The sequence below is a fragment of the Lithobates pipiens genome, unplaced genomic scaffold (assembly GCF_037356315.1).
Source record: "Lithobates pipiens isolate NorthernLeopardFrog02 unplaced genomic scaffold, aLitPip1_a1.2 Scaffold_8, whole genome shotgun sequence".
In the NCBI taxonomy this organism is placed as follows: domain Eukaryota; kingdom Metazoa; phylum Chordata; class Amphibia; order Anura; family Ranidae; genus Lithobates; species Lithobates pipiens.
In genome coordinates this window covers 284437026-284509114 of record NW_027507903.1, presented here as the reverse complement: position 1 = coordinate 284509114, position 72089 = coordinate 284437026, and the positions used below count along the sequence as shown (strand labels likewise).

The 72089-nt window shown below is 43.0% G+C and overlaps 1 protein-coding gene across 1 annotated transcript; it reads left to right on the top strand.

Annotated features, from left to right (window-relative positions):
* The first annotated feature begins 13583 nt into the window (after positions 1–13583).
* On the top strand, positions 13584–65789 carry SPIC (Spi-C transcription factor). Its single transcript, XM_077468663.1, has 5 exons — positions 13584–13683; positions 32740–32812; positions 35876–35979; positions 60773–60872; positions 64847–65789. Exons 1-5 carry the CDS (start codon positions 13651–13653, stop codon positions 65272–65274), a joined length of 738 nt encoding a protein of 245 aa, XP_077324789.1. The 5' UTR covers positions 13584–13650; the 3' UTR covers positions 65275–65789.
* Positions 65790–72089: the final 6300 nt, after the last annotated feature.

Below are 72089 nucleotides of genomic sequence, written 5' to 3'. Positions count from 1 at the left end.
ATGTGCTATATCGCTTACGAGCAGTAGTTTTACCTGAACGAGCGTTTCCGTGTCGGAATTTGAATGTGAGCAACACTTGGTCCGATGAAAATGCTCTACACATGATCGGATTAGGTCCGACCGGCCCAGTTGGTCGGGAAATATTTCCAACATGTTGGAAAATTGGGTTGGACAGAGATTCGTACAGAATCAGTCCGAGGCATACCACACACAGTCGGATTATCTGACGACACGGTCCGATAAGACGCATTCCGACAGATTCTCCGACCGTGTGTACAAGGGCTAAGATCCATCAGCACCAGAGAAGTGTTACTTACCCTATGTTTACACCTATACGTTTTTTAGTGCATTTTGCAGTTAACATTAGTTTCCTATGGTACTAGTTCACATCTATGCGTTTTGCAGCTGGTGTGTTTATGGAAAGGGTCGGGGACTTTTTTCCCGCGATTTGCGGCTAATAGACTTCAATGGAGCTGCACCAGAAATGCAAGTGGTGCATTTTTTATGTGTTTTGCGTTTTGTGGTTCTTATTTTACCACTGTATATAGCTGGTTACAAAGCAGGGGGCTGGGAAGTCGGCCATTGTGTCCTTAGCAACAGTCATCAGCTGTCAGCGGCAAAAAAAAAAAATTCACAAAAAAAACGGTGTGGGGTTCCCCCCCAGGTCCATACCAGGCCCCTCGGGTCTAGTATGGATTCGGAGGGGAACCCAACGCCAAAATAAAAAAAATTGTGTTCTGAGGACAACTCAAAATTTTTATTTTTATTTTCACTTTTGGCGAAAACAGCAAACAAGACAAATAGGGTAAATCTCCCTGATGAGGACACAGACAGCAATAAAGACCTGACAGGGGTTCTAAGCCCCTCTTCATTTTTTTATGTAATAAAAAATTGTTATACTTTAAATAACAGTTATGGTTTCTATTTACATTACTTTTGTCTATATTTAATCTTATGGAAGCTCAGTGACTCCCTGCCATGGCATTTGTTTGACCATAGTGTTCTTTTTAAATATAGTGTGTGTGTGTGTGTGTATATATATATATATATATATATATATATATATATATATTTTATATATATATATATATATAGTTGACTATATAGGATGCAATTAAAAGTAACCTGCTAGTGTATTTTGCCTTTTCTTGAGCATCCAGGTGCATTTAAAATTGCCCTGTTTGTTTTGTTGTATACATATTTCAGACAAACGTAAAGTTTGGAGTAAAAAAGTAGCAAAACGATTCTGGAAAATCCCCTGCTGCCACACTTCCCCAAAACAGTTCTGCGCTAATTATGTATTCTGAATTCGGCAAAGCTGCATAGTTGTATGTGAACTTGTTTACCATTTTAAAAAATATAAGTTTGAATGGAATTTAATCTCCAGGTAAAGTCGCACGTTAACAATAACGGTATTTAACTGTTATGTAATATGATGTGTTTTACTACTGGAATAATAGATACCGTTTGTGTGAAAGTGATACTTGCCAGCTGCAGAGAAAAGACTTGTGAAGTTAAGCAAATCAGTTGTGTAGGTAAATAGTAACAATTGCATCTTAAATCTGGCACATTTTATGGCTCCCATGGAACAGACTTCCAGTATACAGTATGCAAACAGAGGCAGCTGATAGGACATGTGTACACATTGCCCCACATGAATACTGCTCAGGTTTTGTTAGTTACTCTATTGTGTTTCTATTCTAGAAAACTTTCCCATGTCTTTAAAAGCTGAACTCTAAGTTCAAACACTAGAACAAAACTTGTTGGGACTTTTCAAGTGCTACAATGATAAAACATGTGTCAAAGAGATCATAAAATCTATATCTGTTCTAAGTATACAACTAAATAAAAAGAATTGGACCTATATAAGAGCCTCCTAACCCCATTGTGTTGAATTTTATTACTAAAGGAGGTCCCCGGGTTACAAACATCCGACTTACAAATGACTCCTACTTACAAACGGAGGGAGACAACAGGAAGTGAGAGGAAATATACCCCTAGGAAGGGAAATTCACTCCTGTAATGCCACGTACACACGACGGGACATTCCGGCAGAAAAGGTCAGACGGAATCACTTAATCGGTTATTCCGATCATATGTGGGCTTCATCTGACTCTTTTCCTCAAAAATTCTGACAGACCTAGAAATAGGAATTGATTCTGTCGGAAAGATTTAAAACATGTTCTGTCGCTAAAACCGTTCGTCTGTATGCTATTCTGACGGACCAAATATGACGCATATACCCAAATACGAGCTATTGGCTACTGGCTATTGAACTTCCTTTTCTAGTCCCGTCGTACGTCATCGCGCTTGAAATGAACAGACTTTGGTGTGATCGTGTGTAGGCAAGTCCATTGGGTCGGAACTCCATCCGAAAGACCGTCAGAGTTTATTCTGATGGAAAGTCCAGTCGTGTGTATGTGAGTTATTATGGGAAAAAGTTACCTCCACTGATGCTTTATCACCAAGGCTTGTTTCCACAACAACCCAACATTTTCAAAATCGAATTGTCATTGGGACAGAAAGTGAGGTGAGATCTTCTGTACAGGGACAAAGACATCAAAACAAACATGCAGGGGTGTTAACTCTTACCTATGCTATCCAAAAAGCTTAGAAATTGTTTTTTTTGGCTGGAGCTACACTTTTACCTGTTCCGACTTACAAACAGATTCAACTTAAGAACAAACCTACAGACCCTATCTTGTTTGTAGCCCGGGGACTGCCTGTATACTGTCTTCCTGTATAATGTTAAGCTCTTCAGTAAATGTTGGTGCTATATAAATCCTGTATAATAATAATACAAACAGTACATGATTTGGAGTTTGTTGGAATTACAGCAAGGATTATTAAAACAGATTCCCAACCTGGGGTTCGTGTAATCTCAGCGGGTGTAAGATGGAATTTTGGGGGGTGTGACAAAGTGCCTTGTATCCGTTAGTGGTGAGTCACCATACAGACAACTGCCAGTGTGTCCTGAGCAGACGTACTGGGGGATGTGTTGAGAAGATAACAGTCTTATTTGTTTAACTGTTTGCTGCCCGCCGACCATCAAATGGTGGCGAGGCGGTGCGGCTCTCGTTCTGGGATACTGTCATATGACAGCGTCCCAGAACAGCCACCCTCTCACGCCTGCGGGGATGCACAGCGCGGCGATCGCTGCCGCGTCCTAGCAACAAGGCATGGCTGCGATTGCCACGCTGAGTGCCCCCGCGGCCGTCATATGACATCAATCTCTGTGAATATTTTGCCACTGGAGACCTGAAGATATCAAAAGTATGTCATGTGTTTCAATTATTGGTTCATAAATTAGATTTCTTCATCCTTAAACGTGTTTTATTGTTTTAAAATGAAATTTTATATTCGATTTGTAGGGTGTAAAAACATTCATCAAAATTTCCAAGGGGTGTGGAGCATAGAATAGGTTGGTAACCGCTGAATTAAATAATTACATTTTTGCTACTACCACATTGAATACCCACATCAGTCCCACCAGTCAGCATTTCACAGATGCAACAGTATAAAGAGATTTCTATGTGTCTTATATCATGTTACTTTTTATGGTGGGATGAGGGTAATAGTCAGCACATTTCTCTGACATGAGCATCTACTTTATCAGGAGATGCAGATAGCATGTATAAGGTTGTAGGCAGGGCTCGAGCTCTGCGGGAACACAGGGGAGTGAGGTTCCTGTACTTTTTCCACAGCAGGAATGCCATTCCCATTAGCAGCCATGTCCTGCAGGACTGATGTCAAGCATGAGAGCTGAGGCAGACAGTGTGAGTGTGTGGGAAAGAGAGGGTGTCTGTGCCAGTGGGAGGCAGTCCACCCCAGGTGCCACACATGGGGGGTGTCATCCTGGCATGCCTGTCCTTCCCTCCCTTGGTCCGCCTCCTCCTCCTCCAGCAGCTGCTGTAACAAAGTCCCGGCTCTAGTGATAGGAGGAACACTGATCCAATGGCAAATTGAATCAGTGTGATGTGAATTATAGGAGCCAAGACTTTGTTACAGCGGCTGCTGGAGGAGGCGGCCTGAGGGAGGAGTGGACAAGCGCACCGGAATATTCAAATCCAAGATCCAGACACAGGTCAGGCTGCATTGCTGGACACTCCTCATTCTACATTGCTGGGCCGTCATCAGGCTGTATTGCTGGGCAGCCATTAGGCTGTATTGCTGGACACAGACCAGGCTGCATTGCTGGGGACTGATCAGGCTGCATTGATGGGCACTGATCAGGCTGCATTTGATTGGCACTGACAGGCTGCATTGATGGGCACTGATCAGACTGCATGTTATGGACACTGGTAATGCTGCATTGCTGGGCACTGATCCGGCTGCATTTGCTGGGCACGGGTAAGGCTGCATTGATGGGCACTGATCAGGCTGCATTTGATGGGCACTAATCAGGCTGCATTGCTAGGCACTGATCAGGCTGCATTTGATGGGCACTGGTAAGGCTGCATTTGATGGGCACTGGCAAGGCTGCATTGATGGGCACTGATCAGGCTGAATTTGCTGGGCACTGGTAAGGCTCCATTGATGGGCACTGATCAGGCTGCATTTGATGGGCACTGAGGAGTGAGCAGCCCGGGGGCCTGGGCCCCAATTTGCACAAGTAATACAGGCAACCTAAGGAGAGAGGCACCGGGCTGGCATGCTTAGCACTCCTGGCCTGCACAGACCAACACATGCATGCGGACACCTTGGGGCAGGAGGGGTCCCATATATCGGAGCCTGCATAGAAACATAGTGCAGAAGGGGCCCCCAGTCATTTCAACTTGATTTAGAAATTCCCTGTGAGGGAACCATTATCACACATCATGGTGTTTTTTTTGTTAGTATAGCATACAGGTAAATTATTTTGTTGTTAAATCTGTGCTATATTTATTTATTTGTTTAATGCATGTGCATTTTAGATGTGTTCTCATAAACTAGCACTTTACAATAAATGTTGCACTTTGTTAAAAAAGGAGTGCAATATATACAGTGGGGATCGAAAGTTTTGGCACCCCAGGTAAAAATGTGTATTAATATGCATAACGAAGCCAAGGAAAGATGGAAAAATCTCCAAATGGCATCAAATTACAGATTAGACATTCTTATAATATGTCAAAAAAGTTAAATTTTATTTCCATCATTTACACTTTCAAAATTACAGAAAACAAAAAAATGGCGTCTGCAAAAGTTTGGGCACCCTGCAGAGTTAATATCTTGTACTGCCCCCTTTGGCAAGTATCACAGCTTGTAAACGCTTTTTGTAGCCAGCCAAGAGTCTTTCAATTCTTGTTTGAGGTATCTTTGCCCATTCTTCCTTACAAAAGTGTTCCAGTTCTTTGAAATTGCTGGGCTGTCTGTTACGCACTGCTATTTTAAGGTCTATTCATAGATTTTCAATACTGTTGAGGTCAGGAGATTGTGAAGGCCATGGCAAAGCCTTCAGTTTACGCCTCTTGATGTAATCCCCCATGGATTTTGAGGTGTGTTTAGGATCATTATCCATTTGTAGAAGCCATCCTCTCTTTAACTTCAGCTTTTTCACAGATGGCATCAAGTTACCATCCAAAATTTGCTGAAATTTTATTGAATCCATTTTTCCTTCTACTCGTGAAATTTTCCATGTGCCACTGGCTGCAATACAACCCCAAAGCATGATTGATCCACCCCCATGCTTAACAGTTGGACAGAGGTTCTTTTCATTCAATTCTGTGCCCTTTCTTCTCCAAACGTACCTTTGCTCATTCCGGCCAAAAATGTATATTTTAACCTCATCGGTCCACAGAACTTGTTTCCAAAATGCCTCAGGCTTGTCTATATGTTCATTTGCAAAGTTCAAACGCTGATTTTTGTGGTGAGGACCTAGAAGAGGTTTTCTTCTGATAATTCTTCCATGAAGACCATATTTGTACAAGTATCTCTTTATAGTGGAATAGTGTACCACAACTCCAGTGTCTGCCAGATCTTTCTGGAGGGATCGTGCAGTCAAACGTGGGTTTTGAATTGCTTTTCTCACAATCCTGCGAGCTGTTCTGTCTGATATTTTTCTTGGTCTTACAGATCTTGCTTTAACTTCCACTGTTCCTGATGACTGCCATTTCTTAATTACATTCCGAACAGAGGATATATACATCTGAAAATGCTTTGCTATCTTCCTATAGCCTTCTCCAGCTTTGTGAGCGTCAACTATTTTCAGTTTCAGTTTTCTAGACAACTGCTTAGAAGAACCCATGGTGCTGATTGTTGGGACAAGATCAGATGAGTCTGTCCATTTAAAACCTTTGAGAATGACATCACCTGGTCTTCCCAGACGATGATTGAGAACAATCCATGACACTGGCAGGTCTCAGCTTTGCAAAGGGGGCAGTGCATGCTATAAATTCTGCAGGGTGCCCAAACTTTTGCAGACGCCATTTTTTTGTTTTCTGTAATTTTGAAAGTGTAAATGATGGAAATAAAATCTAACTTTTTTTGACATATTATAAGAATGTCTAATCTGTAATTTGATGCCATTTGGAGATTTTTCCATCTTTCCTTGGCTTCGTTATGCACATTAATACACATTTTTACCTGGGGTGCCCAAACTTTTGATCCCCACTGTATATGTATACCGTATTTTTCGCTCCATAAGACACACCTGGCCATAAGACGCACCTAGGTTTTAGAGGTTGAAAACAAGAAAAAAAAATATTCTGATCCAAATGGTGTACTAAAATATTTTCCAGTGCCCATGAAATGCAGAGTGACCATTACCATAGAAAATGCAGAGTGACCATTACCATAGAAAATTCAGGGTGACCATTACCATAGAAAGTATTAGCAGGGTATTGCAGAGTATTGGCTGGGTATGGTAGAGTATTGGCAGGGTATGGCAGAGTATTGGCAGGGTATTGCAGAGTATTGGCAGGGTATTGCAGAGTATTGCAGAGTATTGGCAGGGTATGACAGAGTATTGGCAGGGCATCGCAGATTATTGGCAGGGTATCGCAGAGTATTGGCAGGGTATTGCAGAGTATTGGCAGGGTATGGCAGAGTATTGGCAGGGTATCGCAGAGTATTGGCAGGGTATGGCAGAGTATTGGCAGGGTATGGCAGAGTATTGCATGGTATGGCAGAGTATTGGCAGGGTATGGCAGAGTATTGGCAGGGTATGGCAGAGTATTGGCAGGGTATTGCAAAGTATTGCAGAGTATTGGCAGGGTATGGCAGAGTATTGCCAGGGTATGGAGAGATGGCTGTGACTGCACTTGTCACAGAGCAATGCTGTGGGCACTACAGATGCAGCCCACAGCACTGCTGCCATCCGATCTCTCCCCTCCACTGTACAGATCTGTACACCGAGGGGAGAGAGGAACCGGCGTCATCATGATGCCGGTTTGTTTACAAGTGATCGCTCCGTCATCTGTTGGAGCGATCACATTGCAAACGCCGGGTGCACCAAGATGTCCGCCGCTCCGGAGCTAGGCCGAAGCCGTGGCCATTCCTAAGGCCGAGGCCACGGAGCGCTCCGGATTGTGGCGGGGGCGGTGCCAATCGTATATTCGCACCATAAGACGCAGGCACATTTTCCCCCATATTTCTGAGGGAAAATAGTGCGTCTTATAGTCCGAAAAATACAGTATATATATATATATATATATATATATATATATATATATATATATATATATGTATATGTATGTATATACACAAACACAGTGCCTTGCAAAAGTATTCACCCCCTTGGCTTTTTACCTATTTTGTTACATTACAGCCTTTAGTTCAATGTTTTTTTAATCTGAATTATATGTGATGGATCAGACACTATACTCTAAGTTGGTGAAGTAAAATTAGAAAAATATATACATAAAACTATTTTTCAGAAATACAAAACTGATAATTGGCATGTCTGCATGTATTCACACCTAAGCAAGAGGCACTACTAATCAGACACTGCCATGAAGACCAAGGAATTCTCCAAACAAGTAAGGGACAATGTTGTTGAGAAGTACAAGTCAGGACGACAATAAGCCGTACGCTCCTTAGAGTTGGGCTTTATGGCAGTGTGGCCAGAAGAAAGCCATTACTTTCAGCAAAGAAAAGTAACGTGTGTGATTTGAGGCTAGGGTGGAGGTTTAGCTTCCAGCAGGACAATGACCCCAAACACACTGTTAAAGCAACACTTGAGTGGTTTAAGGGGAAACATGTAAATGTGTTGGAATGGCCTAGTCAAAGCCCAGACCTCAATCCATTAGAAAATTTGTGGTCAGACTTAAAGATTGCTGTTCACAAGTGCAAAGCATCCAACTTGAAGGAGCTGGAGCAGTTTTGCAAGGAGGAATGGGCAAAATCCCAGTGGCAAGATATGGCAAGCTCATAGAGACTTATCCAAAGCGACTTGGAGCTGTGATAGCCGCAAAAGGTGGCTCTACAAAGTATTGACTTTAGAGGGGTGAATAGTTATGAACATTGACTTTTTCTGTTATTTTTGTACTATTTATTGTTTGCTTCACAAAAAAAATAAAAAATCTTCAAAGTTGTGGGCATGCTCTGTAAATTAAATAATGTAAAAAAACACGAAAATTGCCCCAGGGGGTGAATACTTTTGCAAGGCACTGTATATATATATATATATATATATATATATATATATATATATATATATATATATATACAATACATACACACTTTTTTATTTTTGGACAAAGGTGGGGAACCTTGGGTGAGTTCCCACACTTTTTTCCCCAGGACTTGACTCCTGGTTGTAGGTCTAAATAGGTACGATATCCAATATGGAGAAGAAGCAGCTGCAGACACTTTACCACCGTGCAGATCTAATATCATACAACCTAACATGCAATGCATATAAATCTGCTTGAATTATATATATCAATAAATAAATATTGCTTACAGTCTAAATTAAAGTGATGTGGTGCCAAACAAAATGCAAAAATGTGTGCAGTCTTGTTAAAGTACATTAGTGCTCCATGCAAATCAACTTCGCTCTCCTCTACTCCTTGTGTTAACCTATATTCCCTATAGGGTCTAGACCAGGGGTGCCCGACCAGTGGCCTGGGGGCCACATATGCCCCACGGAACCCTCTGATCCCGTGACCCCATGTTCTGGGATAGTGGGTTGGCAAGCCCAGATCACGGGTTACCGACCTGCTATCCCAGAGCATCATGTTTTGAATGAAACTGACAGTAGAGGAAGTAAGCGGCTGCAGAGCAGAGCCGCATAAGCCGATGCTCACTGTATAGCGCCGGCTCCTGTCACAGGTGGAGTGATGAGTCATGGATTGACCAAATGCTTCCGACAGCAACAGCCAGCAATACCTGAATGAAAGACTGATATTAAAGGTAAGTTTATTACTAAAATCAGTGTATTTATGGGCATATCTGCCTGCAGCGGTTACTGGGCTACTTTCAAACTGATCCACAGGTGCAGCACAATGCAGGTTTGGTGCGCTTTCAGAAAGTACTCCATACCTGTAGGATATAATAGGATTCTATGGCAAAGTGCAGCTAACCCACAGAAAGCCACAGTTGCACTACGCTGCACACATGGTGCTGGTAAAGCACAGCAAATAAATGTGAAAGAAGGTCCCTTTCACATGATTGGTCCGACCCAATCGGACCCTCTATTCACCTCTATGGAGTTGCAGATGTTCATTTACACCCATCTAACTCCAATCTGATCTGCTAAAAAAAAAAAAAAAAAAAAACACAGAATCTGATCGGAGGGCTCATAGAATATAGCAGACTGTGTCCATTCTGTACATGTGGAGTGGACACAAACCTGTCAAACGCCCGCTCCGCTCATTGTGGCTCGGTTAACGTGTTGCTTAAGTGGCTCTCTCTCTTCAAAAGGTTGGGCACCCCTGTTCTAGACTCACCAGAGGTTGTTGACACCCTAAGCTTATACCGAGAGAAGTAAATGAATGCTTTGGACACAGACCAACTATGTATTATACAATCATCCATACTGTGTATAAAGCACGGTTGCTCTCAAATCCACTTCATAAAAGAGAGGAAGCCAAGAAAAAGATCTCATAAGGTATTACCATTTATTAAAACCAGCTATAAAATGTTAACATTTTACGCTCACAATGTTTGGTGCACGTTCTTGCACCCAGAATAATCCGCCAACCCTTTGTATAGAGACGCTACTACTTCAAGCCACATGGGAGGCTGCATGTGTTCCAAGAAGACAGAAGTGGCGTGAAACAGAAGTCCTGCCCCTATGTGTTTCATCACATCAGGGACGTCATGAGGATGGTATCCAAGCCTAACCTTCAATAAGAGGAGTGGAATAGGGGATACAAGCGAGGGGTCCAAGGCCATCAGTTAATCAGATCCTGGTAGTATTACAGCTTTCTATCTGGGCAACAGGACTATATGGCTCCCTCCAATATGGTTTTCACAATTGTCAGACACCGATATAGGATCTGATATAATGCGAGCTTGTAAACTGGGTAGCATACCCGAACAGAAGCCCTTTATAAGATTGTTGCAGTTGTGAAGCTTGCCCAGTGATTTACAAGAGTCTTTCTAATTTCAGATATCTAACAGTGTATCCAGTTACAATGAAATCTGTATAAAGATGTCAGGAACAGAAATGAAACCAGGATAGAGGATGCCAAATAAAAACAATGCAGGCTTTTCCATGAAGACACTGAAACAACTCAAAATGTCATGACTTGGCTTTCAGATATAGAAATAGAAAAATGATAAACTGTTCACTTAATAACTGGAGGTCATACTAGATAGCATGCAATGCCAAGCTGTAACAAGAAAAGCTAGCAAACTACTAGTATGCATTAAAAAGTGTACTTACCCATGAGATTACCCATTTAAAAAAAAAATGGTTCAGTCACATCCAGAGTATCCCATCCAGCTTTGGTCACCAATTCTCAGGAAGGATGTCCTTGAACTGGACAGTCCAGAGAAGGGCAAAAAAGCTAATACGATGGCTGGAGGACCTCAGTTATGAGGAATGACTACAAACATTAAACACATTCTTCTTGATGAAGAGACACTTAAAAGGGGATATGATCACAATTTACAAAACTTTGGTGACTCTAGCATGGGGAGGAAACTATTTAACCCAGGGGTCTCAAACTGGCAGCCCTCCAACTGTTACAAAACTACAAGTTCCAGTAGGCATTGCAAGGCTGACAGTTACAAGCAGGACTCCCACAGGCAAAGGCATGATGGGACTTGTAGTTTTGCAAAAGCTGGAGGGCCGCCAGTTTGAGATCCCTAATTTAACCAAAGGTGTCTAAAAAATAAACCTGGCCACACACTGATTATCCTTACAGTGGTAAGGATATGGGAACTCCCTTCCACAGTAGGTGGCATCAACGGGGAGTGTAGATGAATAAAAAAAAAAAAAAAAAAAAACGTTTAGATATTTTCTTGGGGAATGCAATGTACAGGGATGTGGGAAATGGTAGTGACATAAACACACATGCACACTCAGGTTAAACTGGATGGAATGGTGTCTTATTTCAACCAAACTTACATAGTTACCATGTAACTATGTAATATGCTGCCATGTCACCTAGTAGTTCAATATGTCTGTCTGTCTGGTTTACACTTTTCAGCAATAGAAACATTTTTTAATATTGTATGTCATGCCCTTAAAGTATGCTTCTCGTATATATTGTAGTATGCACCTCTTATATTATAATGAGGCATGAGTGGCATTATGTTTCATTTTAATTGTCACTAATAACAAACTTAAATAATAGCTTTTGATGTGGAACCTTTTTAAACACCTGTTTTAGATGGATCATTGTGAAACCTATAAGTTTAAGTATAAGAACACTCAAAAGTAGCTTAGTTTAGGGTGCACTGTGGTACAGTCAACCATCAAGTGATCATTCATTTAAAAAAAAATTTATCTTTCACTCAAAAATAACCAATGAAAAAAGCAATGTGGCTGAATGTGACAGTATTTTTTCCCAGGATATATCATTCTTTTTTGATAAAATTGCTACTTTGTATATTTATTACAGCTGATTTCTGAATAATATGATAAATTCATTAACCACCTCCCAAATATCATCTGATAACCTCTGACCCAAGCATTTATTCAGAACTGAAATTTTGATTTGACTTTCTGTTTAAAATGAATAAAAACAGTAACTATAAATTAGCTAATACCAGTAAATACTACTAGATATGTATTATTGGGGCCCAGCTGACAACCCTTTCCTCTTGTATTATATAGAAAGGAGAAAATGCCAGTTTACTACGGGCAGGTTAGTTAAGACATGATTGATTGATGGATTAATTACTGTGAGCTACTCCACTTTGTATACCATTATTGTTAATTGCACTGGCTTACAGAATAAGGCTGTTGCGGTGGTACGTATCCCCATAGTGGGCGGTTCAGAGTTACTGCATTAGTCTTTTTTCATGGCGGGAATGGATGCAGGAATACAACCCAACATCTAAAAAATTGCCAAGTAGAAGAATAAAAGTCAGTGAGTTCTCAACATCCAGGGCAATTTGGCTCTTGCAGGCACCAAGAAAGTACTACACAGCCTTGAGTCACTGCCTGTTTGTAAGGGACACTCAAAAAACATCAGTTTTACTGGGGTTGATTTACTAGAGATGAATAGACTGTTCGCTTACATAGGTTGGACTTGATGGTCTTTTTTCAACCTCACCTACTATGCAACTTTGAAAGAGAAATTTCACTTTAAAAGGGAATTTTCTGTCAGTGAATGTGGTAACAATTCACTTTGCAAAGGATACTCAATCACAAGCAAAAAATAAAAAATATTATTTTTGCTTGCACATGATTGAATGATGGAAGTCATCAGAGCATTCACAATGTTAAAATTTGTAAATCAGTACTGCTTGGACCTTGAAGAAGGGGACATACCCGAAAGCTTGTCCTGAAAAATTGTATGTTAGTGCAAATAAAAAAAGTATCACGGACAGTACTCAATTTTCTCTGTCACAATGTTAAGGGAAATTTCTCTTGCAAATAAACTGTAGGTTATTGCAAAATGGAGCTCTTAAAAGCTTCAAAGAACATTGAATCGCCTACTGTATGCAATAGTACATTATGGCACTGTGTAAAATGGTATTATAATTTATATTGTCTACAAAGAAATAACAATAAATCGATCTTCAATTAAAATGAGTGCCGTTTCACTATAAAATGTAAGCTCGCTAAATAATTGAAAGCAGTTACTAATTACTACCATCACAACAATAAAGTGTAATAAACTATAATAATCTTTCAACCAACCTGCAACTCATCAAAAGCTTTTTTTTTGATACTCTCAAAAAATATGTAAACATTTCTACATTGTATGCTGGTATACTATGATTCTACTTTTGCTTTAAGCCATTATCTACAACATGCACAGAAACTTCAAGGGTTAAGTTCTCTGTGCTGCAATTTAAATAGTAGCATGTTTTAGTGACGTACAAAAAGAGAAGGACTTAAATATCTGCTACCACATTGTGCTAATTTATGGAACCATCCAACAAAGGTAAACCAGTTGTCCTATACCATGGTATTACAAAACATATTTGATATGCCTGTATGTGGATTCATATATTGCTTGTAAAGCTAATACAGTGAAAAATGTACTTTACTTTGCAGGTGTTGTGTATCTTTGAACTGGTTTTCTTGACAAGTCATTTTGATGTTATTGTATGTTAGAGATACCGAAGAAACAAATAGTTATGGTAAGTTTTAGGTTCTTTTGGTAAATTATATATAGATGTTTTAAAATGTATTGTAAAAACTATAGGTATATTCTGAATTTCATTATTTGAGGACTAAACAAATTATGAAATTCAGAAAGGTATATGATCTGTAAATATGTCCTTTACCTATAGCAAGTTATACTTTTTCTTACTAAAATTCATCTTTGGTACTTGTGGCAAAGAAGAAAAAAGATTTATAGAAAAAAGATTTTAGTGGGTAGCTACATTTTAAAAAGAAGTTTTAGGAATGTTATTGACATTCTCAGATTGTGAGTCTTTTTTAATATTTGACAATGGTGACCTGTTGCAGTACACTGCAACTCACCTTAAACTCTACTGGCTGTCATTGTATTAAGCTCTTGATCTCTGCTGCCACTTCTTATTCCGATAAAATTATTAGGTTATACAGCACATTATTCCATGATAAAGTACATTATTGATTAGGTTCATTATTGTACCAATAATGTGTACGGCACGTTTAATGGGAATATTATTTTATTTTCTAAATTATGTTAGTATAATCTATGACTAATTCAGTGAAGTACAGTAATAAAGTTTACTTGTCTATAAGGACTTTATACAAGTCATTACATCATGTGAATTTTATGGCTTTTTAATTGATGTCTGTGATGTACAATGGATGTGTATACTGATGTGACCCATAGCATTCAATGAGACTTCACTTTATTTTACTCTGGAGAAAAAAAAAGAAAGATTATTGGCTGCATAATCACAAGATCTCTATTTATTTTAAGATATAGTCCACATTTTTTACTTTTACACTGCTAACAACACCTAATATATTTTTGCTTATAATTAACATAGTAGTTAAATCTTTTGTCAAAAAGAGCTTAATTTTATGAGCAATTTCTCAAGTTTGTGTGGTACCTTCAAATTTTCACATCATGATACACCACAAAGAAATTCCAAATGAGTGTTAAACATAGCATGATAAAAATCAACATTTTGTTGGTTAAGATAAATTGAATAAGCTTCATAAACAAAAAATTGGAAAATATATAAATTATTTTTATATCTATTCAACAAAATAGTATCAAATATGTTGGTGGGGCACAGACCTGTCTTTCTGTTTTAAAATCTGCTGACCAAGTGATTTTTGTTTTTTATTTTAAATTGGATTTGGGCTTTCTTAATCCAATTAATCAATGAAAAATTGCTTCTTATTATTTTTATTTAAAATAACCTTTTTATAAACCTTATTTAATGAATGCTTAGTAGTGCTATGATGGTGCTACTATACTGTTTTAAATTACATTCATGTACACTTAAACAATGAATGCAGTTATGTGTTAGGAAAACTGTAAATGTATTTCTAAATGCACGTAAATTTACAGATAAGTTAATATAAGTAACTGAACCTTGGCAGTGTGTGTGGCCAGATTGTGCCAAACAATGGGAGTGGCTTTAAAATGTGGTTAAATAGAACATAAGCATATTTGCTGCATATACTGAACACATTTGCAGCAATCCTTTTGCCATGAATAATATATATTAATTTAATTACAGAGCCAAAAGTGGCACTCTCACAGTCACACACAAACCTGTTAGTTACATCATAATCACATGATTATATATGAAATTGTATGAGTTATGGGGGTACCTCGTCCTTTATAATATTTTAGAAGATAGGACTGATGTAACAGACTTTATCGGTACCAGTGAAGGACAATCAAAACCAAATAATACTAAATATATTTATTACAAAATTGTTAAAAAATGTTTACAGGTTCTAAATAAAATCAACTCAAAATTGTATAGCTCTAATCAATTTAATCTATTAAACAATTATGTAATAGATCTCTGTTAGTATAGTGTCAAGAGGTTGATGCATTTCACATCTGTGCTTCTTCAGGACCTTACATTCTTGACTAAAAACCGAGATCCTGTTCAAGAAAAGAAAAGAACACGAACATTATTTGCATTTTGATTAGGTGGGGGTGCAACACATTAATTTTAACATACCATCCAACTGGATAAAAAAAGACATACATTATAACCATGCCAGGGGTCCGTTTATGCCACAAGGGCATCAGTACAGATCGCATATACAGACACTATAGCACGTAATTTAAGCACGCATCTCCCAAAATTCCACAAAAGACAGGGAGTTTGTTATTCCCTCATATTCTTAGTATAAAACATATTATATGCTGCACCCACATCCAAAATACATTAATTTGTACATTGCGGCTACAATGTACAAATTGTACAGCCACAATGTACAAATTGGATACAGATGGATGTGGATGCAGCATATTATATGTTTTATACTAAGCATATGAGGGAATAACAAACTCCCCGTCTTTTGTGGAATTTTGGGAGATGCGTGCTTTAATGACATGCTATAATGTCTGCATATGCGATCTGTAATGATTCCCTTGTGACATAAATGATACCCCTGGCATGGTTATAATGCACATTTTTTTTCCACAATTGGATGGTATGTTAAAATAAATGTGTTGCACTCCCACCTAATCAAAATGCAAATAATATTCGTGTTCTTTTCTTTTCTTGAACAAGTCAAGAATGTAAGGTCCTGACGAAGCACAGAAGTGAAACGCGTCAACCTCTTGACACTTTACTAACAGAGATCTATTACATAATAATTGTTTGATCGATTAAATTGATTAGAGCTATACAATTTTGAATTGATTTTATTTAGAACCTGTAAACATGTTTTAACAATTTTGTAATAGAGATATTTAGTTTTATTTTGTTTTCATTGTCCTTCACTGGTACCAATAAAGTCCATTACATCAGTCCTATCTTCTATGATGACCACAGAGCCAGATTCCTGTGAGAATCTTTGCACTGCACTGGCCACTGCAATGATGACAATGTGACTGCCCTTTCTAGCAGATTGTTAAGCCAGATGCTGGTTCAGAGCTATCTTCCTTATCAGGCAGATAAGGGAGGTCAAAAACCCAATGTCTTAACTCTGGGCTCTTCACAGGTTTTGAAAAAGTTTACTTTCGTGAGGCCTCTCCTTCTCACAGTAGCTTCAAGCAAACACCTAGGGATACCTATGCAACCCCAGGGCCATTGAGATGACAGAGCCCAAGGTTGGTGTTGCACTTCAGGATCAGGGAAACTCAAATACGTCATACCGTAGCAGTGCACAACACCCAGCAGATCATTTATCCCTTTCCCAAACAGAGCCTATTCACCTGCCATGATCCAATGACTGCAGAATAGGTATTACTTGGTGCACCTATATACTTCAGTTCAGGGCTACCTGAGATTGTTTCTCTAAATTCAGCACTCTCTTTTCTTACTTCAGATTTTTGGGGGAACTCAGATTCTCAGACTAAACTGTAACCTTTTGACCAGTGTGGCTGGACATTTCCTTAATCCTATACCAAGGAAAAAATATCCCAAACATTCAGGACTTCCACAGTGGACACTAATAAGGTGATCTCCTTCCTTGGCCAACAGGGACTTGACGGACTTTCAGTATGACAGAGCCATACTTGTCTACACCACTACAGGCATAGCCCACTTTTAAGTACACAATGGGGTTTATTTACTAAAGCTGGAAAGAGCAAATCCAGGCTCCCTTCTGCATAGAAACCAATGAGCTTCTAACCTCAGATTGTTCAATTAAGCTTTGGTAATAAAACCTGGAAGCTCATTGGTTTCTGTGCAGAAGTGAGCCTGATTTTGCACTGTCCAGCTTTAGTAAATAAACCCCATTGTGTACTTAAGAGTATGGGGTATGCCTGTACAAATTTCTCTATAATAAAGATGCCATTACTACTGCTCCTTACACCAGATCTTTCAAGGAAAATCCCTGTTCCTGATAACGAATGTCCCAACTGGAAATTAGATATATATGTAGGCCTCTAACTTGAAGGGGCCTGCCCCAGATCAGGGCAGCACTTCTCCCTCTAAAGGGGCACAGGTATAAAAAGAAATCACATGGTTACTAGCTTATTACCTCCCAGTGTCAGTAAGGTCAAGTGCACGTCAATGCCTAGATAATGGCACGTGTGCATCATACAGCTTGTGGCCCACGGCATAGGGTCACAACCTGCATTCTGCTATCCAGTGTTTGACCCAGATGGCCTCCTGACTCTACTGTATCCTGATCTCCTGTTGCTGACACTGGCTCATATCCTGACTTTGCCTTCTGCTTGCCATCTTTTTATCTCTGATGTCTGTCTCTTATTGGCCTGGGCTTTAACGTTGTTTTTGTTTCTGGCCTGGTACCTCTGCTGCCCAGCTTCTGTTGACTCAGCTTTTCCTGACTATGGATCTTCTCTCTATACTTGTAAGTTTCTCTGCCCGCCCTGCATGCAGCTTCCTGTGCAGACCCGGTCTGAACATCTTCAAAAACACAGCAGCTGATCTTCAACTTCTTAGCCTGCTAGACCCTGTCTTCAACTCTTGGGGCAGGTGTGTAAGTGAAGTCCTTTTGTCAACTTGGCCTCCATCAGACATGTAACACCCAGAGTGAAAAAGGTTCATTTTTACATTCATACTTGTTCTCACAACCACCTTCCCTGATGCAGGGGGGGGGGGGGAGGTATATATACAGTACTGTGCAAAAGTCTTAATCAAATCAATATTTGGTGTGACCACCATATGCCTTCAAAGCAACATCAATTCTTCTATTCGTCTGAGTACACTTGCACACAAATTTGGAAAGAACTCAACAGGTAGGTTATTTCAAATATCTTAGAGAACTAACTACAGATCTTCTGTGCATGTAGGCTGCCTCAAATCCCTCTGTCTCGTCATGCAATTCCAGACAAACCTCAAATATTTGGCTGTAGCAGGCGGCAGTTCAGTTGCAGATCCGGTCAGGATCAATGGTGTCCTCAACGCTGAGAAATACAGGCAGATACTTATCCATCATGCCAGCCATGTGATTGGCCCCAAATTTGTTCTGCAGTAGAATAAAATCCCCAAACATACAGCCAATGGCATTAGGAAATATTTTCAGTGTAAAGAATTGATGGTTTGGCTCCCAGAGAGCCCTGATTTCAATGAGTCTGTCTTGGATTACATGAAGAAACAGGAGGATTTAAGGCAGCCTACATCCACAGAGGATCTGTGGTTAGTTCTTCTAAGATGTTTGAAACAACCTACCTGCCTAGTTCCTTTAAAAACTCTGTTCATTTTCTTTTATTTTTGGTAATTGATAAAAATAAACTATAAACACTTCTATTTCTGGAAACTTTCTTGATTTACAGCATTTTTTCACACCTGCCTAAACGTTTTGCACAGTACTGTAGATAAAATAGAACAAGACCTAGTACAGAGCCTTCTTGTAGAACACTAGTGACTAGTCTCTGTTCAGAATTAGTCCAATTTACAACCACACTCTGTTATCTATCCTTTACCCTAATGCATATCCACTGAACCACCAAAGGGTTAAGCCCTACCTTGTACAACTTTTGTATTAGATTATTATGTTATTATGTGAAACTGCATAAAATGCCTTGCTATGCCCACAGCACCACTCTGGTCCAAAACATTAGTGATATATCAAAAAAATATTCAATAAGATTAGTCTGACATGATCTGCCCTCAGGAAAGCCACTCTCAATGAGCAATGGTGACTTGCTCTCCCAGCTACATTAGCCACCAATCTAAGGGGCACTTTTACACTGGCCATTATTGTTAGATAACACCACAATTTTACTCTTTACTGGTCTTGTCTGAAGTTGTTTTTAATTTCCAAAATAACACTAAAAATAATTTTGTAGAAGTTGGTAAGCAAACTATACCAATCTGCCATAAGTTTCTGAACTCCCACCTAATACTGAGTAGGTTCCCCCTTTTGCCTTCAAAACAGCCTTGACCAGGCATGTACTCGCCATCGGAACTACCAGGAGTTTCCCGGTGGGCCGATGGCTCAGTGGGTGATCGCGATTTCACTCCTCTCACCAAGGAGCAGCTGCAGACACTTGCTGGAGAGAGGATTAGGCTTTCTGCTCCCTCCAGCCTGCAGGGGGGATAGACAGCCAGCAGACTTTCCTTCCTGTCTCCCCTTATCACTTGTCACTTATCACATGACTGGAGAGAGGAACGAGAAGCTGCCTTCAAAACTGTAAGTACATGTGGGAGGGGAAGGAGAGGGGGGACACTCTCATGTGAAGGAGGCTCCTGATGGGGCATTCTGATGTAAGGGGAGTGCTGATGTGGACACACTGATATAAGGGGGTGCTGATGGGGACACTCTGATGTAAGGGACGGCTGATGGGTACTCTGATGTGAAGGGGGCTGCTGATGGGGACACTCTGATGTAAGGGGTTGCTGATGGGACCACTCTGATGTAAGGGGGTGCTGATGGGACCACTCTGATGTAAGGGGATGCTGATGGGGACCACTCTGATGTAAGAGGGTGCTGATGGGGACACTCTGATGTAAGGGGCTGCTGATGGGGACACTCTGATGTGAAGGGGCTGCTGATGGGGACACTGATGTGAAGGGGCTGCTGATGGGGACACTGATGTAAAGGGGTGCTGATGGGGACACTCTGATCTAAGGGGCTGCTGATGGGGACACTCTGATGTGAAGAGAGCTGCTGATGGGGACACTCTGATGTGAAGAGGGCTGCTAATGGGGACACTCTGATGTAAGGGGTTGCTGATGGGACCACTTTGATGTAAGGGAGTGCTGATGGGACCACTCTGATGTAAGGGGATGCTGATGGGGGCACTCTGATGTAAGGGGGTGCTGATGGGGATACTCTGATGTAAGGAGCTGCTGATGGGGACACTCTGATGTGAAGGGGGCTGCTGAAGAGGACTCTGATGTGAGGGTTGCTGATGGGGATACTCTGATGTAAGGGGGTGCTGATGGAGACACACTGATCTAAGGGGCTGCTGATGGGGACATTCTGATGTGAAGGGGCTGCTTATAGGATCACTGTGATGTAAGGGGTGCTGATGGGACTACTCTGATGTAAGAGGGTGCTAAGTGGGACACTCTGTTGTAAGGGGGTGCTGATGGAGACACTCTGATGTAAGGGGGTGCTGATGGGGACACTCTGATGTAAGGGGGTGCTGATGGGGACACTGATGTAAGGGGCTGCTAATGGAGACACTCTGATGTAAGGGGGCTGCTGATGGGGACACTCTGATGTAAGGGAACTGCTGATGGGGACACTCTGATGTGAAGGGGCTGCTTATAGGATCACTGTGATGTAAGGGGTGCTGGTGGGGACACTCTGCTGTAAGGGGGTGCTGATGGGGACACTCTGATGTGAAGGGGCTGCTTATAGGATCACTCTGATGTAAGGAGGCTGCTGATGGGACCACTGTGATGTAAGAGGGTGCTGATGGGGACACTCTGATGTAAGGGGGTGCTGATGGAGACACTGTGATGTAAGGGGGTGCTGATGGGGACACTCTGATGTAAGGGGGTGCTGATGGGGACACTGATGTAAGGGGCTGCTGATGGGGACACTCTGATGTAAGGGGGCTGCTGATGGGGACACTCTGATGTAAGGGAACTGCTGATGGGGACACTCTGATGTAAGGGGACTGCTGATGGGGACAATCTGATGTAAGGGGGACATTGTTGGAGACACGCTGAGGTAAGGGGGACGTTGTTGGGGACACTCTAATATAAGGAGAATGCTGTTGGGGACACTCTGATGTAATCGGGACGCTGTTGGGGACACTCTGATGTAAGGGGGACACTCTGATGTAAGGGGGACACTGTTGGGGACACTCTGATGTAAGGGGGACGCTGTTGGGGACACTCTGGTTTAAGGGGGTGCTGATGGGGACACTCAAAATTAAAGTGGGCTGACCTGGATGAAGTCCAGGGCCAAATTTTTGTCCCAGTCCAGCCCTGGCCTTGACCCATTAAGGCATGGCGTCCACTAGAAGTTTAAAGGCATGTTGTGTTTTCTAACACAAACCATCAGTAGCAGATCCTGTAAGTTGTGAGGTGAGGCCTCCATGGGTCTGACTTGTTTTTCCAGGAAATTTCACAGATGCTCGATTGCATTGAGATCTGGAGAATATGGAAGTAAAATCAACACTTCAAACTCATTGTTGCATTCCTCAAACCATTCTTGAATCATTTTTGCAGTGTGGCAGGGCACATTATCCTGCTGAAAGAGGCTACTGCTATGGGGGAATACTGTTTCCATGAATGGGTGTATCTTTAGGTAGGTGGTATGTGTCAAAGTAACATCCACATGAATGGCAGGACCCAAGTTTTCTTACCAGAACATTGGCCAAAGCATCACACTGCCTCCCCCTGCTTGCCTTCTTCCCATACTGTATCCTGGTGCCATCTCTTTTCCAGGTAAGCAACGACACGCACCCAGCTATTCACATGATGTAAAAGAAAATGTGATTAATTAGGACAGGCCACCTTCTTTCATTTCTCTGTGGTCCATCTCTGATACTCATGTGCTCATTGTAGGTGTGCTTGGCTGATGTCACAAGTCAGCATAGCCACCCTGACAGGTCTGCTACCCAGCCCCATACACAACAAATTTCAATGCCCATTTTTTCTACTTTCAACACATCTTCAGGGACAACATTTTTTTAAAGACTAAAGAGGTCTTCAATATTAACATACTTACATTGAAGTCTGGCCTAATATCCATCTTTATTACTGGCCTAAAAGTACAATGCTAAAAATGAAAATGCCTTGAAAAAGCACATAGAGAGCATGTGAAATGGGTATTGCCCGGAATTCTCTTAGCCTTTTTAATTTTGAAACATCAATAGGTACATATTAGGCCCTGAGTGTCTTGTGTCCTCTATATTTGTGATGTGATGTAAACACATTCAGTCTGGTGCACTGGCTTTACTTCAAAGTGTTCTGTTGTGTTTATCCAGCATTCAAACACATAGAAATGTGTTCTGGTCCCATCTCACATAACGTTTGGTGTGTCATCTTGAACGCTGTGTTCTTCTCTAGTTACCACAAAGTGTATTAGCTACACTGCTAATTTAAGGTAACATTCTATTTGCACCGGTGTCTTTGTTAGTGTTAATACAACTTAGCTGTAGTTTTGTGATTTGTGTGTATTTGTGCAAAACCAAATTAAATAAAACTGAAAATACATTGAGCATCCTTGAAAATGTCTGCTATTATGTAGCTAGCAGGTCTTGAATAGTTCTGCTCATTTATTAGAAATACATATCCATTGTCAGCCAAATCAATACAATTCAAGGAATCACTGAAGCTTTCAAAGGCTTGTTGTTCTTGGCAACATTTTCAACAGGTTTCACAGTTAAAGCAACAATAAACTGTTATATACACTCACTTGCCATTTTATTAGGTACAACTTGCTAGTACAGGGTTGGACCCCCTTTTGCCTTCAGAACTGCTTTAATACTTTGTGGCATAGATTCAACAAGGTGTTGGAAACATTCCTCCGATATTTTGGTCCATATTGACATTATAGCATCATGCAGTTTCTGCAGATTTGTCGGCTGCACATCCATAGTTACATATGGAAAAAAAATCAATGTATGATGTTGCACTCCAAAATCATGTCAAAGTGCAATGGGCTAAGAACCAATTTAAAATGTCTGTGCACAGTAGTAATGAATATATGTCCAAAATGATAATTGCTAAATAAACGGTCAGATCAAATAATAACACAGTATTTACATAATGGTGTTGCGCACCAAAACTATGTCAAAGTGCAATGTGCTGAAAACCAATATAAAATGTCTGTGCACACTAGCAATAAATATATGTCCAAAATGATAATTGCTAAATAAACGGTCAGATCATATAATAATACAGTAATTACATCAATATATAAAGTGCATACGTGCAACGTGCTGACACAAATAAATAAAGTGCATCCGTGCCATAAATCACTCGCTGATATTAACAGTTGATATATGTGAATAGATGCTAGTATCCTGCTGACTAATGCATAAGTAACCACAGTGAGAAAAATTAGGAATTCAGTATCCAATCCGTAAATGCACACAGTGCTGATATAAAAAGTCAGTGAATGGTGTAGGCTGAATAACTCAAGTGGTGACTGAGTGATCTTGGAATTCCAAAGTGCCCGCAAACATCAGGTGCAATGGCTCCTTACCTTACTGCTGTAAGGTAAACAGCAATAACTGTGTCCAAAATGCTTTACTCTGTGGAGGGTATGGCTAGGTCTAGGACAGGACTGCAGGTATGGATTCCGCTAGGCACTCAGGCAAAGTGTCACAGTTAGCATATAGGGAAGGAAAGGAGGAGCCCCAATAGTGAAGTATGTAAAAATGTCTTTGAATTTATTAGGTTAAAACCACATCAGGGTACTCACATTTAGTTAAATGACACATACAAAACAAAACGAGCGCCACACTCGTACTCTGGACATCACTTCCAGTTTCATAGTCCTCCTATGTATTTCTACGTGTATTGTCACTAGTCACGTGACTTCATCAGGGCTCTATGTAACATAGTAACATAGTTACATATAGTTACATAGTAGGTGAGGTTGAAAAAAGACACAAGTCCATCAAGTCCAACCTATGTGTGTGATTATTTGTCAGTATTACATTGTATATCCCTGTATGTTGCGGTCGTTCAGGTGCTTATCTAATAGTTTCTTGAAACTATCAATGCCCCCCAATGAGACCACCGCCTGAGGAAGGGAATTCCACATCCTTGCTGCTCTTACAGTAAAGAACCCTCTACATATTTTAAGGTTAAACGTCTTTTCTTCTAATTTTAATAAGTGGCCACGAGTCTTGTTAAACTCCCTTCTGCAAAATAGTTTTATCCCTATAGTGGGGTCACCAGTATGGTATTTGTATATCAAAATCATATCCCCTCTCAAGCGTCTCTTCTCCAGAGAGAACAAGTTCAATGCTTGCAACCTTTCCTCATAACTAATATCCTCCAGACCCTTTACTAGCTTAGTTGCCCTTCTTTGTACTCCATTCCCAGTACATCCTTCCTGAGGACTGGTGCCCAGAACTGGACAGCATACTCTAGGAGCGGCCGGACCAGAGTCTTGTAGAGTGGGAGAATTATCGTTTTATCTCTGGAGTTGATATTCTGTTTGCTTTGTTAGCACCAGCTTGGCATTGCATGCCATTGCTCAGCCTAACATCTACTAGGACCCCCAGGTCCTTTTTCATCCTAGATTCCCCTAGAGGTTCTCCCCCAGTGTATAGATTGCATTCATATTTTTGCCACCCTAATGCATTATTTTACATCCATGATATAAATCACCCGTTCTACTACATCCCAAAGGTGCTCTATTGGATTGAGATCTGGTAACTGTGAAAGCCATTGGAGTACAGTCAGGGGAGGGCTGGCAGCCTTAGGCCTGGGGGGCAAGTCCAGTCAAGTGGCCCATTAAACCCCAGAATCAGCTGACCATCCATTACACCACATTTCCCATACAGAGAGAGAGAGAGACTATTTGACACTGCCGGTCACACTCTCTGTGCAGGCAGTGTGAAGCGGTCACTCTCTGTGCGGGCAGTGTGAAGCGGTCACTCTCTGTGCGGGCAGTGTGAAGCGGTCACTCTCTGTGCGGGCAGTGTGAAGCGGTCACTCCCTGTGCAGGCAGTGTGAAGCGGTCACTCCCTGTGCGGGCAGTGTGAAGCGGTCACTCCCTGTGGGGGCAGTGTGAAGCGGTCACTCCCTGTGGGGGCAGTGTGAAGCGGTCACTCCCTGTGGGGGCAGTGTGAAGCGGTCACTCCCTTGTGGGGGCAGTGTGAAGCGGTCACTCCCTTTGGGGGCAGTGTGAAGCGGTCACTCCCTGTGGGGGCAGTGTGAAGCGGTCACTCCCTGTGGGGGCAGTGTGAAGCAGTTACTCTCTCTGTTCAGGCAGTGTAAAGCAGTTACTCTCTCTGTGCAGGCAGTGTAAAGCAGTTACTCTCTCTTTGCAGGCAGTGTAAAGCAGTTACTCTCTCTATGCAGGCAGTGTAAAGCAGTTACTCTCTCTGTGCAGGCAGTGTAAAGCAGTTACTCTCTCTGTGCAGGCAGTGTAAAGCAGTTACTCTCTCTGTGCAGGCAGTGTAAAGCGGTTACTCTCTCTGTGCAGGCAATGTAAAGCGGTTACTCTCTCTGTGCAGGCAGTGTGAAGCGGTTACTCTCTCTGTGCAGGCAGTGTGAAACGGTCACTCTCTCTGTGCAGGCAGTGTGAAACTGTCACTCTCTCTGTGCAGGCAGTGTGAAACGGTCACGCTCTCTGTGCAGGCAGTGTGAAACGGTCACTCTCTCTGTGCAGGCAGTGTGAAACGGTCACTCTCTCTGTGCAGGCAGTGTGAAACGGTCACTCTCTCTGTGCAGGCAGTGTGAAACGGTCACTCTCTCTGTGCAGGCAGTGTAAAACGGTCACACTCTCTGTGCAGGCAGTGTGAAGCGGTCACTCTCTGTGCAGGCAGTGTGAAGCGGTCACTCTCTGTGCAGGCAGTGTGGAGCAGTCACTCCCTGTGGGGGCAATCATTTTGGAGCAGTCTCCCAGAGAGAGACTGCATGATTGCCCCAGAGAGACTGAGAAAAAGAGCTTGCCCCTTCCCCACACCCAGTACAAAGACCAATAAGACTGCAGGAAGGTGAAGACAGGGTGCAGGCTCCACCTGTGTCAATTGCGGGTAGTGAGAAAAGCACATGCAGGTGCACACCCTGGGGCACCAGCCAGATTAAGGGCATTGTGGGCCTGGTGCTGCAGTGGAGCAGGTTTAGGAGTGGCAGGAATATGAGGCAAGTAATGTAATTTCCCAGCTCTCCTCTTACTGGCCACCCTTCCCATGTTTCCAGAAGCCTGTGCTAGCTTGTGCCCAGACAGGTGTAATGCTAGTGAAGCCTGGCACATGATTTACTAAGCATCCATAAGAGCCGTGTGTGGGTGTGTACTCTGAGGTGAAAGTTTTCAAGCCATCAGAATACAGTGATCGCTGCCGGCAGCTTAGCAGCCAGCAGTGATCAAAAAAAAAAAGAAATAAAGACAAGCTGGTTGTATTATATCAGTTGATAGATCGAATTCTGTGCAGCCAGTCTGCACATAGATTGATTGAAATTTCTGCTGAACAGGCAGAATTTCAATCTGTCTATGGTGGCCTAAGTCCACCAGTCTCTGTTTAATAATATCCTCAAATCTTCTGAAAGGAGCGCTCCACTTAGGTGTAGAAATTCACTTTGAACTCCACCTTATTTCCAGAACTCTTTTTAGGGCCCTTTCACACTGAAGGCGCTTTACAGGCGTTTTAGTGCTAAAAATAGCGCCTGTAAACTGCCTCTCATGCTACCCCAGTGTGAAAGCCCCGAGTGCCCTCACAATGGGGCGGTGCGCTTGTAGGACATTCTGAAAAGTCCTGCAAGCAGCATTATTGGGGCGGTTTGGGAGAGGTGCCCTGCCCACTGAAATGAGCAACACAGGCGGTTTTAACTCTTTCTTGAGCTGCTAGTGGGTCTTAAAAGTGCCCCGCTAGCGCTGCAAAAATGAGCAATACTTTACCACTACTGCCCACACTGCCCCAGTGTGAAAGTACCCTTGGATATTAGATGTGCAAACAATAAGGTGAGAGCACATCTAATACCTACAGAGAGTAATGGAAATGAGGTGGAATTCAAAGTGAACCGTATAATTACCTGCAGGGATTGGCATTTAGAGGGTTAAAACAGGCAGGGATGAAATGTAATATCAACTCCTCACTGCCTGTCAAATGCCTCTGAAAAGTGACCTGAGCATGGATCACTTTTTAGAGGAGTGGCTGCTGCAAGTGAATACAAGCCTTTAGTGTGCTGCAGTGCGAGTGTACTGGCGGCTTTCACAGTCCCCCAGACTTCTTTTAGGTTGCACATTTTTGCTGCATTTTCTGGAATTGCAACAAAGATGCAGCATGCAGGACGTTTTCAGAACATGCAGTAAAAATGTGCAACCTCTATGGGACCAGGGACAACATGCAGGAAGACTACAGCCAAACCGCAGCATTCCAGTGTGAGCCCACATCATACCATCTAGAAGGTACTGCTCAGGCTGCTAGAAAGAAAAAAAAACTCGTTGGCTGCAAAGTGGGGGAGGGAGGAGGAGTTCACTTACTAGGATGGTCTCAGCCTCCCAGGAGCCTCACTGGATTCCAGCCGACTGCTCAGATTGAACTTTCCCGCCCACACATCCTCCTCACAGACAACACACGGGCTGCCCCGGAGTGTGGGCGGGGAAAGAAGCAGGTCCTGCCTCTGCCAGCCAATGGTGTGGAGGAGGGAGGGGCTGGGCGGGGCTCTGCTGTGTAACACAGACTGTCAGCCCTGAAATGAAGACATCGCTGGATCACAGTACTGGACTCGGCCAGCTCAAGATCTGCGCATGTGTGCTCTTGAGCTGATGGCACAGCAGCCTTTGCCACAGCATATCAGAGCAGCCCAGGGGGCAATTGCATCCCTGCCCCCCAGCCCAGCCCTCCCCTGAGTACAGTGACCTCATTGTCATGTTCAGGAAACCAGTTTGAGATGATTTGAGCTTCGTCACATGTTGAATTATTCTGCTGGAAGTAGCCATCAGAAGATGGGTACACTATAGTCATAAAGGGATGGACATGGTTAGCAACAATATTCAGGTAGGCCGTGGCGTTTAAAGAGGAAGTAAACTCTCCCACTCTGATGCTCTTTTCATTTAGTCCATTATAATAAGTCATTATCAGACTATAGCCACTGTAATCCAGCCCAAATTGCATATTACTTACTGTTTAAAGAAACTTTAAAAAACTTGTTTCCAGGGATTAGGCACCGCTGTCTTAAGTATTGTTTGCTGAGTCCACAGTGGAGTATTTCCGCCCTTACATTGAGCACTTCCTGTACTGTTAACCAAGCCTCCTTCTCAATCCAACGTTTCTATGGCAACCCTGCTTCCCTGTTCATAGCTTACTTGTTTATTTCATAGTATTTACTTGTGCCGATGTCTAACGGCCATTACTGCAGTCTTATCAGCTGAAGCTGATAAGTCTGACAAAGGGAAACAAATTTAGACTGTATGTGAGGTCACATGGTGTGTAGGAGGAAGCTCTGAGTGATTAGCAGAGTTCAGTGCTGTGCTGTAGGAAGTCCTGATAACAGATAGATAACACATAGAGAGTGTTCCTTAAATCAGGAGAGATCTGGGCATGCTCAGTGACTTCATTCTACAGAACAACAAGGATTACAACAATACTAAACAAGTAAGGAGATATCTACAAGCAGTGTTCATTAGGGTTTTTTATGCTGATTTACATGGGACAAAGTTGTGGGGGAGGGTTTACAACCACTTTAAATGATGCTCAATTGGTACTAAGTGTCCCAAGAACATATCCCCCACATCATTACACCACCAGCCTGAGCCATTGATACAAGGCAGGATGGATCAATGCTTTCATGTTGTTTACACCAAATTCTGACCCTACCATCTGAATGTTTCAGCTAAAATTGAGACTCATCAGACCAGGTCATGTTTTTCCAATCTTCTATTGTCCAATTTTGGTGAGCCTGTGTGAATTGTAGTCTCAGTTTCCTGTTCTTAGCTGACAGGCATGGCACCAGATGTGCTACTGTAGCCCATCTCAAGGTTCGATGCGTTGTGCATTCAGAGATAGTATTATGTATACCTTGGTTGTAACTCGTGGTTCTTTGACTTACTGTTGCCTTTCTATCATCTCAAACCAGTCTGCCCATTCTCCTCTGAACTCTGACATCAACAAGGCATTTTCCTCCACACAACTGCCCCCACTGGATATTTTCTCTTTTTCGGACCATACTCTGTAAACCCTAGAGATGGTTGTGCTTAAAAATTCCAGTAGGTCAGCAGTTTTTGACAGTAAAAAAAGTTTTTTTTTGTTGTGCTAGATATCAAACATAAACAAGGCTGTATTGTATGTGGGATAAGGGGGAAAGGGGTTAAAAATTGTCCGGGAGTGGGGCACAAATAAAACAATATAAAAAGTCAATGAAAGGTCATTCAAAAAGGACTGGTTCCTGATGTGAGTTCAAGTATTGGGAAAATGAAAGTCTGTAACCTGGGTGAATAACCGCAGAGGGAAGTAACTGACACGCGCAGGAGGCAGCACCCTGAAGGGTAGAAAAACCTTTAGAAGAAATATAAAAACAGAGAACAAGCAGCGCCAGCCTGAGTGTAGTAGTTTAAAACATGCTTTTAATTATAGTTTAAAATGCACACACTCTGTGTAAGATGTAAGCAGGCATATCATAAAAGAACTCCAAATGGACAGCAGGATGGACAGCGGGGCTTCACAGGAGATGATCCTCTCAGGCTGTATGTTCTTGTCTATCGCTGCTGGTGGCTTCCAGTGTCACAGATCAGAGTAGGCAAGGCACAACGAGAATAATCAGTCCGCAGAGTCATGGGTCACGACTGGATGATGCTAATGTCACGATCAGATGATACTAATCTAACGTTTATAGGGGATAATTCCTATCCTATCTTACTGATTTCAGTTATATCTTTTTGTTTCTTAGATGGCCTGGCTCTGCTAGCTGTTTTTGCTACCAGATTAGTAAACCCTTGTTAAGTTTTGCTCTGGTTATGAGCTCTGCTGAGTCAACACTATGCGCTTTGATTCTAATTTAGATATTGTTCTGTGGTAACTACCAAGATTATACGGTGAGACCACAGAATTTATCTCCCCATTTTTTCTCTGTTTTCATTTTTTCTCTGTTTCTAAAAAATCGTTGTTTATTGATTTATATTAGTTATACTCTGATTGCTATGATATATCTATATTATAGGTGACGTCGCTGCTTGCTAAATATAGCATTATTCAGCTTTCCCTATCTTATGAGCATCCATCATCTACCTAGAGTTTTTCTATCCTTGTTATAATTACAGTAGGCTGATTGGAGTTGAATTGATTTTGTCTGAATACCTTCCCTCTTCTCTTTCTCTCTGCATGAGTAAGGTTGTCGCTTTTTATTTTCCTTTTTCTTAATGCCCTTTGGGTTCACTGTTTACTGTATATCTGTTAATGGTTACATACCTTATTACTATTACTACTCTGTCCTCTATATATTCTAAGATGCTTTTCTATCAGACACATCCCCACGCCTATCTCATGTCACCCTATGCATGCCTTCACTGGAAGCCCCCCATTGTGATTGCTTTTTGGTACTGCCCGCAAAAAATCAGAGACTTCTTACCAATTTTTGTATTGTTTATTATTATTGATTATTATATATTTTGTGTCTCTCTCCTGTTGAATATTTAATAAGCTCCTGAAGAAGCACTCAGACTGTGAAACATGTAGAGCTTTTCGTGTATTAACTACTATGAGTACAGGATTCTGTCCCTGCATTGTACTCATTAAATAGAGTTTTAGCTAATAATTCTTTGCGCTTTATTTGCATAATGTTTTTAACATGTATTGTTGTATTATGTGTATAATAAATAAATGTATATATATATATATATATATATTATTATTATTATTATTATACAGGTTTTATATAGCGCCAACAGTTTGCTCAGCGCTTTACAACATGAGGGCAGATATTACATTTACATTACAATTTAGCACAAGAGGAATAAGAGGGCCCTGCTCGTTAGAGCTTACAATATATATATATATATATATATATATATATATATATATATATATATATATATAATTGGTGCCTACAAAGTACATTCTTGTTGGTCTTTTTCTTTTACTATCCTAAACACACTCACAGCAGGCTCCTTACTTCTTTTCCTGCAGAAGTAGATTGACCAAACACATTGTCAGTGCTAGGAAGTTTCTAATCAAAATCAAACATGCTATGAAGTGTAAACTTGATTGCTGATACACAAAACAGATTTCAGGAAGTAAATTTTTACTGAAAATTTGAACAGCTGTCTCAGTTCTGGATGCAGGGGATCACACACAGATGTCAGATAAAGGTGAATTGATTTGATTTTCTGACCTAAGAATAATTCTTGTCTATCTTGTAACTGACTGGTTTCACTTTTTGTTGGAATTGCTTTTTAACCCCTGTGGCAGTGTGGTACCCAACCAGGGTAATGACGCAGGATTATCAACCCAGCAGGTTGAGGGGCTCCAGGGGATTTGCGTATTTGGGAGGAAACTGGCTTTTCAGTTTCCTCATGTCTTAGAAAAGTTCACTTTGGGACCTGGAGCACAGGGATTTCTTAGAGATCCAGGTGGGATGATATCCCCAGTCCTGGGTCCTGAGAATCACCAGCACACTAATTGGTCAGGTGTATGCTGGGCTTTTAGTAACAACCTGACCATGGTTCTGAGCTTCACCCCAGCAGACAGGAAGTTTGGCCAAGGGGTCAGGAGGGCTCCACGTAGAAGCCATTGCAGCAAGAGACTTCTAGCTAAGTGCACCAAGTTGGTCGGTGAACAGTCTGTAGGACACAGACAAGGCCGTGGAGTGTAAAGCCAGAGCAGTGGTACTGCAAGTACAAGCCAGAAAAGGGCTGAATGTTGTTTATGCTAAAGGAGAAGAAATGCTGAAAAACCCTTCGAGGGAACCCTTTGTTTGCTGAAATTTCTTTTAATAAAAATGGGCAAACAAAGCCCTTAAAGAGAAGAAACAGCATGTAGCCGTGTCCTTAAAATTATACACTTGGAGTGAACCTCTTACACTCCATAGATGACTATGTCCTCTATATATGAAAACATCTCAGACACCCTTCCCCATGTTTTGTGAATATTAGGCGATAATGTGACTGCAACAATGATAATATCTGAACATTTTTTTGCAAGTTTGTAAACAAACCTCTCTTGTCTGAAGATATCACTGTACTCCTTTCTCTCTGCACAACAGATTTAACTGAGCAGAGAGAAAGAGATACAGTGTTACAAAGTATTACACTGTTAAAAAATATTATTTCGATATATTTAGGCAAATTAGCTGATGCATACTGAAACTGCCAGCTAGGCTTCTGATCATGAAAATTTTAAAAAAACTAAACTCATGTAATTTATATAGTTATGTAAGATATGTCTGTAATTTATTTTTGTGAAAATAATTAGGGAGGTCTGTTTTGTGATTGTGTCGTCTTGTAGCAAGGGAAATCTAAGTCATGTAACAAACTTAAAATTAGATCTCACAGTGCTTATTGGTGTGTTTCAGAATTTTCTAGAGGAAGCATTTGAAGATGCTCTGGAGGTGCTACAGGAAAACTCTGCCACTGAACATTCATCAGGTATAAAGAAACCCTTTTCTGTCATTTAGACTAGGTTTGTCTAACCAGCCAACTTTGTTGCAATGCAACTCTTCACTTAGTCTGTATATGGCTCAGTATATGGAGTTTGTTTTTCCAGTTGCAGTTCTTAACCACTTGCTTACTGGGCACTTAAACCCCCCTTCTGCCCAGACTAATTTTCAGCTTTCAGCACTGATGCAATTTGAATGACAATTGCGCGGTCATACAACACTGTACCCAAATGAAATTTTTATCATTTTTTTCCCACAAATAGAGCTTTCTTTTGGTGGTATTTAATTACAGCTGGGAGTTTTATTTTTTGCTAAACAAACAAAAAATGATGCAAAATAAAAAAAAAAAAAAAAATCATGTTTAATAGTTTGTTATCAAATTTTGCAAACAGGTCATTTTTCTCCTTAATTGAAGTGCGCTGATGAGGTGGCACTGATAGGCTGCACTGGTGGGCACTGATAGGCTGCACTGGTGGGCACTGATAGGCTGCACTGGTGGGCACTGATAGGCATAGTTAAGGCGGCACTAATAGGCACAGATAAGGTGGCATCGATAGGCACAGATAAGGCAGTACTGATGGGCACAGATAAGGCGGCACTGATGGGCACAGATAAGATGGCAGGGATGGGTGGCACGGATGGGTGGCACTAAGGGACACTGATAGGTACCACTGATAGATGGGACTGATGGGCACTGATAGGTGGCTCTGATAGGTGGCACTGCTGGGCACTGATGGGCACTGGTAGATGACACTGATGGGCACGGATATGTGGCACTGGGGTGCAGCACCGTTGTTGAAGCAGATTGTGCATGGCACTGTGGGCACTGATGGGTGGCACTGTGGGCACTGATGGGTGGCACTGTGGGCACTGCTGGGTGGCACTTACGGGGGCACTTATTTATTCCTGAGGGGGGCAGGTGGGCACTGGTAAGCTGGCCATGATCGGGACTGATGTCCCGATCACGGCCGCCGGTGATCGGCTGTCAGCGCGAGGAGGAATAATAGCCGATTACTGGCTCCGTTGTATCACATGATCAGCTGTCATTGGCTGACAGCTGATCACGTGGTAAGGGGTCGGGATCGACCCCTTGCTTGGATCCGTGATCAGGCGAGTCTCATAGACTCGCCGATCACAGAGCACGCCACGCGCGCCCCTCAATAGACGTAGTCCTGGCAAAGGAGGTCCACGCTGTAGCCGTCATTTGGCTATAGCGCGGATCTCTAGTGGTTAAAGGAGAAGTACAAGCAAAGTTTGTTTGGCTTGTACTTCTCCTGTGGTTCACAGGAGAGCAGATCATTTTGCATTCCCGTGACCTGTTTTCAGCCAACAGCAGGATAAAGTGTGTGTGTTGGGGGGGGGGGGGCAGTCCTGACTCTCTGCTCAGAGTGATGGGGAGAACTGAGTGATCAGCTGTGTTAGTTCTTAGCCTTAGAGATGGGGGAAAAGCTGCAGCATCCCATCAATGCTGCATCCACCTAGGACAGCACGATTTAAGTCAGAACTGTGATTGGAACTATGATTGGACACAATGGGAGCCAATCAGCAGGTCCCACCAGTCGTTCTGAGGAGAGGCAGAATGGTGGTTTGCGTAAACAAGGTAGGTTGCCATTCTGCCAGAGGGGAAAATGGAGATCTTGTGTTTTGTTAGGGCTGGGCTCAGTCCTTCCTTCTCTGAGCTGGCCGCTCAGCTGTCGGCTAATTGCCAGTTCCTATCTCTCCACAGTTACTCAGCTGTTGATGATCTTGCTCGTCAGTCCTGCCTACTTAAGTCATCCAGTCCAGAGGAGCTCTGCCTTCGCCTTGGTCACATCACAAGAAACTATCTCCTGCGTTCCTTTTTAAAGACTGGTTTTGTTGACACCCTTCTGGCTCCAGACCCTGCTTGCTGTTCCACTACTTTGATCCTTGACTTCTGCTTGGCTGACTATCCATTCCAGTTACTTTTTTTATTATTAAACAAGGGTGATTTAACTGTACTTCTGTCTCGGTCTGATTTCATGGTTTCTGACATGTTTCTGAACAGAAACACGGGTCTCTGTTTTTCCCCAGTCAAATCTCCTACCATTAGAAAGCACCCCCTAGGGACACACTCAACCCTTTGATCACCCCTGATGTTAACTCCTTCCCTACCAATGTCATTAGTACAGTAACAGTGCATTTTTTTTAGCCCTGATCACTGTAATAATGTCACTGATCCCCCAAAAAATGTCAGAAGTGTCAGTTAGGTGTCCAATTTGTCTGCCACAATGTCGCAGTACCGTTCAAAAATTGATGATCGCTGCCATTACTAGTAAAAAATAAATTTAAAAATTCCATAAAAATATCTCATAGTTTATAGACGCTATAACTTTTGCACAAACCAATCAATAAATGCCTATTGGGATTTTTTTTAACAAAAATATGTAACAGAATACATATTGGCCTAAACTGATGAAGAAATTGGATTTTACATTTTTTTCATTTGGTATGTTTTATAGCAGAAAGTAAAGAATATTGTTTTTTTTTATAGCGCAAAAAATAAAAACCGCAGAGGTTATCAAACACCACCAAAAGAAAGCTCTATTTGTGGGAAAAAAATATATTTGGGTACAATGTTGCACGACCACGCAATTGTCAGTTAAAGCAACTTAGTGCTGTATCACAAAAAATGGCCTGATAAGCTAGGGGGTAAAACCTTCCAGAGTTGAATGGTTAATGTCTGGACTGCATCACTACAAGGATTACATCATCTAGTATGAATCTCAGTTATTGTAGCTTTGTACAGAATCGCTAATCACAGTGAGCTCTCTTCATAGAATGATTGGTAAGGGGACCTAGGCAGTAGGAGTAGATATCCAGCCTCTCGAATCCCTAAAATATATGAAAAGCTTCTCGATGATTAAATGCACAGTTATCCACACAACAATTCTTGTTCCTGTAAACAATGATTAAATTGCATGATATGAACAAAATAAATGCCTGTATATAAAGTCACCTTTGTACATTAAAAAAAGCTGAATTTTTCAGAATAATATGTCCTGTTTAATGACCTTTCTTTACTAAATTACAGAATATGAATGTTATACAGCCCTCCTTGAAAACCATCAAAAAGGAGACCAATGCTTCATGACTCCGGCTTTAGAGACAGAAGCACACAGCTGGAGGAATTCTGAAGTAAGTAAACATTCCATAATTTGAAGACAGGTTTTTATATAAAAAAAAATTGATTCAAAACATCTGATTTAAAGAAAACCTGTGGTTGCTCCAGGTACAAATAACTGTTGTAAGGTCATATTAACTTTTGTAACATGGCTGGATTAAATAAAAATAAAAAAAGGGTATTGTGATAGAGAAAAATTAGACTAGGGCCTTTGCCTTTCTCTATGTAGGATTCTCTCTTCTGCATTCTCTGTCTTTTGACTGTAGAGTGTAATAGGACCAATCAGGGGTCAAGTGGGGCAGGAAGAGGCAGGATACAGAGCAAACAGGGAAAAAACTATTTAACTAATCTTGAATATTCAAAGCAAACTCATCCATCCATCCATATCTCTATGTTTTATTTAATTGAGAAATTGCTTTAAAAAAAAATCCTAGCTCTCTTGTCGTGGCCATTTTAACCACTTTCAGACCGGACCATTTTGCTGGTAAATGACCAGAGGTCTTTTTACACTTTGGCACTGCGCTGCTTTAACTGGTAATTGCGCGGTCATGCAATGTTGTACCCAAACAAAATTTGCGTCCTTTTCTTCCCACAAATAGAGCTTTCTTTTGATGGTATTTGATTGCCTCTGCGATTTTTTTTTTTTGCGATATAAATGGAAAAAGACCACAAATTTTGAAAAAAAATGATATTTTCTACTTTTTGTTATTAGAAAAATCCAATAAACTCAATTTTAGTCATACATTTAGGCCATAATGTATTCAGCCACATGTCTTTGCTAAAAAAAAAGTCAATAACTGTATATTTATTGGTTTGCGCAAAAGTTGTCACATCTACAAACTAAGGTACGTTTTCTGGAATTTACGCAGCTTTTAGTTTACGACTGCCTATCTCATTTCTTGAGGTGCTAAAATGGCAGGGCAGTACAAAACCCCCCCAAATGACCCCATTTTGGAAAGTAGACCCCCTAAGGAAATTGATAAGTGGCATGTTGAGCCCATTGAATATTTTATTTTTTTGCCTCAAGCGATTGAATAATGACAAAAAAAAATTATTATTTTTTTTTTTACACAAAGTTGTCACTAAATCATATATTGCTCACACATGCTATGGTCATATGTGAAATGACACCCCAAAATAAATTCTGCTGCTTCTCCTGAGTACGGGGATACCACATGTGTGGGATTTTTTGGGAGCCTAGCCGCGTACGGGGCCCCGGAAGCCAAGAACCGCCTTCAGGTTTTCTAAGGGCGTAAATATTTGACTTCACTCCTCACTACCTATTACAGTTTTGAAGGCCATAAAATGCCAAGATGGCACAAAACCCCCACAAATGACCCCATTTTAGAAAGTAGACACCCCAAGCTATTTGCTGAGAGGCATGTTGAGTCCATGGAATATTTTATATTTTGCCACAAGTTGCGGGAAAATTACAAACTTTAATTTTTTTTTATTTTTTTTTCACAAAGTTGTCACTAAATGATATATTGCTCACACATGCCAAGGGCATATGTGAAATGACACCCCAAAATAAATTCTGCTGCTTCTCCTGAGTACAGGGATACCACATGTGTGGGATTTTTTGGGAGCCTAGCCGCGTACGGGGCCCCGAAAGCCAAGAACCGCCTTCAGGTTTTCTAAGGGCGTAAATATTTGACTTCACTCCTCACTACCTATTACAGTTTTGAAGGCCATAAAATGCCAAGATGGCACAAAACCCCCACAAATGACCCCATTTTAGAAAGTAGACACCCCAAGCTATTTGCTGAGAGGCATATTGAGTCCATGGAATATTTTATATTTTGCCACAAGTTGCGGGAAAATTACAAACTTTTTTATTTTATTTATTTTTTTCACAAAGTTGTCACTAAATGATATATTGCTCACGCATGCCATGGGCATATGTGAAATGACACCCCAAAATAAATTCTGCTGCTTCTCCTGAATACGGGGATACCACATATGTGGGACTTTTTGGGAGCCTAGCCGCGTACGGGGCCCCGAAAACCAAGCACCGCCTTCAGGCTTTCTAAGGGCGTTACAGTTTTGAAGGCCATAAAATGCCAAGATGGCACAAACGCCCCCCAAATGACCCCATTTTGGAAAGTAGACACCCCTAAATTTAGGGGTACACTAGTGAGACTAGGTAATAAATGGCGGGTGCCCTGAAACTATAAAAAAATAACTAACCAACCAGTGTCACCTGTAACCGTTATATGGTGATCACTGGTGAAAGGGTTAACTAGGGGGCAATCAGGGGGCTTTATGCGGTAGTATATGGGGGTCCCTGGCGCTATAAAAAGCTGCGGCGAACCTAAATACCTACCTGCCTAACTAGCGTCACCTGTGACACTAATACAGCGATCAGAAAAACGATCGCTTATTAGGCTGGGTTCACACTGGAGCGATGCAGGAACGCCACAAATCCGCGGCGGGTTCCCGCATTGCATGCCTCCCGGCGGCAAACTCGATTCTGCTGCGGACCAAAAAAAGGGTCCCGTGCGAGTTTGCGGCGGGTGCGGCGGGTGCGGCGGGTGCGACACGAATTCAGCCATACTATCTGTATGGCTGAACTCGAATCGCACAGAGATCAGATGTGATTTGCACTGCAGTGCGGTGCGAATCACATCCGTTCTCAAACCGCTGCAATGTGAACCCAGCCTTAGTGACACTGGCGACGGGGGGTGATCACGGGGTTAAACCTTTATTGGGGGGGTTAGGGGGGTACCTTAGAACTAAAGGGGGCTAACCCTAACTGCCCTAACAGTTATTACAGTCACAAATGACACCCGCCGGGTGATCAGGGGGTTAAACCTTTATTAGGTAATAAATGGCGGGTGCCCTGAAACTATAAAAAAAGAACTAACCAACCAGCGTCACCTGTAACAGTTATATGGTGATCACTGGTAAAAGGGTTAACTAGGGGGCAATCAGGGGGCTTTATGCGGTAGTATATGGGGGTCCCTGGCGCTATAAAAAGTTGCGGCGAACCTAAATACCTACCTGCCTAACTAGCGTCACCTGTGACACTAATACAGCGATCAGAAAAATGATCGCTTATTAGGCTGGGTTCACACTGGAGCGATGTGGGAAAGCCACGAATGCGCGGCGGGTTCCCGCATCGCATGCCTCCCGGCGGCAGTTCACACTGCCCTATGCGAACTGCTGGGAGTGTCAGTGAAATGTTAATGACACCCCCAGATCAGTTTGCATATCGCAGTGCGATCTGCAAACTCGGATCGCATGGTGTGAACACCCATGCGATCCGATTCTGCTGCGGACCAAAAAAAGGGTCCCGTGCGAATTTGCGGCGGGTGCGGCGGGTGCGGCGCGAATTCAGCCATACTATCTGTATGGCTGAACTCGAATCGCACAGAGATTGGATGTGATTTGCACTGCAGTGCGGTGCGAATCACATTCGTTCTCATAAACCGCTGCAATGTGAACCCAGCCTTAGTGACACTGGCGACGGGGGGTGATCACGGGGTTAAACCTTTATTGGGGGGGTTAGGGGGGCACATTAGAACTAAAGGGGGCTAACCCTAACTGCCCTAACAGTTATTACAGTCACAAATGACACCAATGCAAAAAAAAAAATGCAATTGGTGTCACTGTGACTGGGGGGGGGGCAGGGGTAATTGGGGGGGTGATCGGGGGGTAAAGGGGGGGTGTGAGTGTGCCTGGTATGTTCTACTGTACGTGTGGTGTGTTGGTGCAACTCACCGATCCTCTCTCCTCGGTGCCGGAACGAAAAATACCGACACGGAGGAGAGATTACATCACTTCCTCTCCTGTGAGGAGAGGAAGTGATGTCAGGGAGCATTTCTATTCGTCGGTAGCGATCGCGAGGGGGTGGCCATGAATGAATGGCCGCCCCCTCATCCCGGATCGCTCCCGAACGAATGCCGACCGCCGCAGGCACCGGGGGGGGGCCCGATCGGGCCCCCCACCCGCGGGAAGGCAGGGACTTATATACATGCCCATATGCCTGCCTGTGCCATTCTGCCGACGTATATCGTTGTGCGGCGGTCGGCAAGTGGTTAAATAAGGGCAGTTGATTCATACAGCATTTACTTCCTGGAATTCATCTGCCCTTAGCTCAGGCATACAAGCAGGGGGGTATGCTTAGCTGAGAAAGCACCTCCTCCATTTCTTCAGATGAAAGAAAAAAAATACCCATGAAGACTCCTGGGATGCATATGTAGCGCTGGCTCCTGAAGAGCAGGCGTTATGTTTTTTTTCAAAGTTAATTTTCTTGAAACCACAGTTGGATTTTGGGGTTAATTTTCTAAATTTCTGGTTTCAGTACCAGTCCAGCTGGGTTGCACTGGGTTCTCCTTGACTGCAGGTGTCGCTGCCACCACCGGCAAGGGTGAGAACGCAGTTTAGTTGGGTGTATTGAATGCCACTGTTCTCTCGGAACCAGCCCAGTGGGAGTGTTTTCCTGCTGTGCATTCTGGGAAGTGGTATTTAAGGTACCAACATCACGTGCTTGGGGGTTCCAGAGATTATTTTATGTCTGTTCGGTTCAGGGGGTGCTCCTAGCCCAGCCCCCAGCTCCTGACCCAGCCCCCCTGCACCCTAGGCACTCCTGGCCTAGGGTGAGGAACCATGCTTTTCGAGTGGATTTTGGGGCCTATTGATCCAAGGGTGGTCCGGTGCCATCTCATCTGAAGGGAAAGGCCCAGCAACTGAAGAACTCCAGGGGAGGACTCTTCAGGAGAAGGCTGTGTGCAAGGCTGGCTTCTCTGAAGGAGCCTGGAGGCTTAGTTGAAGGACACAACCTGGATCAACATTCATATGGTATCGCCGGCTCGGCTGAGAGATATTGTTACCATATGATATCTCTTTAAATTTGTCTATGTCCCTCAGTCTACACTCAAGTCTGTGTTAGAGACTTTTTCAAACATCCTACACTCAAGTCTGTGGCAGAGACTTTACCGAACACCCTACCGGCTGCTAGGCCTAGTGAGAGGAGGTCTATCCGGTGGTTGTAAAATCCAGTTGTGAAACGGTTGCTATTCTCTGGATTTTCCTATAAGAGACTTTCCATTTTTGCAGTCTAAAGTACCTGAACTTACTCCTAACCCTCTACCCTACATTGAAAGACTTTCTGTTTCAAATAAATAACCCAAAAGAAGATTCAGTGTCAGTTTCCACATTTCTTTTGGCCATCTACCACGGGAATCCCTAGACGGAAAAGCAGACCAGGAGGTAACGGTAAGCCCAATAAAACCAGCAGCTCCTTCGGGGGTTAGTGCTACACATAAAATCATTTTGGATTAGGCCAAAAACCAAGAAGCAACTGAAGAAATGTTTAAAAAAGTTTAAAACAAGTAGATATAATACACTTTCTGTCTATTTACTAAGGTTAGCAGCTTAAAAAAATAAATAAAAACATTATTGTTGATTGAGAGAGTCTAGTTCTGCTTTAGGAGAAGAATACAGGAGGTAAAACGAGTTTACAGACTAATCACAAGGTTAGTTGATGATATAAAATGTTTGCTTACTTTAAAAACATTTACTTACAAATAAGCTTTCCCCCAGAACTTTGGCAAGATTGCATCAGGCTTCTGTCTATCGATAGGGCAGCTTTGCATAGGCATATCTGCTGGGTGTGCCTGGGCACTCCATAATCACCCTGTGCAGTGCTGATTCCCCCTGCTCCCTGGCGCCACCCCCGTCTCACCCCTGCAGTGCTGCCAGCAACCCTCCTCTCCTCCCCCACCTGGTGCTGCTGATAAATGAATGAACACAGTGAGTGATCTGTACCTTGGCCTGTCAGGACAAGTTTGATCATTGGAGGAGAGTATACTGAGTTCCCTGCATAGCTAGAGTCATTGCCACGATGTGCTCTCCTGTTTAGTGTGGTCAGTAAGAGGAAAGTAGAGGGACTGGAGGGAACACCAGGGATTTCACATAAAGAAAGTAATACAAAGGGAACTGGATACTTTCTCAAAAAAGTACATGGTACAGCAGTCACATGTCAGGACAATGAAGTGTTGGGGGTAGCAATTGCTTTAACTGAGGTATAGTAAACGATTTACTATGCCTCAGTTTGTGAATGAAGAGGAAGCTGCTAAGCCCAGAGCACTTCCCATTTCTTCACTGTCCAGTGCAGCTGAGGCTGCAGAGAAAGGGACTGGGGAATCTCTGTCTTCAGTCCCATTCTTTCTATTTAGACCCCTTGATATTTCAACAAAGCCCCCCAACGGGGCTCCTAAAAAATAGTAAAAAAATAAAATAAAAACATAAAATGAAAAACGACTGACACCACCCACTGCATTACTGACACCAATCTCTGCTCTGCTGACACACCGTCCACTTCTCACACCAATGCAGCTTTGTCACCCAGAATGAGACTTCTATTCCCAATAGAAAAAGCAGACTTTGTTCTGAGCATGTGCAATGTAATCCCCTAAATATGTTTGTTGCTGTGCTGTGTTCCCCACATCTGCGCAGTACAACTCAATATCTGCCCATGCACTCAAAAGCTGCCAGTATTATGGCTCAGCCATGCCATGCATTGACAGTGGTGGCTGGTCTGTACTGTTGGTCATCTTACTTTAAAAAAGTAATTCGTTAAGTTACAAATTACTTCTCCCAAAAAGTAATTGCGTTAGTAACTCGGTTACTACATTTGAAAAGTAATTAGTTACTCAGCAAAGTAACTGTGACTTTTTTTTAAATATTCTATAGACGTGACTAGCGAAGGAAATTAATGTTGCCACCTCCATCTGCGAGGTTGACACCTTGCGAGTCCGGCCAGTCAGGAAAGGGGGTGGGGAGCGCCCCCCCTCCTGAACCATACCAGACGGCGTGCCCTCAACATGGGGGGTGCTTTGGGGAAGGGGGGGCCCTGCGGCCCCCCACCCCAAAGCACCTTGTCCCCATGTTGATGAGGACAAGGGCCTTTTCCTGACAACCCTGGCCATTGGTTGTCGGGGTCTGCGGGCCGGGGGCTTATCAGAATCTGGGAGCCCCCTTTAATAAGGGGGCCCCCAGATTCCCCTATGTGAATGAGGTATCATTCCCCTATGTGGATGAGGCTCGCGAGGTGTCAATCTCGCCGATGGAGGCGGCGACATTCACTTCCTTCGCTAGTCCCGTCTACCTGGAGTCACGTTCAAAATGAATGGACTTTGCTCCGTGTGTGGGCAAGTCCCTTCATTTCAAAAGGTCCAGACAGGATGTAATTGTGGTAACGCCGCCCAAATAAGGGGAAGGGTGTTTCCATGAGGGGAAGAGTATTCAGTTAGATTACTCGTTACCCTCTAAAGTAACTGCGTTAAGTAACTCCGTTTATTTTAACTGAGTTACTTACATCACTGGTACTGACACTACCATGCATGCACATATTGTGGTGTCAGAAACATGGAGGTACGGCACATATGACGGACTGCAAACACTGGGAGATGGGACAGAGAGTAATTATCCCATGACATGAAGAGCGTGAACCAGTGGCGGCCCGTCCATAGGGGGCGCCCGGGCGCCGCCCCCCCTGTGTGGTAAAAAAAAAAAAAAAAAAAAAAATGTCAAAAATAAAAAAAAAGTTTTAAAACTGCCCCTTTAAAAAAAAAAAAAAAACGGTCTTTAAGGAAGTGCTCGAGTGCCGGTCACAGTGCACGCCGGGAAACGCCACGCCAATGCAATCATGAGATTGCAGGCGTGGCGCTTCATTTGCAGGCGTTTAGCCCGCCTCAGGGCGCTTTCTGAAGCGCTGAGTAGCTTCCGCCCGGCGCTGTAGTATGTGTTACTACGGCCGGGCGGGCGGGCAGTTTGATTGACATCTGAGTTGACTCAGATGTCACTTCCTGTCTTCTCTCTCCCATCTCACCTGAGAGAGGAAACAGGAAGTAAGAGGAGTAGAGCGGTGTGAGGAGCGGCTGCGGAGGTGACACAGTCAGGTAAGTGGGGTGTGTGTGTGTGTGTGTGTGTGTGTGTGTGTGTGTGTGTGTGTGTGTGTGTGTGTGTGTGTGTGTGTGTGTGTGTGTGTGTGTGTGTGTGTGTGTGTGTGTGTGTGTGTGTGTGTGTGTGTGTGTGTGTGTGTGTGTGTGTGTGTGTGTGTGTGTGTGTGTGTGTGTGTGTGTGTGTGTGTGTGTGTGTGTGTGTGTGTGTGTGTGTGTGTGTGTGTGTGTGTGTGTGTGTGTGTGTGTGTGTGTGTGTGTGTGTGTGTGTGTGTGTGTGTGTGTGTGTGTGTGTGTGTGTGTGTGTGTGTGTGTGTGTGTGTGTGTGTGTGTGTGTGTGTGTGTGTGTGTGTGTGTGTGTGTGTGTGTGTGTGTGTGTGTGTGTGTGTGTGTGTGTGTGTGTGTGTGTGTGTGTGTGTGTGTGTGTGTGTGTGTGTGTGTGTGTGTGTGTGTGTGTGTGTGTGTGTGTGTGTGTGTGTGTGTGTGTGTGTGTGTGTGTGTGTGTGTGTGTGTGTGTGTGTGTGTGTGTGTGTGTGTGTGTGTGTGTGTGTGTGTGTGTGTGTGTGTGTGTGTGTGTGTGTGTGTGTGTGTGTGTGTGTGTGTGTGTGTGTGTGTGTGTGTGTGTGTGTGTGTGTGTGTGTGTGTGTGTGTGTGTGTGTGTGTGTGTGTGTGTGTGTGTGTGTGTGTGTGTGTGTGTGTGTGTGTGTGTGTGTGTGTGTGTGTGTGTGTGTGTGTGTGTGTGTGTGTGTGTGTGTGTGTGTGTGTGTGTGTGTGTGTGTGTGTGTGTGTGTGTGTGTGTGTGTGTGTGTGTGTGTGTGTGTGTGTGTGTGTGTGTGTGTGTGTGTGTGTGTGTGTGTGTGTGTGTGTGTGTGTGTGTGTGTGTGTGTGTGTGTGTGTGTGTGTGTGTGTGTGTGTGTGTGTGTGTGTGTGTGTGTGTGTGTGTGTGTGTGTGTGTGTGTGTGTGTGTGTGTGTGTGTGTGTGTGTGTGTGTGTGTGTGTGTGTGTGTGTGTGTGTGTGTGTGTGTGTGTGTGTGTGTGTGTGTGTGTGTGTGTGTGTGTGTGTGTGTGTGTGTGTGTGTGTGTGTGTGTGTGTGTGTGTGTGTGTGTGTGTGTGTGTGTGTGTGTGTGTGTGTGTGTGTGTGTGTGTGTGTGTGTGTGTGTGTGTGTGTGTGTGTGTGTGTGTGTGTGTGTGTGTGTGTGTGTGTGTGTGTGTGTGTGTGTGTGTGTGTGTGTGTGTGTGTGTGTGTGTGTGTGTGTGTGTGTGTGTGTGTGTGTGTGTGTGTGTGTGTGTGTGTGTGTGTGTGTGTGTGTGTGTGTGTGTGTGTGTGTGTGTTATTTTGCTCACTAGATATACAGACACTTCTCTTATGGTGCTGCAGAATGTTGTACATTGCTTATCTTATTGCAAGTCTATCAGGCATGGTCTGCCTGGCCTAAACCAATCAGTTGTCTGCTTTGTGTAATGGTCTAAGACGCCTTCAGAGTTTTCAGTACCCTGGTGGAATCTTCTATTCGTGGCAAAGCCATTTTATATGGTGTGTGTGTGTTCCTATAGTACTTTTTATAAAAGTTTTCAACCACAGAGATCCAAAAATAATTAAATTTGTTACAAATCCCAATCGATAAAACAAACTTATTTTATAATCAAGAATCATTCAAATAAAAAGACATTGGTTTGGATTCAAGCGGGAGAGACGGCAGCCCCACTGAGTGCCGTTCGCAGCGTGAACAATCCATGCACCATCTTTCATCAGCGTGAGTCAATAGATTCTGCAGTCTAATTGCAACAATTTCACACTCATCTGACGATTGTCTTACCAGCCAGGAAAATGATCCTTAAATTGCTCTCGCTCCCATCTCTTGAAGGGGAATAACATTTTCTCCTCTGCGTATTAATCAGGCATTCGGAGGAGACAATGCCGCTGTGAGGAACGCAAGCCTCACCTGAATTTATTGGAAAAGCCCAACAGGAGATGCAACTAAATTCTCTCAGAAGTTCTGAAATTGGGAGCATTAACAGTTTTCATCTAACTGTTACAATGTGATGCCAGAACACCCACGCAGATAAATCAGATGTAATAACGGGGCCTTTAACTATGTAAATTCATACTATAATCTTGGAAATTTCTGGGTGTGGCTTATGAGAAGTGGGAGGGGCCAACCGTGGATGGGCGGGGTCTTGCGCCCCCCCATCCTAAAACTTCACCAGCTGCCACTGGCGTGAACAAGCACCTACATGGCAGGATTACCAGCTATTATTTTAAACAAAGCAGTAGATTTAAAGAGCTTGAAAAACACTTTTGAAATTACATTAACCTGTTCATTATTATGAGGTTTTTTTCATGAGTGGGTTTACATATATTTGCAGGTAAAAACGATGTGCAGGCACTGAACAGCCATGCAGGCAGTGGCCATCTGTGACTTGAATAGTAACAGGCTCAATTTAAAGTGAAATGCAGTTGACTGTTTTATATCTGGTTAAATTATCGTAATTGTGTCCAAATATTCTTTTGTCACACACCCACTATATTGCCAAAGGGTGATGTCCAGTGGTGGCTGGTGGTTTTTTGGAGGGCAAACAATCCACACCACTCCCCCCTGGTCGGTCAGTCAGTGGTCAGGGCCCCAAACTTACCCCATCTCTTAGGCAGCGCTCCAGGTGGGGGGGGGGGGGCATCTTCTCTGCGGGCTTCCTCGCTTCCCCTGCATCTCCTCTCTCCTCCTCCTGGTGGCCAATTTGATCAGATCTAATTTCGGCCAATTTGGTGACGGGTCTTTGTACCTACATCCTGATTGGCTGGGAGAATAATCAGTGTTACAATAGTGGGAACTCATTCGCTATTGTCACACAAGTGGGTGGGCTCTGGGCACAGTGCTCTGCGCCTTGAGCCCACCCTTTTTTGAAGCCTATTAGAGCCTCTGGCTCTAATTACATGCTTTAAAAAAACAACAAACCCCGATTGGAATCCATGTTTCTGGCGCCCCGCATGTAGATTAGGGGCCAGATGCATAGATTGGGGGGGCGGCACTGTGAGCCCCCTATGGATGGGCCGCCACTGGTGACATCACTTGGTGTCAGACTGCAAAGCTGCCAACATAAGAGGGTACCCCCTGATTGGGACTTTCAAAGGCCACCAACACTGTGTTTCGATTTTATTAAATAATTAAAAATGAACAGATGATCAATTATAAAAGATGTATGCCATCACAGAGTATATACAGCAAACATGACAAGAAAACAAAATAACAAAAAAACACAATTAAAGCATTGGATGTGAAATGACATAGACACTCTCCAGTGGGTGATGTACCCTGAAACCCGGCCCGTTTCCAGTTTTTTTACACCTTCTTCAGGAGTAGAGAGTGGAATATAATCAAATGTGTCTTAGCGCTAAAATAAAAAGAGACATATCAAAGAGGACAGCAAATAAAACCTGAACAGTGTGTAACAATAATAAAATACCATGTATCAGCAAAAAGGTTTGTATACCCCACATGCCAATTAAAGCGATTCCATATCAAGAGCATAGAGAGACAAATATCATGCAGAGGAGTAGATGCCAGCTCAAAGTGCCCACCTCGGTATAATACCAGATGTGTGGCAGTGGTTAGATTTTAGCTGTAGGCTGGCAACACAAAAAAAAAGCAAAGCTGCCAACTGTCCCTGATTTCTTTATAGAGGTCTATACATCAGACCACAACCTCTGTCCCTATTTTCTCTTTATTTGTCTCCTTTTTGTGGTCTGATGTATAGACCTCTATAAAGAAATGTACTATTTAGTTACCAGAAGTTTTAAATGCAGGAAACTGAACTATATAATCAAATTTGAAGTCAAGTTTGAAAAGTCAGTAGGATGGAAAAGGACCTGGGGTCTTAGTAGATGATGGGCTCAGCAATGGCATGCAAGCTCTAATACGGCTATGGTCTCTACACATAATAGGTTCTCCCCGTTGAGGGAGGTATATGATGTAGATAATAGGAATAATACATATGTACCATCCATGTATAATCCACCCAATACCAACTATAGAAATCAGGATTTTCGGGAGGACCCACACACCCGAAAAAGGGACCAAGATCCAAGAGAGGGTGCAGAGGGGGAGAACGAGTACAAAGGAGGAAAAAGAAGGCGTGTTTAATAGGACAGGGCGTTTTTAATTTGAGTAAGAAAACCTTTTCTCAGGCTGAATTGTCAGTGCTTGATAAAGGATTGAAGTATGCACCCCCCAAACAACTTAACAAGTTTGGTACATTTATAGACATACATAAATTTATTAGAAAGATTAACATTCAAAGGTACTTAACAACCAATCCCTTTAGGACTGATTATTTAGCGGCTACATCAGGAACGGTACATTCAGGGTTGGCTAACCCGTCTTTGTTTGTACCCCCTGTACTCACTGCTCCGGCTGTAAGAATATTTAAGGATTTATTATTAAATGATCTAGATAAACTTCCTGCTAAACGTATAAATCGACCCTCTTTTTCGACAATAGGTTTTAGATCCTTGTGTGAACAAAAGGATGTCGTTATACGTCCAGCGGACAAGGGCGGGGGGGTTGTGATTTTAGATAGAGAACATTATGAAATTGAAATGCAGAGAATTCTGGATGAACCAGGCACCTATAAACGACTCCCCAATAATCCCACGAATATATATAAGAGACAACTTAAAGATCTTGTAAACAGAGGTTATGATTTAAAAATTCTGAATAGTAAAGAGAAAGCATTTCTGGTTCCCATTGCTCCACGGATCCCCACAATCTACTATCTACCGAAGATCCATAAGGATCCAGTGAACCCTCCTGGTAGGCCTATAGTGAGTGGCATTAATTCGGTCACTTCACGCATAGGCCGCTATATCGATTTTTATTTGCAACCCCTTGTTAAGAAAACTCCCTCCTATCTTAAAGATACTGGTGCTACAATCAGGAGACTTGAAAGCATTGAGCCCCATGAACAATGTATTATGGCCACGGCTGATGTAGCGTCCCTTTATACTTGTATTCCACAAGGGATGGGGATTGAGGCTGTTCAGGATTATTTAAATCTTGATGATTCTTTGGCATCATTTCAATGTGAATATCTTGTAGAACTTCTAGAATTTGCCATGGAGCACAACTATTTTTGGTTTAACGATAATTTTTATTTACAACAACAGGGTGTTGCAATGGGGGCAAAATTTGCCCCTAGTCTTGCGAATTTATTTATGGCCAAATGGGAGGGGGATGTCGTCTATGCCCAACGGAACTCTTCATTGGTCCTATGGGCTAGGCATATAGACGACATCCTCCTCCTGTGGAATGGCTCTCCAGAGTCTTTGGTGGAATTTTTTGAGGATTTGAATCGCAATGACAGGGGTATTTCACTTTCCTTTGAAATGAGTTCTTCCAAGATTAATTTCTTGGATTTAGAGATAGGGATTGTGGATAGTAAATTTGTGTTTAAGACGCATTTTAAACCAACAGACCGAAATAGCTTTATCTCCCTTGACAGTTGTCACCATAAATCATGGTTGAGTTCGGTTCCACGCAGCCAATTTTTACGCCTGCGGAGGAACTGCACCGACCTTGATACGTTTAAGACACAGGCAGAAATCCTCAAGCATAAATTTGAGGATAAGGGGTATGATGCTAGGATTTTGGATGGAGAAATACAGAAAGTTATTGACATCAACAGGGAAACTCTCGTTGCGGAAAAAACACATAGTGAGTCTGATGACACTTATAGATGGTCTATGCTGACATCTTTTTCGATTCAGCATAAACAAATTAAGACCATTATAAACAAACACTGGGATGTGTTGAGGAGCGATCCGGTTCTGGGCTCTAAGTTGCCAGAGTGCGCTAAGGTTCTCTTTAGGGGGGCACCCTCTTTACGGAGTTTGATTGCCCCTAATGTTATTAATCCACCTAGGCGGCCATCATTCTTTCATAATCTAACGGGCTATTATCCCTGTAAGAAATGTATTGTGTGCCAATTTAACACTGCCGGTAGACATAAAACAACTGAGTTCACATCGACAACAACCAATAGAACACATACTATTAAGTCATTTTGTACCTGCAATACCAGATACGTAGTGTATCTAATAACTTGCCCATGTGGGAAACAATATGTGGGGAGGACCACGAGAACATTTGCAACCAGAGTAGGAGAGCATATATCCCTGATAAAAAGTAGGATTTCTAAACACACTGTCCCGAGACATTATAGGGAATGTCACAATAGCGGCCCTACAGGCACACAGTTTCTGGCAATCGATAAATATACACCCCCTTGGAGGGGTGGAGCCATGATTCGTGGTGTTTCCCAGTTAGAGACCTACTGGATATATACGATCCGATCCCATTTCCCGTTTGGTTTAAATATAGAATGGGACATTAATGCGTTCATTAATGATGGGTAGGTTTAAAAATGGCAAGGCTCTGGTGTGTTTTAGTTTTTTGAATTTTTGTTGTTGGCCTCATGTGAACATGGGTTTTTCTGTATATTTTATTTTCTGTGTAGCTGCTATCTATGTAATGTATGGTTCCTGGGATAGAATTCTATCTGCCTTTTGTGTCAACGCATTGGTTTCTATGTGCTTACTGACATACAGTAAATTACTGTGTGTCTTGTATGCACATATGTATATTACCATTTATATATTTATCCTTGGTAATTTTTGGGATTTAAGGTCCACTTTACTGGGGCGTGGCCTGAAGCTGCATGGCGTAGGGCGCTTCTAGTGTGAGCTCCGGCTGCCTGTTATCCTACTTTTATCCTGGAGGACCGATTCTGATTTCCCTGGGGGCAATTCGGACTACTTACCTTCGGTACATACCCCGGTGGCATGTCACCGACCAAGAGGGCCCAGAGCGCGATCGCGAAGCTCGGGAAATTCCGGGCGGACGGTCCGGACCTCGTGGAGGAAGATGGCGCCGCATCAGGCCCGAGCGAGGACACCGCGCCATCGGGTGACACCGCGCGGATCCTGGAGGCTGTTACGCTCTGCCGCACGACTCTTACCTCCAGAATTGAGGAGGTGAAGGTGGACATCTCCCTTATCCGCCAGGACCTACATAAGCTGCGGGAACGAGTCAGCGAAACGGAACGCAGGATTGGGCAGGTGGAAGATGACATCCCCCCCCTCCAAGTTACCACGGAACGGCTGCAGCATCAACTTCAGGTTGTACTGAGCAAGCAAGATGATATCGAGAATAGGCTGCGCCGGTGTAACCTCCGTTTTGTGGGGCTGCCGGAGAGGGCTGAAGGAGCGGATCCTCCTGGGTTTCTGGAACGCCTGCTTATCGCCACATTTGGTAGGGAGGCCTTCTCTACTACTTTCGCGGTGGAGCGAGCGCACCGCTTGGCCTCTAAACCCCCGCCGGCAGGAGCCCCTCCCCGCACATTCATTGCGAAGATGCTTAACTACCGCGACCGGGATGCTGTCTTGCGCCTTACCCGGGAGAAAGGCAATATCCCCTTTGAAAACCAGCGTATTGCAGTGTTTCCGGACTTCTCCTCCGAGGTGCAGCGGCGGAGGGCACAGTTTTCAGAGGTGAAGCGCCGGCTCCGAGCCCGACATTTGGTATATGCCATGCTGTTCCCTGCTAAATTACGGATCATCCGGGATGGAAAAGCGCATTTTTTTGAAGATCCCAATGCGGTGCTCTCTTGGCTGGAGCAGGCCCCTGCAGCTGTCCCAGAGTGAACTGCTGCCCCCGAAGGATGTTTGTGCGTCTGCTGCACTATGCCCTTAGGCTGTGGAGGGGGAAACATGTTACTCACCGTGTAAGTTACCCGTGACTGTTGCCCCCCTGAGACGGGCCCTTATGACTGCCTTGGGTCCTGATGCTGCCTGTCCATATGTGGTTCCGTACTCCATGATACTTACCCTGGCCTTATGTGTAGGGTGGCAGCGGGGGGTCTTTCTTCTACCTGTTTCCCCCCCCTCCCCCATTATTTTGTTTTTATTTTTATCCTTTATCTTCTCCCCCCCCCTTTTTTTGATTTGACTTTTACAATTTTACACATTGAATTGGTCCCCCCCTTTTTCACAACCGTTTCTGACAGCCGGACACTTGCACCCCGTCCTCTGTTGGTGTTGGATGCCGTACGCCATCACCCGGCTGTGCAGCACAGTTAACTTTTGTTCGTCCCTTTTGCCGGTGGCGCACGCAGCGGGCCCTCATCTTTATTTGTCATCCGGTGCCTTCCACGTAAGCCATTGTGGACCGATGCGGGCGTCACAGCATGTTCAAGATGAGTTTCCCTGGCCGGCCTCGGCCCACGCGGAGGTGGAGGGTGGCGTGGAGCACGAGTTGTTTTGTCGGTCCAGAGTTGATAAAGATATTTTTGCACTGTTTAGATTTTATAAGTCTGTTTTTTTTGTTTTTCTAAGCACTGTATCTGACTGCTGCTCAAGTGTTATGTGGTTGCTATGTTGTTTTACCTGGTGTGGGAGGGAGATTGAGGTGGGGAGGATATGGTTAGCTCCCTCTGTTCGGGTGCATATCTGGGCCTCGAGGTGGGGGGACCCGCAGCTGGGGCTCTGGATCTGTGTGAGTTGCCTGAATGGTGATGGGAACTTTTAAGTTGGTCACCTGGAATGTGAGGGGTTTGGGAACCAGACGGAAACGAGTGGCTGTCCTCTCGTGTGTTAAACAGATGCGGGCGGATATAGTGGTTTTGCTTGAGACTCACATGACGGGTCAGCTACAGTTATCCCTCAAGAGACCGTGGGTGGGGTGGGCATACCATACTTCATACACGAGCAACTCTAGGGGGGTGGCTGTCCTGGTGGCCAAGGGTACTCAGTTTAAACTACACAGCCGGCAATCGGATAGACATGGGAGGTACCTCTTTTTGCATGTCACGGTGGGGGGGTTGGAGTTCCTCCTGCTTGCTTTTTACATACCCCCCCCCTTTCATTTTGGGGTACTTCAGGAGGGGGTCCAATATATGCTGCAACACCCTGCGTTGCCTGCCATATGGGCAGGTGATTTTAATGCGGTGATTGATCCGGCCCTTGATAGAGTTACTCACTCTGCTGGTCACTCGTCCCGTCCATCACTCACTAGATTTGGTAAGTTCCTCTCTGAGCTCGCGTTGACGGACACATGGAGGTATAGGCACCCTACTGATAGGGCGTATTCTTGCTTTTCACCAGCGCACAATGCCATGTCCCGTATAGATATGGTCCTGCTCTCCCCTGCCCTGCTCCCACATCTGCGGGAGGTGGGTTTCGGAGATAGGGCCCTGTCAGACCACTCGCCCTATTGGGTCCGTATTGGAGTGCCATCTGGCTCCGCTGTTCGCCTGTGGAGGCTGAGCCCATTTTGGCTAACGGTCCTCCCGGATCTGGACGAGATTCAGCGGGAGTGGGAATACTACTTTCAAACCAACGTGGGCTCAGTCTCGTTTGGCTCAGTTTGGGAGGCCTTTAAATTGCATGCCCGTACGATTTTGTCTGCCCGTATTAACCGGCATAAGGCCTCCTCGCGTCTGGTGTTGGGACAGGCGGAGGAGACACTGAGGGAGCTTGAGGAGGAGTTTGTGGCGAATCCTACGCCCTCGAACTCTGCCAGGTTACGCCTGCAGTCCAGGCTTACAGCTCAACTTCACTACGAAAAATCGGACAGGTCCATATTCTATAGTAAACAAAAAACCTAGTATGGGGAGAGAGCGGGGAAGATATTGGCATATCTGGCTCGAATGGACCGTAGCCCCCCTGTAGTCGTTCAGTTGACTTCGACTGCGGGGGAACTATTGTCTGATCCCGTGGAGGTGGCGGGTGCGTTCCGTCGCTTTTACATGGATCTCTATGCCTCGGGAGCTGACGGCTCTCGAGAGCAGTTAGATGCCTTGTTGAATGAGATAGATTTCCCTGTTCTTACGGACTCGCAGGTTGAGCTCCTGGAAGCACCCATTACTGAAGAATGTATTGCGGAGGCCGTGGCGTGCTTGGCGCCGGCTAAGGCTCCGGGCTCCGATGGCCTCCCTCGGGAGTTTTATTCCCAGTTCCAAGAGGTATTGATTCCCAGGCTCCAAGCGCTTTATTCCCATGTGTTTGAGACCGGCTCCCTCCCCCGCTCCATGAGTGAGGCCCTGATTATTCTTATCCCGAAGCCCGACAAAGACCCCCTATACCCTGAATCGTATAGACCGATTTCCCTATTGCAATTGGATGTTAAAATATTAGCCAAAGTTCTAGCCCTTAGACTAAATAAAGGTCCACTTTACTGAGATTATGGTAAAAATCTTTTTGCTTAGTATAATCTGATATTTTTGCCAAACACATTCTGGCATGTAATATTTTTGCCAAACTTAATCTGGCATGTAATATATTTGTTACGTTTTTTATATTTATATATTTTTTATATTTATTTTAGTTTTTTCAATATGAGGGTAATGTAATAATTTTATTTATTTTTCCGCCCTTTCCCTTTTTCCTTTTACCGTTCTTTGGGACCCGGAATCGTTATGGGTATAGTTCGTAAGATGTGCGCTTCAGCGCACGTCTATTTGCGTTCCACCAGTAACCGGTAGTGGGGCGTGTCTATTTGACATCATTTCTGGTGTCTGATGTATCCCTACAATAAAGTTTTATTTCTTAAGGCGTGCGCTCCGGCGCACGTCCATTTGCGTTCCACCAGTAACCGGCAGTGGGGCGTTTCTATTGACATCATTTCCGGCGTCTGACGTATCCCCACATTAAAGTTTTGTGTGTGTGGTGCGTCCTAGCCTCTGTCTGGTCGTAGCTCAGCGTAGACCGGAAGTGATGTCTGAGGGGTTTTGGGTCGCCCCTCTGATTTGTTGATTAGTTTACTGTCAGCCATGACCCGGAAGTGACGTTTAATACATAGCGTCGCGGTCCTTACTATCTGTTTTTCTGGGTCACTGAGTGATTCTAAAGCCAGCCGTGATATTAATTATGGAAGGTTCTATTGTCAACATTTTTGGGACATACTATTATGGGGTTATTTATGTGATAACGTGACAACGAGGCGTGGAACGCACGCCGGACGCCATGTTAAACCGGAAGTAACATGCGGTGACACAGGCAGATTGAATTTTCGCCCAGATTGGTATGTCTAGTATATAAGCAAGTGGTCTGCAGTGGAGTGGTACCCCAGATGACGTCTTTTGAGGACGAAACGCGTCGGGACTCCTACTGCAGCTCTGTTTTTTATATGATATAAGCGCTTGATTCATTGGATACATGTAAGTTCATTACTTATTTTATTAAATTTCTTTTAAAACGGATTTACACTATTGTGGCCCTCATTTCCTTTCTGTATGAGTTCTACAATGTGCGTTGGAGTTTAAAACGGAAGATTTTCTCATCATTTGAGTACTGGATTGAAAATTCCCTGGAGAGTCTTTTATGTCGGAGAGCTCTACTTAAGAGTGTTCAAAGCCTGAGTGATCCTTCGAATATATATTCGTTTGGATCCATTTAATCTGGTAAGCTCACATCCTATTTGGTGATGGAAATGTCACAGGGTGTCTGCATGCTGTCTTCATAAGAAGAAGGTTGATGGTTCTTTTCCCTTCACGTGTGGATTGGATTTAAATCAATTAAGAGACTTTTTTTTGTGTATCATTTTTTTGGACTTTTCTTGGACTTTTTCACAATATTTGATTATTTTATTTTTTCACGATTCTATGCAAGTGTGGTGTATTCTGAGAAACATCATTTATGAATGTTATTTAATTTTGACATTTATATAATATGGTTATATCACTATGTGGTCATAAACAGGTCACTTTTCTTTTATAGCGCTACACTATAATTTAATAATGGCATGCAAGCTGCTGCTAATAAAGCAAACCGAATATTGACATGCATTAAAAAGGGGATCAACTCCAGAGATAAAAACGATAATTCTTCCTCTCTATAAGTCTCTGGTCCAGCCACACCTGGAGTATGCTGTCCAGTCCTGGGCACCAGTCCTCAGGAAGAATGTACTGGAAATAGAGCGAGTACAAAGAAGGGCAGCAAAGCTAATAAAGGGTCTGGTGGATATTAGTTATGAGGAAAGGTTGCGAGCACTGAACTCATTCTCTCTGGAGAAGAGACGCTTGAGAGGGGATATGTTTTCAATTTATAAATACTGTACTGGTGATCCCACAATATGGATAAAACTTTTTTGCAGGAAGGAGTTTAACAAGACTCTTGGCCACTCATTAAAATTAGAAGAAGAGAGGTTTAACCTTAAACTGCGTAAAGGGTTCTTTACTATAAGAGTGGCAAGGATGTGGAATTCCCTTCCACAGGTGGTGGTCTCAACGGGGGGGGGTATCGATAGTTTCAAAAAACTATTAGATAAACACCTGAATGACCGCAACATACAGGGATATACAATGTAATACTGACATATAATAACACACATAGGTTGGACTTGATGGACTTGTGTCTTTTTTCAACCTCACCTACTATGTAACTATGTAACCTCCCTGTCTCTGTCTATTATTTTGTGGGCTTTGAATTAGGCAAAAAATAAAAAAATAAATAAAGACAAGTGTTAGGTAATTATACTGCCAGTGTTTAAAAATGCTGAGTATTGTGGAATATTATATTTGCACAATTATACTAAGAAGCATAAGCCTATTAGAAAAAAAATCACAAAAGAAACAAGAAAGGTTTTGGTTTTACCCAGGAAGCTAAAAAGGTAAATTTTCTTCCTGGTTCTTTAACAATAGTCTAAATTTAAGTAAAAGAGCAAAACACTTACTTGACAATAAAATCTGACTATAGACTATAGCATGATTGTTGCAGAACATGTAAGATTTCACTGTAAATGTACAAGCATTTAGAGTGTCCACTAGGTGGCACCATATAGCTTAGTCTTGGATTACTAGAAGTCTGCACTTTAAAGTACTATAGTTTCAGGTAATAAGCTGATAATGTATTCTAGCCCAATTTTTTTATTCCAACATATAATATATTTTTATTATATTATATATTATTATTATTATATGTTTAGATAATATATTCATGAAGTACATGAGATCGCTTCATAAAAGCTTCCTGGGCAGCCTCCTTAACCACTTGCTTACTGGGCACTTAAACCCCTCTCCTATCCAGACCAATTTTCAGCTTTCAGCGCTGATGCACTTTGAATGACAATTGCATGGTCATACAACATTGTACACAAATGAAATTGTTATTGTTTATTTCCCCCAAATAGAGCTTTCTTTTGGTGGTATTTGATCACCTGTGCAATTTTTATTTTTTGTAAAAAAAATGCAAAAAGACCGAATTAAAAAACAAAAACGTTTTTATTTTTTTATTTTGTTATAAAATTTTGGTGGCAGTGATGGGCACTGATCGGTTACACTGATAGACAGCACTTCTAGATGGCACTGATTGGCACCACTGGTGGGCATTGATAGGTGGCACTTGTGGGCACTTTCAGATGGCATATATGAGGCATAATTACCTCTTCCGTTTCGGGACCGATGTCCCTTTAAGATGAGCCGGTGATAAGCTTTTTTTTCTCCTCCACTGTCAGAGTGAGGAGAAAACAAAAGCGATAATCAAGCTTTTGTTTTGATCATGTGATCAGCTGCCATTGGCTGACAGCTGATCACATGGTAAGGGGCCGAGACCAGACAGGGGAGGACGTCATATGACTAGTGTTTAATATGTCAAGTGGTTAAAAAAAGGGAAATGTTGTTACGGCCTTCTCTGTTAATGTCTAGCAGTGCCTAAAGTTATCCGGTTAGATATAAAATGCCCAGGATCCTAGCATGGAAGATGTGAGCATTTAACTGGCCTCTATATTTGGATTTTGTAGTTTTTGCAGTCTAAAATGCTAAAAAGAGATCTACATAACTTTATTCATAATTATATAATTAGCAATGGTTCTACCACAGTAAATATCAACTAGGCAGATGTAGTTATTTTAGCAAACCTATTTTGACATGGGTCCCTTTTTCCTTTCTTCTGTTATTTGTAGCACCGATAAAGGACACGTAATAACTTGTTAATAAAGATGGGTCACAGACAAAGGAGCTGACAGGCAGGGAGAGGGGGAGAGAGGGGAGAGAGGAAAGCTGTAGATGACAGAGGCACGTAAACTGACCATGGTAATCAGGGCTCAGCAGCCATGATTATTTTGGTCAGCACACAGAGGGGGACACAGGAACTGACAGGATCAGCCAGGTTTTTTACATCTTAGAAAGCGGCAGGTCAGACAGCACAAGCACTGTGCTGTTTAACCTGCTATAAAGAAACAGGATCTCTCTTTTTTTTTATAGGGTTACAACCACTTTAATATAAGAAACCTTCTGTGTGCAGCAGCCCCCTAATACTTACCGTGCCCCACAATTTTACCGGGAGCAACAACAAAAATATGCACAGTCCCTCAAAGAGGCAAGGTCACAATTTTATTCTAATGCCATCAGAAATAGCCCAGAAAATTATAAGCAGCTTTTCTGCAGTTTAAACCTCCTTCTTACACCAAAATCCCCTCCACTTATTGCCCTTACAGAAGAGCAGTGCAATAAATTCATGGATTTTTTTCACCACAAAAATTGCACATATTTGTTCTTCTCTTTCTGGTCCTCCCGCCCAAATTGTTCCCCCGACATATATAGTTAGCCAACCCCTAAACTGCTTTCCTGAGGTGTCATCAGAAGAGGTGCAGAACATCGCCAGGAAGATGAAACCCTCCACCTGTCCCCTAGACCCTCTCCCAACCTCCCTGGTAAAAACTCATATCATTGTCCTAAGTCCCCTGATCACCGCTGCTATAAATAATTCCCACTCTTGATCTGGAAGTCCTCTCTAACTATAGGCCCATCTCTAATGTCCCCTTCTTATCAAAAGTACTTGAGAAAGCAGTTGTCACTTACCTTCAGGACCACGTCAAACATAATAACCTCTGAAAAATTCCAGTCAGGTTTCCGCTTTGCTCGCAATACAGAGACTGCCCTTGTCAGAGTTACAAATGACCTCCTCATATCTTCCGATGCTGGCTCTCCCTCCCTCCTCATCCTCCTGGACCTTTCTGCTGCATTTGATACTGTTGACCAGGGCATGTCACCACTGGACTAAATTATACCACTGGACTAAATGATACAGCTCTCAGTTGGTTCAAATCATATCTCATAAACCAGACAGAATATATCTCCCTTGGCCACTTTAAATTAAACCCACATACAGTTACTTGTGGTGTCCCCCAGGGGTCAGTCCTTGGCCCCATCCTTTTCATCCTTTACCATACCTCCCTTGGCCAAATTATCAGCCGTCATAATATTTCATTCCACTGCTATGCCGATGACACACAGCTATATGTAAATGCAACAGCTGAACCTCCACCTTCACAGTCATCCCTATCGGTACTCACCACCTGTCTGGAGGAGATAAAGGAATTGATGGAGCACAACTTTCTTCAACGAAACAGTTCCAAAACTGAAGTCATTCTGATTGGCACTCCTCACAGACCAAATCGTTATCCATAACCAGCATCACCTTTTCTGGTTCTAACATACCTTTCTCATCAATAGTCACAAATCTTTGTGTAAAAATGGACTCCCAACTCACTTTTGAAGCCCATATTAATCACCTATGCAAGACCTCTTTCTACCACCTTTGTAACATCTCTAAACTCCGTCCTATTCTCTCCCTCTCAGATGCCGAAAAGCTGGTTCATGTTTTTGTCTCCTCCAGACTGGATTACTGTAACTTACTTCTCATTGGAATTCCTAGAATGAGTCTGCAGAGGCTTCAGTACATCCAAAACTCTGCAGCAAGGATCCGGATAAAAGAGCATAAACATGAGCACATTACCCCCATTCTTCACTCACTCCACTGGCTTCCTGTCTCCACCAGGATTGTGTACAAGGTTTCCCTTCTCACACACCAATGTATCCATGGACATGCCCCCCCACCTTAAAGAACCTCTTAAACCCTTAAACACAACACATCCCCTCTGCTATTCAAACCTTCTTCATATATCCAGAACTATACTCAGGACAATGGGAGACAGGGCCTTTTGTGCAGCTGCCCCGTGCCTGTGGAATGCCCTACCTGACACCTTGAGGGCTACTCAATATTACTGACTGTTTTAAAAAAGGTCTTAAGACATTTCTTTTTAGCAAAGCTTTTTGTCCCTTTTAGATGTTAGTTTCATCGTATAAACTGCTCAATTTTCTTAACCTTTTTCTTAACCTGTAACACTTTGAGATAATTTGGTGAAAAAGTCACTATAAATAAAATGTATTATTATTATTATTATTATTATTATTACTTACCTTAGCCCCATCACAATCCAGTGATGTTGCACGAGAGACTCGGCTGTCCAGGACTCTCCCTCCTGATTGGCTGAGACACAGAGTGGGCACCATTGGATCCCGCTGCTGTCAATCAAAGTCAGTGAGCCAATGAGGAGAGAGAGGGGGCAGAGCCGAACCGTGGCTCTGTGTCTGAATGGACACACAGAGCAGTGGCTCGGCTGGAGTGCTCCCAGAGCAAGCTGCTTGCTGTGAGGGCATTTAGAAGGAGGGAGGGGCTAGGAGCGCTGGCGAGGGATCCAAGAAGAGGAGGATCTGGGCTGCTCTGTGCAAAACCACTGCACAGAGCAGGTAGGTATAACATGTTTATTATTTAAAAAAACAAAACAAGACTTTAGCATAATTTTAAGTATTTTATAGCATTTCAGACAATCATTTTCTTTTTGTTGGCTCTTGCCCCTTTAGAGAATAGGGGAAGTTAGCAAATTCCTCTACTAATTGGATACACAAAGATTTGTCACAAAATTCCTACCCTGCTTTAATTATATAGCTCAGCATATTTACTATAAAAAATGGTGTTTGGTTTATGTTTCTATTGACATCATTATGTATAATATGCTTCTAGCTAAGATATGACATGCCTACACTAATACGCTATAGTTTTCTTTACAGATAAGTGGCTCAGAAGACTATATCAACCACAGTATCCAAAGCACACAAGAAGATCACTTAATCTATGCTGTACCTACTAGTGCATTCCCACTAAAAGAAGGCAAGTATATATCCTTTAGGGCTAGTTTACACTTTTTTTTAAAACAAGTCTTCAGACAGGCTTTGTTAAAGCTCTCTGAATGCCAGTCAAAGCCCCTGCACTAAATAAAATGGTTAGCTCAAAGGACCTAGACAGGGCATGTTGCTTTCGTTGGACATCCAGAAACCCTTTGACTCCCTATCCTGGCATTATCTATTTAATGTTTTATCCCACTTTGGCGAGCGCTTTCTGGCTCTCCTTCGAACACTATATGATACACCAATGGCATCTTTGATGCTCAGGGGATACTCCACCCAATCCCTTGATATTTGAAGGGGAACTTGGCAGGGATGCCCTTTATCCCCACTGCTATTTCATCTTGCAATTGAAGCACTGGCAATAAATATCCGCTGCATAAGTGCATACTTTTTGCATACGTTTTGCTGACGATATCTTGATGGTTCTGTCTTCACCTATCTCCTCCCTTCCCAAACCATATGCAATTCTGCAACCGTTTTCAGGCATCTCAGGCCTTAAAATCAACCATGATAAATCAAGGGTATTGAATATTTTTTTGCAGAGCTCCACTCAGAAAGCTCTCTCTCCTTGTCGCTAGACATTTGGGACAGACTGACAAGGACTCAGAAATTCAAATCGCCCCACAATCCACTAGCTCTCCTTTTGAGGAATGAGGAGTTCACCCCGGGCCTCACCCCCCCCCCCCCCCCCGCTTTTGAATGGTGGTCAAACAAGGGCTTCATACAGATTGCTTTGTGATCAAAAACGTATGCTATCCAAAAGATTGTTGATAGAAAAACACCAATTACCGAACTCCGAACTCTATAGATACATCCAAATATGCCATTATATGCAAACTCTATCACGCAAAGGGGACCTTGTGACAATGACTCCTATGGAACACATGTGTCGACAATATGATAAAATTAGGGGTAACATATCTGCAATATGCACTTTTAACGTATGTATGTAAAACTGACCTATATGACTCAATGGAAGCAAGATTTACAAGAAAACCTGGCCTTGAGGAATGGCACTCAATAGCAATGACAGCTTCTAGATCACTTATCAACACCTCAATTATAGAAGCAAATTACAGTGTTATTGAGGTGGTATTTGGTTCTGGCTAGACTGACCGCTTTTGTTCCCGGGGCTACTTCTAAGTGCTTTCGGGGCTTCGGTCAGGTAGAGATGGCCTACCATATATAGTGCCAATGTCCTAAGGTATGGAGATTCTGAATCAGGGTTTATAACTTCATTTAAACTCTCACCCAGACCAACCTGACCAAATCCTAAGACACACACTATTGGGTAGCAAGGTAGAGGAAGCCTCCAAAACTCATAGATGGCTTCTCACGTTCATATTCATATCGGCCAAAATCACAATAGCTAAGAACTGGAGTTCAGCAGCCATACCATTTGATCAACTTAAACTTTCTTGGCTTATGCTAAATGAAAGACTGACGGCAATAATGTAAGATAAAATTAAGTTGTTTAGTAAAGTATGGGACCCATGGATCAGATACTTAATGAATGATCCTGGGACAATCACTGACTAGGACTTTCCCTGAATGACATAGCAAGGAGCGTGGAGTCCTCCCTCCTTGCCTCCCCCGATCCAGCCTCCTAAACTCTCTGATCCCCTCTTCCCTTCCTCTCATCTTCTATCCCCTCTTTCTCCTTCGGGACTCCATGGTCACGGGGACAGGGCATCCCCGACTGACTGTTGGGGGCGCGTGTCTCCTAACTTGGGGGGCGTACTCTGAGGTCCATACTATGAAGTTGACATAAGGATATAGAGTATAGTGTAAAGCTCAAGGTGGATAATCCACAGAATAGTTTGCTATATAGATCAAAAACCGACAATGTAGATATCTGGCTTCTAAAGTGCAGGAGACAAATTGTCCTTCCCTATGCTGTATGTTTAATCGACTATAAAAACTGTACACTGTTAAAAAATAAAGCCAAGGTCTTTACTCTGTACTGTGAAAACTTGAATAAACACTATTGAAACTAAGGCTGAATTCATACCTATGCATTTTAGTGCTTTTTGCATTTTGCAGATTTGCATTACAGAACATGTTCCATAGAAAACCATGTTAAATGGACTGTAGTGCAAATATGCAAAATGCAAAAAGCACTAAAACTGCATAGGTGTGAATCCAGCCTAAAATGTTTAGCTTACAATCCTATTTACACATTGCTTTTGCTTTGCTTTGCTTTGCTTTGGCTTCGCTTCAAAAATTAAACTCTTGTGTTGCTTTAGTGATGCTTTAAAGCATCTTCAAAGCCTCCATAGAAGTTTATGGCAAAGCTCGCTTGAAGCTCACTTGAATCATCTGCAGCCTTTGAGAGGCTTTAATTCAGCTTTAGTTTTGCTTTGTTTTGGAGAAATTGCAGGTATGACATATCCACACACACACACAGGGCATTTGTCAAGCTTCAACAAAGCTTCAAAAGAGCATCACAAAAGCTTTACCGAAGCATCACTGAAGCCTCATCAATGCACCACTGAAGCTTCATCGAAGGACCACCGAAGCATCAAAAACACATCTTAAAAGTGTATTGAAGCAGTAGGTGCTTTAATGTGTGCTGAACCAAAGCAAGTGTAAATGAGCCCTTAAAGCCTCTCAAAAGCTGCAGGTGCTTCAAGCAAGATTTTATTAAAATGTATAGGACACAACAATTGCAGCCTCACTGGTTACAGTGAGGCAAGCTAAATTTACCTAACAAAACACACACACCTCTCCACTGAACACAGTGAGCCAGCACTAAATAGAACTAACCCTAGCACCTATCTAGGAGGGTGCTACACTTAGAGTAGGGTGCTGTCTGCACCAATATGGATGCACAGTGACAGCCGATATTTGAAAAAGGATGAACAACCATGTCGTACTACTGCATGTGGGCATTTTTTTCCACATATTACTAAAGGTTTGCAATGAGAATTGAGAATCTAGGTGAAGGTTTGTGTACATAACAGCTATGAACAGTATTCAATATGCCAATGATGGTCACATTTCCAGGAACAAATTTCCTTATACTGTATTTGCTCTGTAATACCATTATGTACCACAAGTGGGTCGGTGCCTTGTTCTTTTTTATTCTTTAAATATTTTATGTAATTCCTTTGAGCATAATAACTTTGGTAACTTCTAAATTATAGGAGAAACATCTATCCTAATAGTTTAAAATAGGAGCTTTTGAAATAGACCCATAATTGGGGCTTTTGAAATGGACTTGCATGGTTGATCCAGGACTAACATCCTCCACTGAAAGCAATCTTTATCTGAATCCCAGGCCTAACATGGGGGCAGTGCACTTTGTTGCTGGTGACATGCCTGCCTCAAAACTAGTGTGTTCCAGGGCAATTGCCTTTTTACAGTAGGTAAATAGCTTTGGCGTGAAATGGGGAAAACAAATTATAAAAATTAAATCTTTCAACCTCAGTGTACCCAAATTCTGCTTATTCCTGATTTATGTATATAAAACCATACATGTTTGATCAGATCTGCACCTTTGGGCACCAAACATTTAGGAATCTCTTAACACAATAGAAACATTTGGAATGTACGAAGAGTAGGCTGTGGTTTCCCAGTCTAAAAGTCGACTTGGGTGATTACATTAAATATATCCGTCTTAAGAGAAACATGTGGTTGGAATGGCTTAAGGGCCCCTTCACACTTTGGCATTTATGTGTGGTGCGCTAATGTGTGTTATATCACATTAGCATGCATTAGGGTACATTGCAATGATGTACATGGTTAAGCACATATTACCCTATTAGCATGTAGCATGTACTACAGATATGTCTCGGTCTACACTGTACAGTACAGATTGCTGACAGTCTGAATGAACACAAAGTAATGTTTATACTGGTTTGGGCGTGTAATAAAAGCTCTTAAAGCATGCAGAATGAAAAAGTGTGATTTTTTTTTCTACAATTTGATTTATCATAACTCATGTTTTGTCACCAGGAAGGAGGAAGCTTCGTCTGTTTGAATATCTCTATAATGCTTTGTGTGACCCCAGCATGATCAGCTGCATTCAGTGGGTGGATGGACCCAATGGCATCTTCCAATTTGTCTCAAAAAACAAAGAGAAATTAGCAGAGCTATGGGGTAAAAGAAAAGGCAACCGTAAAATCATGACTTACCAGAAAATGGCCAGAGCCCTGCGAAATTATGGCAGAACTGGAGAAATTTTGAAAGTCAGAAGAAAACTGACCTATCAGTTCAGTAAGCTGGTTTTACAAAGACTGTCCCTGGTGTGCTTGTCTGGAAGAGAAAGCACATACTACCAATATGTTCAGCCTGACCTGGAATACTGGAGTAACTATCATGGCATGGACAATAAGTATGCTCACAATAGCAATGTATATACTTTCAGCTATCAGTATACTTAAAAAAACATGCACTTATTGCATATTTCATCAAACTAGAAGAGTTAGTGGGCCTTTATTATTAACAGAGAGTGGAAAAATCATATATTGGGGTTGGTTTATTAACCCATTGCCAGTGCCAGTAGCTGGCCCTTTAAGTGAGTCGCAGTGCCTGAGGACGCTAAGAAGGGCTCCTGATCAGCTGTAATGTGAGATGGCCACAACTACTAACAAAACTTTGGGCCATTCCACCACGATTAAATCAGTTTTGGCCCCGACTCCTACTCCTCCTTGTATCCTACTTGCATTCTCAGGCTCACTGATTTTTAAAGGTTCCTAGGTATGCTCATTGGTTACATTTGCCAAATCAGATGCTTTTGTTTTTATCACTTTTTATGCCCCAGTTAATCGTATTTGTTGTAAAAACACACACACTTTTCTCATTGCTTTTATATTATACTTCTACAGTTTTTATTTAAGGACAATAAACAACTTTTATTAAGTAAATCTAATAATCAACTTTTCTGAAATAAATTTAATAGGGCAAAAAAGATATCTGTATTTTGCTATACGATAAAAAATAAACATTTCAGTTAATGATCTTGATCAGCTATTCTGGTTGTAAGTTAAAAAAAGAAAACGTTCTTATGGAAGTCAAACTGGGCTTCTGTTCTCAAATGATGGTTAAAATATAGATAATGCATTTAGTGATAGTATTCAGTACTATTTCACATGTCAATAATTATAATTTTCTCCACATTTACAGGCAGACAAAGCTGTCCGGCAAAAGTGACAATGACAAACTATAATACTGAGTGTTTTAAGCTGATTTAAAACATGAAAGAACACCTGTGAAGTTATAGTTTGCTACAACCCATGCAACAGGAGTCTGTGGTAGTAAGCTCTTGTAGATCGTCAACTCACGGTTCCTCAGGGCGCAGAGTCTAAGTGCTTCTTCACCATGACCACTGATGGTGGGGATGGACTTGCAGCAAGCTGGAACCAGGTCGCAGACCCCAGGTTCGCCTAGCCGAGGATGCGAAGACCACTCGCTTGTGCAGAGTGCAAGCAGCAGGCAAAAGGGAATCCAAAAGACAATTTGAGATCAGGGTGGGCAGCAAACAAGCACAGAGGGTAAACAAAGCCGGGGTCGGTACACAGGTAGTCAGACACAGTATGGACAAGAGGTATGCAAACAGGAGAGCAGAGAACTATGAAGTTGCCCAGGCACAGTGGGTTACACTGAGCATGTCTTATATAGACAAGCAAACTAGGAGGTGGGCCAAGAAGTGATGGAAGGGAAAGAAAATAAAGGTCCACAAAATAGCAGACGACGCCCATAGGTGAGCACAGTCAAGCCACACGTGTGAAGGAATCAGGTAAAGAAACACTACAGCAAGAAGGTAAGAGTACATAAACAGGAAACTGCAGGCTAACTTGTGATACCGTGTCACTGTCAATGCATGTAAATATGGAGAAAAAAAATTAAGAAAAATGTGTAAAATAAAAAAATAATGAAATGCCAAAAAAAAATAATTATTACATGTATTAATGACATACATTTACATAGATGCTGTGTCCTGGATTGCATCCTCAGATAACTGCATCACCCTTATTTGCACTGCAAAAAGGGTACCAGCTGAGGGGATTGTGGGTGTGAGTGGGTGATTATGGGTGGGGCCTCCCAAAAATGGGTGTAATCTGGATGGGACAGAGTGGAATGTGGGCAAATCAGGTGTGGAAGGTGGATGACAGTGTCCCTGGGACTGGCACAAAGATGTTAGTAAATATACAATTACCAGGCTACAATATTTTTTGTGATAGTGGTCCTTAACATGAGCAATTGCAAATGGACAGCGGATCCTTGTGGTAAGAATCAATGGATTTCTGTGGCAGGAAGCTGGGAAGCCGGTATAAATAAATTACATGTTGACAGCTGCCTCATCTGTTTGTGGCTGTCCACATTTCCATCTGCATTTAATAGAATATAGAGAGTTTACCTGTGTTTAGGGACAGATGATTGGCCCTGAATGCAATCTTTTTGTCATCTGTCCCTAACTGTTGATAATTATTCCATGTGTGATTACAGGCAGAGAGCTGCAGACATAATTTGCCATTGTCAGTCTATTGTTCATGTACAGGCTTCCTGACAGCATCTTTCCTCATACACCAGTGATAACTACCAAAGGAATGTGCTGATTCTCGCTGCAGGAATCCACTGTCCATTCCAAGTCACCAGTGTGAATGTAGACTTAAGCCCATTTGTACCAATACACTAAATAGGCCAACCACAAAGGGGACTGCAACATGTCCCTCTCCTTCAACATTGGGCAGATGTCCTTCTTTTAAAACATGAATGGCCTCTGTGTATGAGGTTTCCTTGTTATTAAATAAATAAATTATATATATATATATATATATATATATATATATATATATTGTGGCAGCACGCAGGTAAAATCACCTGGTTGTATTCAGGATGGGAAATATGTGTGTCCTAGATTAAGGCTTTATGCAGACTTTTACAATTAGAGGGGAAGAGTTAATGAGCCCAGCTGAAGTAAGTGGGCTCATTAAGACCTCTACAAGAAACCCCAGCATGCATAGGGAGATGCTCCATCCTGGAACCAGTTTTGTGTGTATAGACTGGGGAGTCTGAGATCTGTTCTGTGCGGTGAGTTAACGCCTGTGTGGCAAACCCCTACAATAGAGACAGGGACTGGGGCAGCACAAGGCTGCACCCAGTTGTTAGACAGGGAGTCTACATGTGTAATTAGAGGTCAAGCTGACCAGGATTTATTTTCTTGTTTTATTTTGTTTGGCTGTTATATGTATCACTGCATGTAGCCTAAATAAACCGGACCTTTTGTTTTTTGCACCTACACCGCTGTCTGCTGTGCCTGACTTTGTGTTGTGAACCCATCCAGGGGGTCACACACACCCGCTACCGAGCGAACCCCCTCACAGTTGGTGGAGAATTTTGGCAGTTTTTTTTTTTTGTTAAGGCCAGCATGGAGGAGATACTGAGACAGCTGGCTCTAGCAAATGCAAACCAGCAGCAAGCAAATGCAAATCAGCAGCAAACAAATGCAGCTTTACAAAAGAGCCTTGCAGCTCAACAACAAGCCCAGCAGCAGGCAAATGCAAATCAGCAGCAGACAAATGCAACTTTGCAGCAGAGTTTGGAAGCTCAGCAACAAGCCCAGCAGCGATCTGAAGCCCGCTTCATAGACCTGTTGCAGAAGCAAGAGCAGAATTTTCAACAGCAAATAGAGACATTGATACAGCAACGTCCGCAGACCAATGAAGCAAGTGGGTACAATAATACCGCAACCTTTGGTGTGAGCCGTTTACTGACAAAAATGACTGGAGAGGATGATCCGGAGGTGTTTTTGACCACATTTGAAAGGACTGCTGAAAGGGAAAAGTGGCCTAAGGAGCAATGGGCTGGACTGGTGGCCCCTCTGTTAACTGGGGAATCGCAGAAAGCTTATTATGACCTAGAGCCTGACCAAGCAAAAGACTATGTGGTGCTAAAAGCAGAAATATTGGCACGGCTGGGTGTCACCCTGGCAGTCCGGGCTCAGCGTGTGCATAACTGGACTTTTCAGGTTGGAAAACCTCCCAGGTCTCAAATGTATGATCTCATTCACCTGAGCAGGAAGTGGCTGCAGCCAGAGATTTTGACCGCACCAAACATTGTGGAACATGTGGTTATGGATCGTTTCCTGAGAGCTCTTCCTACTGCCATCCAAAAATGGGTAAGCCATGGAGACCCAGAAAATGCAGATAAACTTGTGGATCTGGTTGAGAGGTACTTGGCTACAGAGAACTTGACCACCTCTTCCAGGGACTCACGGACTTTCCCCCCTAAGACCAGATCATCCCCAGTGGCGGGTAAGATGACTCCAAGGGGTGAGGGTGGAGAGAGTGAGAGGGTGGGAGTTCTACCTAAGGTCTGGCGGGAGCAGCCCAGGAAGCCCATGCTGCAAGAGGCAGCGAAAAAAAATTATTTGCTACCGCTGCCGGCAAGAGGGACATATTGCAGCCAATTGCCCAGTTGTGGATGAGCCTATGCAATGTGACTTTATAAGGGAGAGACGTCAGTCGCTGTTTGCGACAGTTGCATGCACTGCCATTCGGGGACCTGAGAAACATTTATGTAAAATGTGTATTAATGGTAGACATGTTGATGTGTTGCTAGATTCAGGTAGCCTGGTAACATTGATAAAAGCTGAATTAGTTACTACAGAGGTCTCTGGGAAGAACAGGGTGGCTGTTATTTGTGTGCATGGGGACACCCGAGAGTATCCTGTAACTTCAGTGTTTTTTGAGACCCCCAAAGGTAACCTCTCTCATCAGGTGGGGTTAGTGTCTCAGTTACCACATGATGCTATTGTGGGAAGGGATTTTCCAAAATTCTGGGAACTCTGGGATTGTCCTGAGGCCCCCATTGGTGCCCCTATAAACCAGGAAGATGACCAGAATTCCTCTGGGAGTGGTGAGGACTCTCCTGAATTTCCCTTGTCGGTATTGGCGGGGGAAACTCGAGAAACTGGGGAGGAGCCAACATCCTCAGATGAAAACATGCCGTCTGTGGAGTTTTTGGATCTTGAGGTTCACAGGGAAAATTTTGCCACAGAACAGTTAAAAGACCCCACCCTAATAAAGGCACGGGAAAATGTGGTGAAAATAGATGGCGAGTTAGTGAACCCAGATAAGACTTGCCCTTATCCTTACTTCACTATGGAAAGGGACCTGCTATATCGAGTGGCTCAAAGGGCAGAAGAAACCATTGAGCAACTTGTAGTGCCCAAACCTTACAGGAAGTTGGTGTTAGAATTGGCTCATGGACACATTCTGGGAGGTCATCTGGGGACAGAGAAAACCAGAGAGAGGGTATTGCAGAGATTCTATTGGCCTGGGGTCATGAAGGAAATAGAAAATTATTGTTCCTCCTGCCCTGTGTGTCAGAAGTCGGCACCTATGCCACATTTCCGTAACCCACTGGTACCTCTTCCTATCATTGAGGTCCCCTTTGAGAGGATCGCAATGGATTTGGTAGGTCCGATAATGAAGTCTGCTAGGGGGCATCAGTACATTTTGGTTATATTGGACTATGCCACCCGTTATCCGGAAGCAATTCCTCTCCGAAATACCTCGGCCAAAACCATAGCCAAAGAGCTATCCCTTGTTTTTAGCCGCGTGGGTATTTGTAAGGAACTGCTTACGGACCAAGGTACACCCTTTATGTCCCGGGTTATGAAAGAATTATGCAAGTTGTACAAAGTGAAGCAATTGCGTACATCTGTGTATCACCCCCAAACAGATGGGTTGGTTGAAAGATTCAACAAAACCCTAAAACAAATGTTAAAGAAGGTGGTGGATAGAGATGGAAAGAATTGGGATTGTCTAATACCCTATCTGATGTTTGCCATTAGGGAGGTACCCCAATCCTCTACGGGTTTCTCACCCTTCGAGTTGCTCTATGGGAGACACCCAAGAGGGCTGCTGGATATCGCCAAGGAAACTTGGGAAAATGAGAGTTCTCCTCACAGGAGTGTGATTGAGCATGTCGCCCTGATGCAAGATAGAATTGCACAGGTAATGCCAATTGTAAAGGAACATTTAACCCAAGCGCAGTTAGCACAGCAGAGAGTGTACAACCGTGGGGCCAAGACACGTACTTTTTCCCCGGGGGATAGGGTCTTGGTGCTAGTCCCTACGGTTATAAGCAAATTTCTGGCCAAATGGCAAGGTCCATATGAAGTAATTGAAAAAATTAGTGAGGTGAACTACAGGGTTAGACAGCCAGGAAGGCGAAAGCCGGAGCAGATCTATCACATCAATCTGCTGAAAGCCTGGAGGGATAGGGAATCCCTAGTCGCAGAGACTTTGTCACAAGTACAGCCTGATTGCTTAGTTCCTGAGGTTGGAATAGCAGACACCTTATCGAAACCCCAACAACAGGAGGTTAAAGAGTTTGTACTTCGTAACAAAGAGATTTTCTCTGAGCTTCCGGGACAAACATCTGGCGTAGAGCATGACATTATCACCCTGCCAGGAGAAAGGGTAAAACTAAAACATTATAGAATACCAGAGGCCCGACGGGAGGCAATACGTGGGGAGGTTCAAAGGATGCTGGAATTGGGTGTGATAGAGGAGTCCCAGAGTGACTGGTCCAGTCCTATTGTACTAGTGCCCAAACCTGATGGGAGCTGGCGGTTTTGTAACGATTTTAGACAATTAAATAAAGTTACAAAATTTGACACCTACCCCATGCCACGTATAGATGAGTTGGTTGACCGGCTGGGAACAGCCCGATATATGACAACTCTTGATCTCACCAAAGGGTATTGGCAAATTCCCCTGGCCGAGTCGGCCAAGGAGAAAACTGCGTTTGTAACCCCAGATGGGGCATTCCAATATAAGAGAATGCCGTTTGGGTTACAGAATGCACCGGCAACATTCCAGCGGAAAATGGATAAGATTCTGAGGCCCCATCATAAATATGCTGCAGCCTACCTGGATGATGTGATTATCCATAGCACAGACTGGGTCTCACATTTGCCAAAAGTACAAGCAGTCCTAGACTCTATCCGGGAAGCTGGGTTTACGGCCAATCCAAAGAAGTGTACCATTGGACAGGAGGAGGCCAAATATCTTGGGTACACTATTGGGAGGGGGGTGATAAAACCCCAAGTCAATAAAGTCGAGGCCATACAGAGTTGGCCACGTCCCAACAGCAAGAAACAGGTACGAGCCTTTCTGGGAATCGCTGGCTATTATCGATGATTCATTCCCCATTTTGCTTCTCAGGCTGTGCCCCTCACCAACCT

Excerpts from the sequence above, each read along its gene's own strand:
- SPIC (XM_077468663.1), top strand. The coding sequence starts at position 13,651 with ATGTTAGAGATACCGAAGAAACAAATAGTTATG. Across the intron at positions 13,684-32,739 it reads CGAAGAAACAAATAGTTATG|AATTTTCTAGAGGAAGCATT; the intron begins GTAAGTTTTAGG and ends GGTGTGTTTCAG. Across the intron at positions 35,980-60,772 it reads ACAGCTGGAGGAATTCTGAA|ATAAGTGGCTCAGAAGACTA; the intron begins GTAAGTAAACAT and ends TTTTCTTTACAG.